Here is a 72,089-nt window from a genome sequence, read left to right on the forward strand (position 1 = left end):
GTGCCAGAAATAGGTGTTATTCGCATCTATAACGGGGCATATTAACAAATTAAGGTAGTGATGATATAGTTGAGTAAAGAAAAAAAAATGATATTGTAGTATAGGTTGTAAATTATTTACGTTATATTAAAAAAAAATGAATCAACCTTACAAATGAATAGAAATTTTCTTATCAGAGTATATTTGGGAAGGGCTGGGATTCTCAAAAAATTTTTTTTACGTACACAGTAGAATTATTTTAACTACAACTTTAGTTGCTGTTGCGGAGTAAACGCCTATAAAACACGGATAATCGTCAATAACGAATTCAATAAATCGAGTCAGAGAAAACTATGTTTTTGAGATTGGCGAGTAAACCAAATCTTCTTTCCTTGTTAAACTCACTATTTTTTCTCGCAGTATGCGAACAGGTGCGATTGGAACGGTTATAGTAAATAAAATGTTAATTAAACAGAACGAGAAAAGTATAAACTATAAATCTTTTCGAAAAAAAAGGGAACAAGAAAAAATACACCGGCACACAAAAAAAAATAAGTTCTCTGTACTTTTGACGGGACCGATTGTTCCCATGTATTTTGACCCGCTAAATCCGAATCTGAGGTCCGTTTAACCCGTACACCCTCAGATTTTTAAAAAACTTTAAGAAACCTCAAAAATACAAAAAAATCGACCGTTTTTTAAATTTATAAATTTTTTTAACCCTAACTAAGCATGATTTTTATGTATTTCGGTCCTCCACATACTAACCTGAAGTTTATTTAAAACATTAGCCATTTAAAGTCTGAGTAAATTCCAAAAAACCCCAAAAAATTGCAAAAAAGCAAAAAATTTCTTAGTATTGTGATGAAAAAAATTTTATAGGGCTAAATAAATAATTATTTTCATGTCTGTTAATCTGTCACATATAATTCTCGAACATGCATGGCTCAGAAATCTCTAAAATTTTAAATAAATGGCAAAAATTCCCAAAAAATCGAAAAAAATAAAATTTGGTATAACAAAAATCAATTTTTAAATCGAAATAAATAAAAGAAATCGTATTGTTCGATCTGTGATATATATGTAAAAAATATTTTGGCCTAAAACATAAAAAAATTTTAATATGCTTCAAAAAATCGTTATAGAAACGTTATTTCAATATTAATTCGTTCTCCGCTTATATCTAACCCTTTTGTCTTCAAATGTCCTACATAAAGGGTTTCTCTTTCGTTTCCTCATTTCTTCAGGTAGATCTCTCTGTAGCGTCCAACAGTGATCTGCCATCATATTGACATCCCACTTACCTTGATAACGTTTTTCCATTACACTGATGTCCTGATGGAATCTTTCACTTTGCTCTTCACTATAGTCACCAAAATTTTCAGGAAAGTGTAAAAGGTGAGAATGTAAATAGTGCAATTTGGAATTTAATAAGCAACCCAAAGTATCATAGTTGTATATCAATTCTTCAACTAGATTTAAAAATTGATTTTTGTTATACCAAATTTTTTTTTTTCCGATTTTTTGGGAATTTTTGCCATTTATTTAAAATTTTAGAGATGTCTGAGCCATGGATGTTCGAGAATTATATGTGACAGATAAATATACATGAAAATAATTATTTATTTAGCCCTATAAAATTTTTTTCATCACAATACTAAGAATTTTTATGCTTTTCTGCAATTTTTTGGGGTTTTTTGGAATTTACTCAGACTTTAAATGGCTAATGTTTTAAATAAACTTCAGGTTAGTATGTGGAGGACCGAAATACATGAAAATCATGCTTAGTTTTGGTTAAAAAAAATTAATAAATTTAAAAAACGGTCGATTTTTGTGTATTTTTGAGGTTTTTTAAAGTTTTCTAAAAATCTGGGGGTGTACGGGTTGAACGGACCTCGGATTCGGATTCAGCGGGTCATACGACACTAGCACTGAACAAGAATTCTTTTTTTTTTTAAAACAATAGGAAAATAACCTGGTCGCACCAATTGGTATCACTGTAGCACTGAACAAAGAAATGAATAATTTTTTTGTATATATACATATATTGTAAATTTACAATCGCAATTGATGCAATAGTCAAGGCTTGTTGCTGCCTGCGTTGTGAGTGGGATCTGAATAAAGTCAAAGGAATTTGGAAATAGGATATGGGTGCAATAGATAAGGGAATCATGCAGCCGGAAAGGAAGTTAAATAAAATAATTGAAAGAAAAATTAATTAGAATAACATATTAATTATATTCCTTTACACTCGCTCGGTTTCACTAATTTCTTTACCTTAGCTTTTCTGATAGGAAAATAATTTCATTTATAAAACGCGTCGAAATTTCAATTAATAAATAAAATTAATCTTTCCTGTTGTTTTCGCATTAAAAGTGGAAATGTATAAAAAAAAAAAATCTGAAAAATAGGATGAAAGAAATAAATTAAAAAAAAAAAGAAAAAAAAAGCCAGATGAAATACATATTTAATTATATAAGTAATAGGGAATTTATTTTATTAATCCGTTTAAGTCTTGATATTATATGAATATTAAATAACAATCTGTAAGAAAGTACATCGTAAATGTATTGAAACCCATGAAATATAGGATTGTCTAAATTAATAAATTATTTTGAGAGATTTTACAAGTTAATCCAGTCAAAAAAAAAATAACTTCCTTACAAAAGCTTATAAAATGTTCCTCACGGAAGAAAAAGTTAAATATTTTATATCAATATTTAAGGAGGTATTTTCGAAAAAAAAAAACATACTGGAATCTATAAATTTTACAACCTTGTTAAAAAGTTTTATTATTCAAAAATTTTTTTTTGAGAATAGAACCCCCTAAAATATTCCTTGTAAAAGGAAAATTTTTTTTTGAATTTCATACATATTTTTGAAACTCATAGGATCTGATGAAAATTTTTCGGTATTTTATCGGAAGATATGAGACTTTTTCCATAAGGATTAATAATCTTACATGCTAATATTTTTTCTATAGAATAGAGAAATTGTAAAATAATGATGGATTATTACCATTCTTTATTGATTTTTGTTAGTCTGCATTGTGATTTTCACGAACCGTAAAGTTACAGGGCTGATTGTAGAAACGATAGATAGGGAAGTAATTTATCTATTATTGAAACGTATTTTCTCCAAAGAAAAAAATAATTAGTATTAAAGCTCTTTGAAAAAAAAAAGTCGATATCGGAAAATAATCATCGAAAAAGATCCGGATTTCTATGATTGTTTTCTTCATGTCATAAATTATTAGCAAGAGTAAATATTTATTTCATTTGATAAAAATCTTAATTTTCGGTGTCGAAAATTGTTAGGATAATATTAATTAAAATAATTTAAAAGAAAAATATTTATAACTAATCGTCATTTCATTCGAATTTTATTGGCAACAACAGTATGGAAAAAGTAGAGCATACACGATGGTAACAGAAAAAACAATCTGTCTATCGGTTGACCCTGCGGGCCAGCACCAAAACTTCCCGCTGTCATCGAGCTCGAGGAGCTCCTCGAGCTCGAAAACATTGTTGTGGATACATTTTCGAACTCGACAATACTTTAGTGTGCCATTGTTTTGAAAAAAACCGATTTTAGCATTTCTTTCTCCCACGATGTCTCAGGAATGAATTGACCGATTTTGATGGTTGCGGCGGCAATCGGCGTATTTTATTGAGTTCTAGAGCTGATAAAATTTTGAAATTGTTTGGTTCAGTTGTTTCGAAGATATTTGCAAAAAACTGTTTTTTTACCATTTCTTTCTCCCGCGATAACTCTCGAACGAATTATCTGATTTTGATGATTGAGGCGAAAATCGACGTGTTTTATTGAGTTCTAGAGCTGATTAGATTTTGAAGTTGATCGTATAACTCGTTTCTGAGAAATCAATAAAAAACTAAAATCAAAAAAAATATTTAATTCTTATTCTTTATATAACTTGTAAACTACATGACCGATTTACCCCAAAATCTAATCAAGACTAAGTTTTGGTTAGCTCTTTCGATCGCCACCAAGTACGTTCAAATCGGTTCATCCGTTTCAAAGATATCGTCGGACAAAAAAAAGTTCACACACACACATGGACGTCCACCCGGGAATAGTCAGAATAGTTTCCTAGGACTTCAAAACGTCGACATCTGATGAAAACTCGATTTTCGAAAATCGGACTGAAACCAATAACTTCCCTTTTTCGAAAATTTGCAATTTTCTTAGCGGGAAGTTAAAAAATACCTTAAATTAGATACCATAGAAAATAATAATAAGTATGCAAGCAGAAATTACACTCATGTTATTCTCTATTAGCCAATGGAGTACATTATAAATTACCAATAATTTTAAATAACAAAAAAAAATAATAATACATAATTGTAGTGATTTTCGAGATAGCAAAGAAAAAAATTATAGGACGTTTTTAGGAGCAAGATAATCTTAATTAAAATGGTTGCAAGGTAATAATAACAAAAAAAAAAAAGGAAAAAGAGGAAGGAGAGTTATTCTGAAAAAATATCATAGCGTTAACACTAATATGTTAGTAATTTAAGTTATTAATAAATAAACAAAAAAAAAATTGTTCATGATATTGTAGTTTAGTTGGTTTTTTCTCACAAAATTTTATAAGTATAAATATTACACTTCAAATAATTCCAAATAAGAAAATAATTAATAATGATTATTACTATTGTGTTGCCGTATAAATTTTATTCTAAGATGAATAATTCTTTTTATTTTTTATGCTATTACGTCCTTTATGGTGATCGTTGGCAGGTTGCAACCAGCCTTTTATCACAGCCCGGATTTTAGCATTATCAGTAACACCCCATTTTTCTGTTACGGCATCTAAAGAAAAAGAATATTACGTTAATAAATTTTTATATAGTATTACAGAACAGATTTTGATAAAAATTTTACTAAAAACAATAGCCAGCAAAGGAAGGATCAGATAAAATACGAGGTAAGATATAATGTAGTCAAAAAAGAAAAATACAGGGCATAAGACAAGTTATAAATGAAAATAAACTGCCTACTGGAAATTTTAGGAATTGATTTTCAAAAATAATTTGATTAGTCTAGTGTTACAAACTTGGTGAAAAAAAAAGGGGAGGATTTTTAAATACAAACATACCAGTTGTATTTAACATCCATAATGTATATAACATCCATAACAAGCAAAAATCAAATGTTCCTTCATATTATTATTTAAAATCATTTCGATTTAAATTCAGAATTAAGCTATAACCAGAAAAATGTATAGTAAAACACACTCAGTTGTCATAGGTAGCTAAGTTGGGTATAGAATCGGGTAATAACTTGAATTTTGATAGATAAATAACAAAAAAATATTTAATGAACAAGTATACTGCTAATATATCATTTGAAAGCACGAGTAGACCGTCCTCCGCCATTTTGTGCCTCAAAACATCATGGCGTCCACAAAAAAACTCGTAGATAAGAGATCACTAGGTGATGGATGAGGACATGTGTTTATAATGGCATGTTTGAAATCTTGGTGATTATATTCCTAAGTGGAGGTAGCCCTCATGGGTTGGCGAAGAACTTGCGCGCCCCACCACTAAACCTAAGCAAGCGGTTCACCAGAGCTGAAGTCTGGTACCATGGGGGATCCATTCCAAGCCCCACTTCGATCAGAGATGGGAGGAGTGTTTGGGTCGGAATGAGGTCGGACTCGTGGTGGTTGTTGGTGAGACACCCACATGCAATGCATGCCTAATGGGTAAGTTAATGTGAGCTTATGCTCACATTTCGCTTTTATAATATATGGTAGTGTTAAAGATAGGGACCACACGCAACGTGAGTATGCCCAACAGGGCGAGGTATCGGCTTCCGGTCGGCGGAGGCGGACTTAGGTCCCGTTACATTAATTAATTATATCATTTGAAACGAATGGATTTAAGGTTAAATCTTTAGGCCGAAATTATAAAAAAAAAATCAACTATTAATTTAGGAAGTTATTTGCGAAAATATATTTTTAACCTAAATTCATACTTATTAACTAATTAATCAAATTTGATCATGTGTTAAGAAATTAGTATTCTCACAAAAAAAAAAAAAAAAAAACTTAATGTTAGTCATAAAACGAGTAATTATGAGTCCGAAATTAATAGATGAAGGAAAGTATTTCAATGTTAAGTTAAGTTGTATCTTATAGGGAAATGAAATATTCCTTACCTTTTATAAGAAGATGGATAGGAAAAAGTTTTCACTGCACCTTATACACTAAGTCACGGTTCGAATTTTTTTTATATACTTAAGAGGCGGAGCTCCAAAATTTCACCTTCAAAATTACGTCGCGGAGCACGAATTTATTAATCAGGGAAACTTTATTTTCTTTAAAAAAAAAAAAAAAATCAATGGCTTGCGTAAAATTTTTACTTTATTTTCATGCAATGATGACGAAAGTCAGAGCGCGAATGAAGTCATTTTTCTGACTTCGGAATGCGGTAATGTAATACATTTTTAAAAATGATAAGAGGACCATTCAACGGAGTTGGATCTCAATTGTATGACTTTGAACGAGCAAACGCAATAAAGAATTTTTTTTCTTCTGCAAGAAAAAAATATATACAAAAAAATTATAATTAAATATGTTCTATGCAACTATTATTTAAAATTACAATAACGTGAATAAATAAATAAAACTTGCAGTTTAGAAGAAAAGGGGGATTAATAAAAAAAAAATTTTTTTTGGGGATATCTCTTAACCGACAGAGGAAAGAGAAGGAATATTCGGATGTATGCTTAGATCTAATGATCAATAACATCAATCGATAAATACCAGTCCTATAAATAATTTACCCCTCCGTTGTACATGGGTACTGACGCAAGTACGGAATGGTGTAAAACATTTGAATTTTTTTTTATTATTGTTATTTAAGCTATAAAAGTCACGACAAAATTAACGATAATTTCCAGTTTATAATTAATTACTCTATTATTGTCAAATAATTATGTTACCTCAAGACTTCTGGTTAAAAAGTTAAATAAAATAATAAGCACCTACCTTGAAATTTTAGCAATGTATAAATTTCGACTTAAATAAATTTTTCTTGGATAAACTATGGATGTTATGATTAGACTTTTAAATGATTATTAGTCCAAAAATCATTGCCCTATAATTATATTATAAATATAGTACCTTAGAATTTTAATTTGGAAAATTAGGAAAAATAATTAGTATCTACTTCAAATTTCAAGCAGCGTAGAACTTAAAAATAAATAATTTTTTTGTCAGACAAATTATGGATGACACGATTAAGCTTTTAAATGCTTTTCAGAAAAAAATTAATGGCCTTATAAATATACTACAATTATTGTATTCTAGAATTTTGATTAAAAAAAAAAAAAAAGTTAGCGAAGGTAATAAGTGCCTGCTTTGAATCTTAAGCAATGCATAATTTCGATTTAGAAAAATTATTTTCAGATAAACCATTAATAATAGGATTGAAATTTTTTTTTTGCTTTCAATTTAGAACTAATTGTTTTATGATAAAAATATAATTATTTGCATCGTAGAAATTCGGGTTAAAAAGTTGAGGAAAATAATAAGCGCCTACTTTTTCCGACAGCGTAAGAATCTAATTCAAATGAATTTTTTCAAAAATAAACTATTAATAATACACTTATCCAAAAACTTAAATGAACAAGAAAATTTTATAAATTTTTTTGTGATTTTTGGAAGGCCGTATTTTCGTGAAAAATGATCGCATCGAAAAAACAAAAAAAGCGAATTGAAGCTTGAAATCTCTAGTTTGAAGATCTTTCAGCAAAATATTTTTACGAGTCACGGTTTTTGCGGAATCATAAGGAAAAGGTCGAGACAAAATTTTTCTAAATTTTTTGGTTTTGTTTTTAAGGTCTACGAGGCTGGGAAAAATTTTTTCAAAAAAACGAATTCATGACTCGCTTAGGAAATTTATTTAGCTACAATTTGCTTTTTTTGTTTCTCTGTACGTCGATTTGCTGCTGAGATATCAGCCTTCAAATGAAAAAAGATCCTTTTGTCTTTGATTATCGATATCTCAACAACTAATGGTCGCACAGTAATTTAAACGGCAGTTTAAGAAACTTGAATAAATTCCCTACAAGCTTCATTTTCAGTTTTTTAAAAAAAAAAATTTTTTTTCATCCTTGATATCCATTTGAAAAACCCGTAAAAATTGGCCATTTTTTGGTTTTTTAGTCGAATCATCGCTACTCTGCGCACATTGATAAAAAAAATGATGTTGCCAGGTAATTTTACAGCTTAATGTACCCTCAAAAACTCTGAAAATTTTTAGATTGATCCATTGAACCGTTTGTCCGGTCCGATTGCTCAAAGTTTTACAAAACAATTAAAGGAACAAGTTTTGTTCCTTAATTTGTGTAATCGTTATCAAAATTAAAAAATCAATTTTTTTCGGATTTTCTTTCATTTTTGCGTTAGTTATTTAGTAAATGTAAGGTAAAAGAGAAAAAAAAAAATTGTCCGAAAAACGAAAAAATAAAAAAAAACTGAATAAAACGTAAAAGAAAAAACGTAAAAAAATTCTTGTTTTATCTCGTTTGTCGGGCAATTTTTTTTTTTTTTTCTCTTTTACTTTACATTTACTGAATAACTAACGCAAAAATGAAAGAAAATCCGAAAAAAATTGATCTTTTAATTTTGATAACGATTACACAAATTAAGGAACAAAACTTGTTCCTTTAATTGTTTTGTAAAACTTCGAGAAATCGGACCGGACGAACGGTTCAATGGATCAATCTAAAAATTTCCATGGTTTTTGAGGGTACATTAAGCTGTAAAATTACCTGGCAACATCATTTTTTTTATCAATATGTGCAGAGTAGCGATGAGTCGACTAAAAAACCAGAAAATCGCCATTTTTTAAGGGTTTTTCAAATGGATATCAAGAATGAAAAGAATTTTTTTTTTTTTTAAATCAAAAATGGAACTTGTAAGGAATTTATTCAAGTTTTTTAAACTGCCCTTTAGATTACTGTGCGGCCATTATTTGCTGAGATATCAATAATCAAAGACAAAAGGATCCTTTTTCATTTGAAGGCTGGTATCTCAGCAGCAAATTGACGTACAGAGAAACAAAAAAAGGAAATTGTAGCTGAATAAATTTCCTGAGCGAGTCATGAATTCGTTTTTTTGAAAAAATTTTTCCCGGCCCCGTAGGCCTTAAAAACAAAACCAAAAAATTTAGAAAAATTTTGTCTCGACCTTTTCCTTATGATTCCGCAACAATCGTGACTCGAAAAAATATTTTGCTGAAAGATCTTCAAACTAGAGATTTCAAGCTTCAATTTGCTTTTTTTGTTTTTTCGATACGATCATTTTTCACGAAAATACAGCCTTCCAAAAATCACTAAAAAATTTATAAAATTTTCTTGTTCCTTTAATTTTTTGGATAAGTGTAGGATTAAATTTTTAAATGATTTTTGGTCAAAAATTAATTATTTTATAACTATATTACAGCTATTGTACCGCAGAACTTTGTTAAAAAGTTGAGAAAAATAATAAGTGTCTACTTTCAGATTTTAAGTGGCATTGAATTTGAACATAAATAATTTTTTCTTTCCCTCTTCAAACAAATCATAAATAACATGATTAAACTTTAAAATGTTTTTAGTCAAAATTAATTGGCTTATAATCATATTATAATTATTGTATTCTAGAATCTTGAGTCAAAAAAAAAAAAAATTAAGAAAAATAATAGGCGCCTGTTTTGAATTTTAAGCAGCATAGAATTTCAACATAAATAATTTTCCCTCAGGCAAATTATAAATGATATGATCAAACTTTTAGATGCTTTTTGATCGATAATTAATTAGTATTAATTAATTAGTAGTAATTAATATAGTAATTACCTTATAATTAGTATATTGTAGAATTTCGAAAAAAAAGCTAGGAGAATAATAAGCACCCTGCTTTTGAGTTATGGACCCCTCGCGGATTCGGGGTTACTGTGAAATCACAGTGAAATCACAGTGAAATCAATTTTACCGTAAGTTTACTGTGTATTGATGGTAATTTCATAGTGAATTCACAGTCGTTTTGTGCCATTTCGTCACTCTGGTTATATAGTAATTTTACAGTAATTTTGTGGTAGTTCCATAGTGATTTCACTTGTGATTTTTTTGTAGGTTTACAATTAAATTACCGTACTTTCATGATAATTTTACTGTCGATCAGCTATCGATTTATGGTAACCCAACAATGGTAACACTGAGGCTTTATCATGGGTTCACAGTCAGTTTATCGTGATTTCACTACGAATTCACTGTGATTCCATAGTAATCTGATAGTGTTAACTCTGTGACTTTACAATAGTTTCACAGTCAGTTCATAGTGGTTTAACCATGAATTTACCGTGATCCCATGACAACCTAGTAGTATTAGCACTGTGACTCTATGATATTTTCACAGCAAATTATTAGCGTTTTCTCCATGATTTAACTCTACTTTGATAGTGATCTGATACGGTACATCTATCATTAATCCAATTTCAAAATCAAAATTTGAATTTTTAATGTCATTAATCGATAGAAATGGAATTAAAAAAAAAAATAATATCAATTATTTCATAAATGCTCCTATAATTATTTGTAAGTTTAGCAAATATTTGGGCACATATGTATTTTATTTATTATAAATTTAGCTATTTTAGGAATTTCCGAGCGAAACTTTATCTGTAATTATCTAATCTAGTTAATTTTATAAAAGCTTAAGACGGTAAAATTCTTCAGAATTATGAAAAAAAATAAATAAATAAAAAAATTGAATAACTTTTTTTTCAAAACTGTATAAATTGAATTTAAATTACTGCAAAAAATAAAGAGAACATCATTTGGATTAATATTTCAATAGTAAATATTTATTATTTATCATAATTTAAAATGAAATATTCTTAAATTAAGAAAACTTGATGATTTACAATTGAAGGCAAAAATTTTTTTTTTATAAATATCGAATTCTTTTAATTTTATAGTATTTAATAAAATAATTTTTCTTATAGCTTAGTCTTGAGTATATATAGTATAGTATTGAATAGCATAAAGTAACAGATTAAATTTTTAGTTCCGAATGCGTGTGGTGGCCGAGTGGGCTAAAGTACATGACTTAAGCTGCTCTCAATCGAAGGGTCGGCAGTTCGAGTCCCATCATGCGTTAAAAAAAATAAAATTCCTTCCTTACCGAGGGTAAGAAAATAGCATTTAATCCTCCAGAGGGATTACATAAAGTCGTACAAAGGGATAATAAATAATTTTTTTAAACAAGAAAAATTATTTATTGAAAAACCAAGATTATGATTATTGTTGCTATTATAATATTATTATTAATTTTATTATTATTATCTTTGAATCAATAAATATAGGATCTCAATATTGCCCCTAAATCTCGATGGAAACTAAGCAGATCCAGGATTAAATGATTAAGAAATCACAGTAATATTACTGTCAATTCACAGCGATATTATTGTGATTTCACGAAGAATCTATAGTAAGACTGCTGTGAAATCACTGTATGATCACGGTATTATTACTGAGAAAGCATGACTGAAGCACTGCAGATCCAGCATAAACTGATAGTGAAATCACTGTAAATACACAGCAATACTACTGTCAACTTACAGCTATACTACTGTAAATTGACTGTTATGCTATTGTGATTCTACTATGAATCGATGGTGAAATCATCATAAAATTACCATCGGATGATAATTATCACACAGTAAGCAAATGGCACAAAGTTACAGTGATTTCACTGTCATTTCACTATGGGTTCACTATCTTTCTACTATGATTTCACCGAAATTTCACCATGATTTCGGAGTAATCCCGAGTCCGCGAGGGACAGCGTAAAACTTTAATTCGGATGATTTTTTTTTTTTTCAAATAAACTATAAATGTTGTGATTAAAAATTTTTAATGTCATTATTATATTGTAGGAATTCGGGGTAAAAAGTTAGGAAAAATAATAAGCACCTGCTTTTGAATTCTAAACAGTGTAGCATTTTTATCTAAATAATTTATTTCTGAATAAACTGTAAATATTACGGTCAAGCTTTGGAACACTTTTTAGTTAATAATTCATTACCTTATAATAATCTTATAGTTATGATATTCTAAGAAGTCGAATTGAAAAGTTAAGAAAAATAATGAGCGGCTGCTTCCAGATTTTAAGCAGTGGAAAATTTTAACGCAACCAATTTTTTTTTAGGTAAACCATGAACGATATGATTGAATTTCTGAATGCTTGTTAACTCGTAATTAATTCTCCTATAATTATTTTATAATCATTATATTCTAGGGCTTGGAGTTAAAAAGTTAGGGAATGATAAGAATCACCTGTTTGGTATTCGGGCGACGTAGAACTTTAATTGGGAAATTTTTTTTTCTTAAGAGTAAACCTTTTTGATACTTTAAGTCAATAATTACTTGCCGTTTAATTATTTTAGTAATTATCACATCCTAAAAACCTTAAAGAAAAGTTAAGGAAAAACAACGAGTGTCCGTTTTGGATGCAAAAAGAATTTTTTTTTCTGAAACTTATTTTCTTTTAACCTTATATAGATTTATATTTTTTTTACAAAGAAAATAGAAAATATGTATAAAGGATCTTAACTAATCGATTGCGCCTAATACGGCGAGACGGGAAATCGAGGCCCTGAAAAACAGATAAAAAAAAAGGAGTTGAAATTTTTATTTTTGTCTTTCTCTCTATGTTATTTTCATTTTTATTTTTTTTTAAACTTACTGTTCGCTAAAAATCTTATTGACTGCAGTAACTTCAAGGTCAGATGACAAGCGATGCAGACCTTGGAACTCGGTGGTTCGACAAGGTGTAGCCCCCGGTTGTAGTGTCTAAGCATTTAAAAATAACCGCGTTCGAATGACTGACCCAGACAATTCATATTGCTGACTGGGAGGAAGGCACGAACGAATAAGTTGGTCAACCTGGTCACACAAGAAAACACCCCGTTGCGGAGGATGTCGATCATAAGTTAGGGTTCGGAGATAAACGAAAACACGGAGGATGATCTGGAGAGTATATAAAATAATAAATATGTAGTAGAAGCTAGGTTTCATTGTACTCAAGATAAATCACCAAGTTAGGAAAAACAAGAAAAATAAAAATGTAACTTACGTCGACAGGGACGAATCGCTCGCAACATTGTTCGAGGGTAAGGGATTGATCCATGTTAAAGTTTTTGTTAAACTCCACCAGCGTATTAGAACAATTAACTCGGTAGAACGAATGATTGCAATGGTAAAAGACATGAGGAGCAGGCAAAGATATCGCGAAAATCGCAGCATCAGCTCAGGAGGCTGATAACGACAGACGGATTGTCAAGACGCACACGTGCAAATAGAGCATCGAAAGAGAGAAATTAATATCTAGATAAAATTCTTTTCCCGAAGAAAAAAATCGAGTAAAGTTACACAAGAAACTCATAAAATTTTAAGAATATTAATCTAACATTAAAGATCGTATTTTGTAATTATGAAAAATTATGTAAGGAATCCAGAAGGAAATCAGGATGGTTTTTTTTATATTTTTTTTTTACCTAAATCATTTTTCTTTGAAAAAAACATAGACATTAGTAAAACGGTATGAATTTTTTTTTTCCCTTTCTCCAAACTAGAAATAATAATTCGAGCAAGTTACTCATATAACTATTTCTTGGTTTTGGTCTAATAAAATTTTAACTTACAAACAAGTTATCAATGAAATTTTTTTTACTTAGAGCGAATTTTTTTTTATATATTCTCACACCTTTTATTTTTATACGTATATTAGATGTTTCCTTGGGTAGTAAGTACGCATACGTGTGAATTGCAGGTAACACACTTTTAGAAAAAAATATAGATTTTTCTGGAAAAATAATGAAATGATGAATTTTTGTTAGGATTTTTATCTAAGAGAAACCATTGTTAAAGGCCCTAGGGGTATAAGCATGGTGAATTTGCCCCCGAAAGGTATCGGCTTGATACTGCGGGGATTTTTAGGTACTAATAAGATATTGAGATCCTGAGAGTTTCAGCTTTTGAAACCAATCGGTCTTCGAGAAAAAGCCAAATATGTAAAAATCAGATAAAATGAATATTCTCAGAGACTATTTTATCGATTGACTTATACTCGGGATATGTTTTGGGGGTCGATAGTAGCTCCTCGGAAAAAAATTGGGAGCTTGATCGGTCGACAACAACCTCGAAAAGAATGACTTTTTAGTTTTCATTTCGACTTTTCACGATGTTACGGTTTTGGTACAATTATGAAATAATTTTTTTTTGGATTCCACATCCAATTTCCTATAGACTTGAGTGCTTTTAAAATTTTTAAAAAAGGTACGCCATATAGAAAAACAATAAAAACCACTTTTTAATTAATTATGTAGTTTTGTTTTGCAGTAATATTAAAATTATTTTTAAATTGTCGCTTTTAGTCATTGAATATGGTATGTTATCGACTCAGTCGTCTTATGTGCTCGTCATGAGAAAAGTTCTAATAATGAGTACCAAAGAAAGTCATATTCTGGTCAAAAAAAAGTACCACTATGTAAGCCATTCACGATTTGCACAACTGATGGATACATAGTTGATATGTTGGGACCGTATTATGCTAACCAAAATGATGCTACTATAATGCGGGATATCATAGATAATCCTGATGGTATATGTCATTTATTAGAACCTGGCGATGCATTTGTGGTAGATCGAGGATTCCGTGATGTGAAAGGATACTTGGAAGAAAAAAATTATACAGTATTAATGCCAGCACTCAACGGAAAACAAAATCAGTTAACAACAGCTGAGTCTAACGCTTCAAGAAATGTAACAAAAATTCGTTGGGCTGTAGAAGCACTTCATGGGATGTTAAAACAAAAATATCATTTACTCGATCAAAGAATTGACAACAAAATGCTTCCTAGGGTTGGAAGTTTTTTTAAGATTGCCTCATTCTTGCATAATATGTATAGTAAGCGTTTTACTTCCAACTCAGAGTTTTTGGATGAAGTCATCGAAACAATGAAATCCCAAAATAATGTAGTAAATACGTTAGCTGAAGACGTTCAAAAAAATGGCTGGCAGCGAAAAATATTGCTGTTTCAAACAATTTCATCTGAAACTCTCGAAGACTTTCCAGAAATGACAGAAAATGATCTGCGTATTTTTTTCACTGGTTCCTATCAATTGAAACAGGCTGTTTCCGATTTAGCAGAAATGCTTGATGAAACAGGTAATCTCACTATTCAATATGTGAAAGAACAGTCAAATATACTCAAAATTCAAGTTCAATCCGGACACATTAATAGAAAGGTTTATAGATGTTTTATTGAGTATAAAAAAAATGCTATTGGTCCAAAAAGCATATTGATGCATAGTTGTGAGTGTGCAAATGGTCTGAGAACAATTGGATGTTGCTCTCATGTTGCTGCTGTTGTTTACTATTGATCACACGGGAGATATTTAACAAAGATTTTAAGGCCTGCTGAAATACTTAGCAAATTATTTGATAGAGACAGTATTTCACCTGTGATTGAAGAGGATAGTGATGAAGACTGATAAAATATGATTATACATTTTTTTCCTCAAGTATATCTTTCATTTGTTGTTATTTATTTATAATTCACAAACTAAAATCTATTTCCTGTTTTATATGTGTATAATGTTTATAATATTTTAGTTGATAGTATATGATATGACAAAATTTAACTGCTGATGCAGAGATTATTTTTGCAAATAACATTCAAGAACATATACAAACTAGAAAAATAATGATTCACACTTTAAACATGTAAATAAAGTAAATATTTGCTTAAAAAGTGATTTTTATTTTTTTTTTTCTATATGGCGTACCTTTTTTAAAAATTTTAAAAGCACTTAAGTCTATAGGAAATTGGATGAGGAATCCAAAAAAAGTTATTTCATAATTGTACCAGAACCGTAACATCGTGAAAATTCGAAATTAAAACTAAAAAGTCACTTTTTTCGAGGTTGTTGTCGACCGATCAAGCTCCCAATTTTTTTTCGAGAAGCTACTATCGACCTCCAAAACATATCCCGAGTATAAGTCAATCGATAAAATAGTCTCTGAGAATATTCATTTTATCTGATTTTTACATATTTGGCTTTTTCTCGAAGACCGATTGGTTTCAAAAGCTAAAACTCTCAGGATCTTAATATCTTATTAGTACCTCAAAATCCCCGCAGTATCAAGCCGATACCTTTCGGGGGCAAATTCACTATGCTTATACCCTTAGGGCCTTTTGAACCGAAAGGTAGGGTTCTATTGGGAAAACCAATTTTGCGAAAGCAATAGTTTCATTGAACTAGGTCAGGAATATCATAAGGGGTACAACAAAGATACTTACCTGTAAAATACACTGTAAGTAGAAATGAAATAACGCCGGGCGTGGATGAAAAAATTTTTGGTAGTTGTAACAATTAAATCAAGGCATTGAATCAGAGGGATTGATTTCATTAAGTAAAGAGAAACCAGGATCGCGCGGACTTCAAATTTTGTTTTCTCCCTCTCTTCGTTTTTTCCCTTCCCTTTTGCCCTTTCCAAGTAATTTAAAGAGCATTTAAATGAGGAAAACGGGGTAATGAATTTTGAAATAGATAATGTAATACAATAGAATTTGGGATAAATGATATAATATAATCAGGTCATAAATAAAATTTTAGATAATAGGATGAATCAATGGAATTATACACAGTCGCGATTAATGATAATCATTAGCTTCGCTAGATAACAGAGGGTGAAAATTATAAGTTAATAATAAATTAATTGTGACAAGTATATATGTGAATCGCAAAGTATTGTAGAATTTCGCTAAGTTACAAAAAGATTTGTTTGAATACCGGACGGAGCGCAAGAATAAAATGGTACTGCTTGCAATAATCCTGTTGGCTCAACCCCTACAAACACTATTGGGGTACGATTGTGGGGGCATATCTATGAACGTCACTACCATATCAGCAAATAAGGTGGGCGAGTGTGGCATACCGTTGAAGAATCCAGATGAAAAGCCGGTATCGCTTCAATTACTTCAGTTAGCAGATTTTAGTAACACGGAAGTGTTTGAATGTCGGGTAGAAATAAATCAGGTGATAACATATTGTGGAGATTGGTATCACGCATTCGTAGTGGCAAATAAAAGAAGTGAATATATTGATGAATTAGAGTACAGACAATGCAAAAGGTTACATGAGACTGGCAGCTTGAAACTGGGTTTTAATGCAGAATTGGAGGGATTAACAAGAAACGCAACACATTATCGGACAATTATGCTGGCAGGAGCTACCACGGTGGATGGAAAATGTGCGGGAACTCAATTAAGTTACCCGTTTGGTACTTAGAGTCAAGTGATTGTGGAAGCGACCGTTAGAGTAACAGTTAGGAACTATTTTGCCACAGTGGAACGTGCAAGCAATAAGGTAGTTCTTAGCAGTGGAGCAAGATGCGACTGGGCTGAAGGAGGGTGCATAGATCAAACAGGAGGTAATACATTTTGGGAGGTCATAAGGGAGGAATCATGTCAAACAGCAAGTCACATAAATTAAAGCCACAGAGGATATAAAATTTGCCCTAGCAAAGAAAATGGAGAAGAAAATATGCGGTTACACCTTAATACAAACGGAACATCCCGAACTATTAATTAAGGTAGTCAAACCAGGTAAAGAAACGGCGAAAGTAAAATCAATCTCGACGCAGGACCTTGACATATTTGCTTACATAAATTCAAAATTTGTGTATGTAGAAAAACACATTAAACGACAAATGAGATCTCTTTACAGAGATATATTAACACACAAGTGCGAGGTCGAACGGCAAGTAATATTGAATGCGCTGATGTTATCAGGACTAAAACCAGAGGAATTCGCTTATGCGATAATGAAGGGACCAGAATACTACTACACAGTTGCAGGAAAAATTATTTACCTAATCAAGTGCATACCGGTAGATGTCCAATTGAGAAAAGTGGAAGAATTTTATCAGGAGTTACCGATGATTTATCAAAATCAGAGTTGGTTTGTCACGGCTAGATCAAGAATGTTGACTAAGCAAGGTACTATTATAGATTACAACCAGTTACTATCGGTCGGATATGAAGTAGATGGGGCATGGATCGTTATAAAACCGGGATTTGAAGATATCCAAGAACCACAAATGCTAAAACCAACGACCATACCAACTTGGGATTATGAGGATACAAGATATTTGGCGACAAGTGGGATATACAAGGAAAATGATTTAGAAAAATTAAGGAATAGAATAATGCTGCCGGTAGAAACTCCAATTTTGGTTAATACCATAATAAGAGGGGCAACAGGCCGCACTATTGTTGGTAGTACGGGAATATCAATGACGCAGTTCATGGATGAATCAGTAATTGAAAATTATGCAAAGAAGCAATTGGATGAATTTTGGGGAGGATTTTTAATATTCGGAACGGCAAGTGCAGGCTTAATAGGCATAATGATAAGTATAAAAATGTTGAAAATAATAATCGACACAGTAGTACATGGGTATATTTTACATCGAGCATACGGCTGGAGTTTATATTTAGTAGGCGCAATTTTATCGTCAGTAACACATTTATTGTTACAATTGACGGAAGAACCGTTAAAAAGCAAGAAGAATAAGAAATCAAGGAAACGTAAAAATAGAGGGAAGCCGGTTTCGGAAACCGCAAATTACGACAAGCGAAAAAAAAAAACGAGAGGGAAATTAGTTGAAAGATCGGTTATTTTATTTTTGAAAAATTTCTTTTTTTCTCTCTTGAAAAAAAAAAAAACAAAAAAATAAGGAGGGAAGGGTGATTATGATTTTAAAATTGAGAATTAAATGGTTGCAGTGCCACGATGAGGACGGGAGAAGGGACTACAGGAAGGATGATAAGATTGGACAACAGACGGGGATTGTATTCAGAGGATATCGGGGAATACAGGGTTTTGTCGCATGAGTGGAAAATAATAACATTCATAGATACGTATGAGGAAGAAGTTGAGACGGATCGGTTAGTGAAGGAATTGGACAAATTAAGCAGGTCAAAAGTGAGGAGGGCCTTATGGAATCGGAAAAACGAGTTAACCAAATAAAAACCTGGGTAAAAGAAAGTAGCGATTGGTGTAGGCAGAGAGCAGCGGAATCAACGCCCGATTTAATGGATTACTATGAGAAAATATCTAATTTTGTGGAAAATAATAATAGCTCAGTAAGGACAGGGGATAACGAGGTCATACTCAGACTCCAATAGAAATTCAGCATTGGAAAAGGAAATGAAGAAGACAAGGTGGATTTGGATCAGTTTGAGGGGGAGTTAGAAGTCCGCGAGTCCGTTAGTAAAAGAGTGTTTTTCGCCTCCTTTATGGTAACTGAAGGCCAGATTTTCCATGGGATATTGTCGGTGTCAGATTAGCAGAAGTGCGGCAGGAGCTGCACCAGATGGTGGAAATTGAGGGCATACGAGTTGAAATTGTGGGAATCAAGACCTTGGTCATGTATTTCTGTATTGGACTAGGTGTCGTAATATTTTTAATTTTGTGTGGATTGTGCTCAAGGCTAGGCATAAGACGGAAAATTCAAGCGAAAAATGAGGGACGAGCAGAAGAAGGAAAAATCACAACGATAGAAGAGCCAGGGATAAGTACAGAACGAAGATCTCGGGTGGAAAACAAAAAACAGACGGAAGACAAGAGAGAGACACCTATAGAAAAACTTAAGATGGAACCAGTTCAGCAAAAGGATAAGATGTTAGGTAGTCCGATGCTACCGCCAAAATCGAAACGGATAAAAGGGGAAAAGAAAGTAGATATACCCCGATTGGAGGAAGGACACAGCGCTATCGGAACTGACGAAGCACAGGAACAAGCGGGGGTATCGTATGCGGATTTGGAGATGATGCAGTTAATGCAGCTTCCTCATCACAACAGCGAATCAGGAGGTTTGACCAGAGCTACTACTGCCCATCGGAGTATTTGGCATTATAAGAACTTGAGATTGAAGAGGAGCTCGCCATCAGCAACCTATCTGTTCCGTATTCCCTTTTCCCAACCTATTTATTTTGTTGCAGGCACGCCACACGGGGGAGATGCAGCCAGCATGCCGGGTCGTTCAAGTCTATTGGATATCAGGATCACGAAGACTGCGGTCGATGAAGTCCAATTACAACGTGCAAGGCAGTGGAATGCAGATTACTTTTATTTATTATTAATTATCAATCATTATTATTCTCTTGTGTATTGTTCTTTCAACAAATATTCTATTTTCCTTAGTATGTACAGAGTCTCTTCAGGGAAACATAAGCTTACGTTAAAATATATACATATAATCCGAATTTTTCGAGTATTATATTTTTTTTGAACAGGTATGCAACGTATACTGTTGTGCAGCTGAAAATTAACCTGAGCTTCAACTGATCGAGAAGGAGAATCATGATCTCGGGTGATATCAGGGAGTTCACATGTGACTTACCCTGTGAATAGGATTGTCCCTTTTACTATTCGGGGGAATGGCTTTCTTTTTCGAGCCGGGGGAGCATGTGACGGGTGAGCTGACGCCCATCCGTCTAATACTAATTAACAAATAATAGATAGATATATTTTAGTTCAGAAAGCAATACATTTTATTGTAGTTTCATTAGGCGCTATACAGCTGCACATAAATATCGCATTACATTAGTTGTATTGAGTCTTACTTTCATAAAGACAATGCGATGAGCAGACGTTTCGCGTGGTCAGCAGATTTGACTGTGGGAGGAAAAGAGTTCCGTTGGAGACTGCGAAGGGATATTTTCTTATGCAGCACAAAAAGAGTTCCATAGCACGATAAGAGTTCCGGCAGTTACCATAGTTAAGCTGATTCGAATAGTCGTCTGCTCGCGCATAAATATTATATCTCTTTTATTTTACCGCTTTTATTACAGATCACTATAAGAATAAGTTTAATGCCGCTATTGTTGAATGAAAATATTGTATTAGTATGCGATTCATTTATGCTATCTTAGATTTGTATAAGAGACTCTCAGGGCCTTTTCTGGGTACTCCCATATTTTGGGGACGCCCAATAAACAAATATCCATTAAATTCACATATAGTCATTCCTTCACTGAGCGACCCACACCCTTTATAACATCCTATTAAATTTCTAAAGACGCTGAGCTAGGCACGGTAAGATCGGTTACGAAGTAAGAACATTAAGGTGTAAGCTCACACATAACACTTTCTGATATCAAATAAATATTTTTCTGACTTTTTCTTTTTTAACTATTATCATCTTAAGTTAAAGTTTTTCGAATAAGCCGCCTTTTTTTTACATGTCGCCATTTTCGTTTTACGACTGTTACGCCAATTTTAATTGTCAGTCTGGTAAAATAAATCTAAAAATAAAAAAAACGCTAGTGCTGCCAACAGTAGTTGATAGAGAGAAACAATGAAACAAATAATAACAACAGTAAAAATAGCAGCTAAATTTTTCACGAATAATCAGTTTTCACGTTTTTTATTAATTACACTAAAACAAAAAGGATTCAGATAGTAATTTTTGAAAGGGTTCTTGTAATCAGAAATACACAGATAATAATAAAAAACTAAGTCGATAAGTCTTGTTTTTCGAAAGATATCGTGTTTAGACGAGTCCGAACACCACAATTGACGCACTGAGGGCATCGGACTAAATAATTTTTTCAAAATTAATCACATTATGAATCACATAAGGATTGCATTGAAAAATCTTCCTTAATAAATTTTCTTTAAAATGGTATATATCATTAACAACTTTGGTGTACTATAAAGAAAGTAGAGAGGATTTAAAGTCAGTGAAAAGGCCGAGAGTGAGAGAGTGACAGTAAAGCACACCTAACGCTTTCGCGATTGAGGTGTGCAATATTGTAAATCTGTTATAGAAAATTAATTTTGATTTAGCGTTGGGAAAAAATAATTGACGTCAGGGAGGAGAGGGCTGAGGGCCCATGGAGTCAAGAGAAAAATGACTAATTAGAATACTAAATTAATTAATTTAATTTAAAAATTTTAAAGTGATAGACAAAATAAAACAAAAATAAACATTCTAAATCCTTTATAAAAAATTAATTTTAATCTAGCGTTGGGAAAAAATAATTGACGTCGGGGAGAAGAGAGCTGAGGGCCACAAAGTCAAGAGAAAAATGACTAATTAGAATACTAAATTAATTAATTTAACTTAAAAATTCTAAAGTGATAGAAAAATTAAAAAAATAAATAATTATTGTAAATCTGTTATAGAAAATTAATTTTATTTTAGCATTGGGAAAAATAATTGACGTCGGAGAGGAGAGAGCTGAGGGCCACAGAATCGAGAGAGAAATGACTAATTATAATACTAAATAAATTAATTTAATTTGAAAATTCTAAAGTTACGAGGAAATTGAAAAAAATAATATTGTTAATCTGTTATAGAAAATTAATTTTATTTTAGCGTTTGGAAAAAATAATTGACGTCGGGAAGGAGAGGGCTGAGGGCCCACAGAGTCGAGAGAGAAATGACTTATTGGAATACTAAATTAATTGAGGGCTCAAGGACGAGAGAAAAATAAATAATTTAAGTACTTAAGGTAATTTGGTAGCCGCATTCCGGAGTCAAAACAATGTCGAAATTTTTTTTTTTCTTTGACTTTAATCATTCAATAAAGTCCATAATAATTTACAATAATTAGTAACTATATTTCATAAGCTATAATTAATATGTAGAAAAAAATACTAATAATTTTTTTTCAAATTATATAAATTATTTTGACTGCAACTAGACAGTACCAACAGTTGTTATTTGATGAAAGTTGGTACTTTTGTTTACACTAGTTTCTTTGACAGTTTAATGTGTGTCACATGTATGTGTAGTAAATATAACCTTATAATCCCGTTAAATTATTCGACAGTTCATGATAATACGATAAATGTAACAGACACACACAATTTAAAAAAAAAATTATTTATAAATGTAAATAATGTACTAATCTTCGCATCTAATAATTTTTTTATTTATAAAAAACGTTAATTATTTTTTGTTTAATTTTAATAATGGAAATATAAACTCTCACGTAATTTTTAGATATCTTATTAATGATAAGTATTCATTATATTATTATTTATTCAACTCTTTAGTTTGTATTTGTTACCAGTCCAGTATTTAACAAACATCATATAAATATATGTTTATACTTTGAATGTAAACAATAACTTAAATTTCGCACGTACAGCAAAGCCGCCATTTTTTCCCTAGTATAAATAAGAGGGGCGCAGAATGGGTTACAAAACAAAGACAGAAATCTTTCTGTCACACAAAAAAATTAATTAAAAAAAAACCATGTGGTAAATTGTTTCGAAATTTGGTAGGTAGATACTTTAGATATTATATCATAGACTGAATAGTTTTTTCGCCTAGGTTAACTGTGTCACTTTTTTACAAATTATCAACTTCCTGTTAAGTTGAATAAAGACAGCCATAAGAGCCCATGTATTTTTACGAAAGTTCAATTGATTACATTTTTTAAACGGTGTGGTAAAAAATTCTGGTTTTTTGTTTTCAAGGGCTTAAAAATATAATCTTTAAAATTATCATAATTAAAGTAAGGGTTAACTGTTGGAGGTTTGACTACCAAATTACCTTAATTTTTTTATTTTATTTATTAATTTTAAAACTATAAAAAATTTCGAGTAAAAAAAAAAAAAATGAACATTCTAAATCCGTTACATAAAATTTTTTTAATTTAGAGAATCTGGGGGAAATTCTTCATGGTGAGGAACGAAAGTTGTGACTGTATAGCGTGAAAAAAAAAAATCAGTAAAGTACTGAATAAACTTATTCAATTTTAAAATTCAGAGGCGATATAAGAACTATAATTGTAAGAAAAAGGAATAAAGATGTAAATTTGTTACAGAAAATTATTCATAATCGATAGTGTGATGACAATTATTTACGGTGAGGAACAAATGTTGTGACTGTATAGAGTAGAAAAAGAAATTATTCTTCAAAGTAACAAATAAATTTAGTTCATTATAATTAAATGAGTAATAACAGACAATGAACTGTAAAAAAATGAATGATTACAATTGTAAATCAAGTTCAGAAAATCATTTTCAATTTAGAGGGTCAGGCGAATGTCAGTTATGGAGAGAAACGATAGGAGTGCTCACAGGCATAAAAAAATTTATCAACTAGATTTATTTATTCTTTTTCTGCTTTATGCAATTTCCATGTGACACAAAATTAATAATAACATCCGAAAGAATAATTAAAATCGTAGATTCGGTGAAGATAATCATTTTAAATGTCGAGACACATTAGAATTTCAGTATTTGTCGGGAGTGAAGGTTTTAGGTACCCAGAGACATGCCAAAAGAAAATTTTATATAAAATTTATTCATTCATTGATTATATTGTAACAAATTATACAAGCGATATGAAGTTTATAATTATAAAAAAAAAGTCAAGATTGAAAATATCAGTGAGGAAGAAAAGTTGTGAGTGATTATAAAGTTCAAAAAATAATTTATTAATGAGAGTGTATACTTTTATTATTGAAATATAAAATCGATATGTTTTAAAAAATCAATAACTGAAAAAAAAAATGTTGGAAAATCCAAAAATGCACACCTCAATCGCTCATTTTATTTTTAATCACTACTTTTATTATATAATATTAATGTAATTTTTTTTATTATGAACTTTTATTCAAGTTACAAATTATCGATTTGATTTTTTTATTTCTTGTTTTCAGTTTAATATTTTTTTACCAACTTTTTTTTTAAATATCCCGCCTTTTGTCTTGGATGTCGCTTTTTTTTTCAAACTATTGATACGCTAGTGCTGCCACCAGTAGTTGGTAGAGAGAAACAATGAAAAAAATAATAACAGCAGTAAAAAAATAGCAGCTAAATTTTTCACGAATAATCAGTTTTACGTCGTTAATTAATTACAATTAAACTAAAAGGATTCAGATAGTAATTTTCATAAGGGTTCTTGTGATAAAAAAATACAAAGACAATAAAAAAAAAAATTAGGCCGATTAATGGTGTCTATCAAGAATTATCGTGTTTACGAAGTTTCATACGTGAGAATTGACAGCACTGGTTTCTTGAGTTAAAATAATTTATTTTAAACGAATAAAATGATGAATCAACTTAAAATTGAGTTTAAATTGTTCCTTAATAAATTGTCTATATGCTAGTATACAATTTTACCTATCTTGGTGGAGTAAAAATAGTGTAGAAAGATTTTTATGTGAATAAAATAGTCGAATAAAAAAAACCGTCCATAAAGCACACCTGCGCTTTCGCGCTTGAGGTGTGCAATTATATATTGTAAAATGATGCGAGAAAATGATCTCCAATTTCGAAGTTCTGGCAAACATCAGTAATGGTGAGGAATGAAGTTTAATATATTGCTTACGGGAGAAAATGTTAATTACTAACATTAAACATTTTCTTTATGGCATGATAAATTTTACAAATGACCAAGCATCCATTATTGTTAAATTAAATTAGCATAAATAATGTATCATTGTAAATGTAATTGATTAAGAAAATTGAATTGGCGGTGAAAATAATTCTCATCCAGGAAGGAAGAAGATTATTTTCCTGGATGAGACAAAAATGTGGTAGTTTTCAGACGTAAAATAACTTGTTGTTTAATGTGTCACGATCGGAGAGAGTGAAGGCGACGGGCGAAGGGTTATTTTTAATTAATTATTTAGTAAAACTACCCAAAATATTTATTCTATTACCCAACCAAGGAGCCTAATAGGACCGTCACGTGGCTAGTGTGAGAATATTTAATAGTTGGCAAGTTTTTGTATACTAAATAAGTCTATTTCGTACCAAGCGGAAGTACGATAGACGATCCCGATCGTTGACCTGCGTGGCTTTAGGGTAGGTCAGGGATTTTAAAGCGAGAGGGAAGCAGGTAGGTGAATATGGGCCCTCGAGAAGTCCCTGTTCCTTTACGTCTGTCTCTTACTGTACCCATTAACTTATTAATGTTAGAGTGAGAGGTATAAATAAGAGAAATACATTTTTGATAAAAAGGAGAAAATCTGTATATTCTGATATAAAATTATAAAATGGTTTACATTGGGTATATTATAGGTTTAACAGTATATATATGTTGCGTTGCTACTAGGTGACGTAATCGATAAAAGTCGACCGTTTCCGTCGAACATCGATTTATTCATTTATCCATCTCTACCACATTGGTGGGGACAATTAGTAATAGACCGTGGGATTGTACATACGCATCCAGGTTTCTTACTTTACTGTATACTTACAATCACTGTGTTATTTCCGTTTATTTAAATAAAATATTTGATTAAATTAATTAGTTGGTTTTAATAATTTATATTATCACCTCAACCACTAAATTGGTGACCCCGACGTGATCTCTTTTTAAGGGAAGCGTCGAACACGTGCTTTACACAGTGTAAAAATTTCGCGAGTTCTCGTGTTGTTTTCCCGCGAATATTTGTGTCGCGTTGCCGATTAATCGGCGAGACCGTGATTTTTGTATTCACAGTTATTTTTGTGTGAATTTATTCTAAGTTAATTAATGCAGTGAATTTTTTATCATTGTGCAGTTTTTCACATTTTATCACCGCTGGTGCATTGCGGGGCATCTCATGGACGTTATGCCGCATCAGTGTTGATTCGAGGGACCTTTAGTGTGAATCGAATGGTAATAAAAGTTTTTGCGCGCTGAAAATAAAATTGCCTATTTCGTGCAGTGTCGCGTCAGAAATGCAGCACAGACGTTCCAGAGATTTATCGACGAAATCACCCGTGATCTGGATTTCGTATTTCCACATATCGACGATGTACTAGTCGCATCCAAAGACGAAGAGGAGCATTTAAAACACCTCAAGATATCATTTTAATGTCTTCGTGATTATGGACTAGTAATAAACGTTCCGAAGTGACAGCTAGGCAAAACCCAAGTTAAATTCCTCGGTTATTTAATCAACGAAAACGGCATTAAACCATTGCCGGAAAAAGTTGAGGCTATCGTTAATCCCCAGACTCCAAAAACCGTTAAAGCACTTCGTGGATTCCTCGGCACAATTAATTTCTACAGAAAGTTCATTAAGATCGCTGCAGAAATTTTAGCGCCGCTAAAGAAAGTACTGGCAGGACCGAAAATCAAAGGATCGCATCCTGTCAACTGGACAGCCGATTTGCAAATCGCTTTTGATGCCGCTAAACGATCTCTCGCTGATGCAACATTTCTCGTGCATCCAAGAACCGACGTGGATTGGGCAGTTTTCACCGATGCATCAGAAATCGGGATCGGTGCCGTCCTCCAGCAACGCTTAAACAACGACTGGCAGCCGCTGGCTTTCTTTAGCCGGAAATTACAGCCGTCGATCCAAAAATTGTTGACTTATGATCGAGAACTACACGCGATCTACGAAGCCGTGAGACATTTCCGGCCTATTTTCGAAGGCCGACACGTAACGATCTACACAGATCACAAACCGCTTCAACACGCATTTAAACAGCGTACGGAGAGAGCTTCACCATGGCAATTCCGCCGTTTGGATTTTATCGGTCAATTTACGAATGACATTAGACATGTGTCGGGCAACGACAATATTGTCGCTGACACACTGTCACGAGTCGAAGCAGTGTCTACTGCCATTACATCAGAAGAACTTGCCGATGCACAGAAGCAAGATCTCGAGCTTCAACAACTGCTGCAACAGACAACCGCGTTGCAGCTTTGACGAATCAATTTTGACAACGGTTTAGCATTGTACTGTGACATTGCGTCAGGTACGGTGCGACCATACGTTCCAGGACCGCTGAGAAGGAAAGTGTTCGATTCACTACACACGCTCGCTCACCCTAGAATCAAAGGAACATTGAAAATGACCTCCAAACGTTATGTCTGGCCGTCAATTAATAAAGATTGCCATGAATGGGCGAAATCTTGCATCGACTGTCAGAAGAATAAAATTCAGAGACACGTGTCATCGCCGATCGCCAGTTTTGAACCTCCAACTGAACGATTCGAGCACATACACATCGACTTAGTGTCTTTAATAACATCAAGAGTCTTTAACCAGTGTTTAACGATCATCGACCGATTCACGAGGTTTCCTGAGGCTGTCCCGTTATCTAATGGAACCGCAGAAATAATAGCACATGCACTATCGCTGCACTGGATATCACGCCACAGAGTACCGAAACGCATTACTTCGGACCAAGGTCCGCAATTCGAATCGTCGTTATTCCAATCGTTGATGAAAATGTACGGAATAAAACACCTACATTCCACGCCGTATCACCCGCAAGCCAACGGTCTCGTTGAACGTTTACATCGTCAGCTGAAATCAACACTTTTGTGACACTAAGAGTCATGGTATGACGCATTACCAGCCGTTTTGCTCGGCTTACGCGCTGCCTGGAAAGACGACATACAGCCGACACCGGCTGAATTAGTGTACGGTGAGCCAATTCGTTTACCTGGTGAGTTACTCACTCCCAGTAACAAGAATTCACCTCATGATATCATTAACACATTAAGGGGTTAGGGGTAGTCAGAATTTTCAAAAAATCGATTTTTTTTTTTGCATTTTCTTAAAGTATAATATTTTTAAAATATTGTGTGAAAATTTGAAGTGAATCCGACAAATTCTTTTCGAGTTATTTAACAATGACCAAAGGACGCTCGGGTGCTACGTGGCATTCGAGAGCAGGTAGCTAGAAACAGCTGCAAGCAACCGACCTTTCGGGTTTCATTGCCATGAATATCTCCCCATTTTAATGTATGTATAATTATATATATATATATATATATATATATATATATATATATATATATATATATATATATATATATATATATTTAAATCCTTCTACATATATTCACAATTTGTAGGTAGTACAAGAACTGAAAAATAATTTTTGGTTGCCAGTATACCTGTAGTCGTTGCACTGATCAGTCGATAGTTTTGTGATAAATTATTTCTCAAGTGAATTAAATTATTAACCATGGGACGTGATTCTAGAAAGGTTTACAGAGTACATCTTCTAAAAAATTAAAACAAAACACTGAAGATGATGTACCTGAAGACAGCAGTACTGAATTTCGAATAATAAATTTGATGAAATTCGAGTGATGAAAAACCGAATCATGATATGTGTCCAAAAGGCGAAGAATCTTGGTGCTCTTACCAGCGCGCTGAAGCAAGAGGAGAGCTTGATACCTATTCTCACGATTATTCTCCCTTACCTTCTGATGTTTTAAAAGCTATCAAGCCTATATACGAAGGTCTTAGTAATGAAAATTTACTTTCAAGATGTGTAGGTGGATTCAATCAGAATAATAATGAAAGCTTTAACCAACTAGTATGGAAAATATGCCCAAAAACGGTAAATACTAGTTTTACTGTCGTACAAATAGCTGCATACGTTGCTATGTGTATATTTAATGAGGGTATAAATTCATTATTAGTCTTGATGAATACACTAGGACTTAATTGTGGGCCTAATTCTCATCGGTATGCAGAAAGAATGGATGCTGCACGTATCAAAGTAGCAGATAAGCGCGCTAATGATAACACCCGAGAAGGTCGATTGCAACGTAGGCACCAGCAAATCAATATTTTGGAAGCTGCTATGACGGCTGAAGAGCTATTATATGGTCCAGGAATAGATGACTCAGTGTAAGTTATTAAATAATTCTTATAATTCGACATAAATCCATAGCAAAACTTTAAATGCGTTTTTCTCAAAACTATGTTTTCTGAACTGGTGATCACTGTAACTTAAAAACTGCTCGGTAGATTTCAATAAAATTTATTGTACTTTTGAAATACATTAAAAACTCGTGCCTGATCGAAGGATTTTTTTTTTTTTCAAAAATTTCGATTTTTTTTTAACAATAAACTGTCGGTTTTTTTCTCGAAAATTTGAAAAAAATTTCCTGAGGCCTCCATTTTGTTAATTTCGAAAAAAAAAAAAAAAGCTTCGATCAGGCACAAGATTATCTATTAATAAAACTAATTTTTCTTGTCCGATTGATTTTAGATGAATCTCCAAGGACTTATGATGATCACCGCAAAGGACTTCGGGAGGAACGGGCTCTACAAAAACAGCGATAACTTTTTGAATTATTAATTTTTTTTTTTGAAATTTTCGTGAAGTCAAATCGAAACGTGTTCTAATAAAGCTATGTTTTTATTTTTGTCAAATAAAGTAATTAACTACAAAAAAAAAATTATTGAAAATCATCATTTTTTCAGGCCTCTGAGTACCCCTAACCCCTTAAAACGTCATTTTAATTAATTGGCACCGGCCAAAATGTCGCGTCATGGCAAGCATTCTGTTTTCTGTTTCAGGAACCTTAGTATTTGCAGCCACGTACTGGTACGGAATGACCAGGTTGGACCATCTTTCTCGCCGCCGTACGAGGGTCCATATCATGTAATAACCCGACACGATAAATACTTCATCGTTGATTTTCGTGGACGACAAATCGCCATTTCTGTGGACAGATTAAAGCCAGTCTACGAGGCAAATTCAGTCGACACGGCGACGATGATAACAAACTCCCAGCCGATTAACACAGCAACCGAGACCCAAAAACGCCGAGTCCAGTTTAATATTTAAAAATTTACACGATTAAAATTTTTTTTTACATCAAAATTTTTTTTTACAAAGTAATAATTCACCACTTTATTATATACATTCATTTAATTATTGATTTATTCATATCATTTGTAAATATTTCATTACTTTAATTATCGTGTATTAAATTTAAAAAAAAAAACGAAGGGAGTTCTGTAGCGTTGCTACTAGGTGACGCGATCGATAAAATTCGACAGTTTCCGTCGATTATCGATTTATCCACTTATCCATCTCTACCACATTGGTGGGGACAATTAGTAATAGACCGTGGGATTGTACACACGTATCCAGGTTTCTTACTTTACTCTATACTTACAATCACTGTGTTATTTCCGTTTATTTAAATAATACATTTGTTTAAATTAATTGGTTTTAATAATTTATATTATCACCTCAACCACTAAATATATATATTTTGACTTACCACTCAGGTGGAGATGGTTTACAAATTTGCGCTGATCACACTCTCTCTCAATTCACCGATTTGAATTTTATGATCGCGAAATTGTTTTCATTTGATTCGCCGGAACACTGCACTGTGGCGTCGTGATTTTACCTCAGCAGAATTAACTGCACTATTCGGACTCGGAGCTACTGGGGTGCCAAGCGAATACACTCCCCTATCTACCGAATACGAACGCGGATATTGAAATTTGTTTTTAGGATTACGATCTAGGAGTCTGGATTCCTAGGCTATAGACCGTCACGAGACCGATGATCCTGATTTGGGTGAGTTGAACCGACCGTGATTTTTGCGAGTTTATAATTAAGATATTTGGCCAAGGAGCCCGATTGCCTAGGCGGTGGACCGTCACGTGGACGATTAAAATTTTATTTCTGATTCGCGGTACTAATCGGACTTAAGCCATTAGAACTAATCGGTACTTTGTTAAAATCTGGAGAGCTTCGGAGAGATTACTTTTGATCGACTCGAGATCCGGCAAAGTTTAATTCTGATTAGCGATTTACTGCCTTCGTTAGGTTTTCGGCAGTTTATATACTCTAGTTTTGATGGAAAAGTCATAGATTTCTTATGCAATCGTTGGGTCCATCTCATTAATTTGGACAACAACATGATGAGTAAGTACACGGTTCCGGGAATAACTTTCTAAAAATTTAGAAAAGTCCATATATGGACATCGGGTGGTATCATTTTTGTCAACAACAACGGATGAGTAAGTGCTCTAATAGAAAAATACACTTATGCAAAAAATTAAAGGAGCAGAAAAATTTTAAAAATTTTTTAGTGATTTTTGGAAGGCTGTAACTTGGTGAAAAATAATCGTATCGAGATTTTAGAAAAAGCATTTTGTAGCTCAAAATCTCTAGTTTTGGTGCATTTTTTTCAAAATTTTTTAAAAGCTTTGGTTATTGCGCAAACATGAGAAATACCGTGAGACAAAAAATTTCTAAACTTTCTTTTTTCCGAAGAAGCCACGGACCGCGGAAAAATTCTTTCAACTGAACGAATGCATAGCTCGTTTAGCAAATTTATTCAGCTTCAATTTGGTTTTTTGTTTAAACGCGTAGGACGATTTGTTGCAAAGATATCAGCCTTCACACAGAAAATGATCCTTTTGGCTTTGATCATCGATCATTTTTTGGAAAAAAAAATTTTTTTTATTTTTAACATCCATTAGAAGTAAGTACAAAAAAGTGACTTTTTTTCGTGTCTTAGTAAATCAACCGCTACTCTGCAAATATCGATAGAAAAAATAATGTCGCCAGAGACTTTTTTAGCTTAATGTACCCCCGAGACCCCTGAAAATTTTGAAATTGATCCATTGAACCGTTTTTTGGGAATCATCGATCAAAGTTTTGCTAAACAATTAAAGGAGCAAGTTTTGTTCCTTTAATTGTGTAATCATAATCAAAATTAAAAAATTATTTTTTTGGACTTTTCTCAAAGTTTTGCATTGGTGACTCAGCAAATGCAAAGAAATGACAAAAAGAAAAATAAAAAATTTCCAAAAAATGTCAAAGAAAAAAATCGAATACGAAAAAATTGAAACTTTTTTTTGTGTTCTAAATTCTTTATTTGACATTTTTTGGAAATTTTTTATTTTTCTTTTTGTCATTTCTTTGCATTTGCTGAGTCACCAATGCAAAACTTTGAGAAAAGTCCAAAAAAATAATTTTTTAATTTTGATCATGATTACACAATTAAAGGAATAAAACTTGCTCCTTTAATTGTTTAGCAAAACTTTGATCGATGATTCCCAAAAACGAGTTCAATGGATCAATTTCAAAATTTTCAGGGGTCTTGGGGGTACATTAAGCTAAAGAAGTCCCTGGCAACATTATTTTTTATATCGATATTTGCAGAGTAGCGGTTGATTAACTAAAACACGAAAAAAAGTCACTTTTTGGTACTTACTTCTAATGGATGTTAAAAATAAAAAAAATTTTTTTTTCTCAAAAAATGATGACAGGGTCGTGTAGGAAATTTATTTAAGTTTTTAATGTCGCCCTTCAACTTTCAGTGCGGTCATTGGTACCTGAAATATCGATGATCAAAGCCAAAAGGATCATTTTCTGTGTGAAGGCTGATATCTCTGCGACAAATCGTCCTACGAGGTTAAACAAAAAACCAAATTGAAGCTGAATAAATTTGCTAAACGAGCTATGCATTCGTTCAGTTGAAAGAATTTTTCCGCGGTCCGTGGCTTCTTCGGAAAAAAGAAAGTTTAGAAATTTTTTGTCTCACGGTATTTCTCATGTTTGCGCAATAACCAAAGCTTTTAAAAAATTTTGAAAAAAATGCACCAAAACTAGAGATTTTAAGCTACAAAATGCTTTTTCTAAAATCTCGATACGATTATTTTTCACCAAGTTACAGCCTTCCAAAAATCACTAAAAAATTTATAAAATTTTTCTGCTCCTTTAATTTTTTGCATTAGTGTAAATGGCTAAGTGCGTAGATCCGTTCCGTCATAGCATGGGAACGTATGCAGTGATTTCGAAATATTTAAATTAGATGGTCGTAAAATTTTTATGACCGTTGAGTTAATTAGAGGTCCGGTGCACACGTGCAGGTGTCCCGCTGGGTCGCAGCTATACATACTTTTGGGTACTACGCCCGTACGCACACATACATACTCTCTTATAAATGTATTATGAATAGGTGTACGCAGGTAAGTGTGGATGCAAGATGAGTATACGGCTAGATGACGTAGCTGGGTTTGAGCATAGGCTCTGCCCTTTTGATAAAGAGAAAGAAAGAAAGGTATATTGTGATATCGGTCGATCTCTGTTTTCTTAGTCATCGTGCATGCACTTACACAGGTACCTGAGAAGATCTCAACGCAAAGATTTTGGGTGTGGCTTTGTACCTTTTGGTTATAAAGTGAAAAATTTTGGAAAAATTAATTTAATGGTTAAATCGCGATCCATATGTAACGATTGTTACAAATGTTAAATAATTTTTAGCGTTGAAACATTTATGATTATTAGAGTAAATTATTAAAATACCCCTTTATAATTCAATCAGTTAAAATAACGATGTTAATTTATGTATTTTACCTTACACAGGAAGGATACACCGGCACACGAAAAAAATTAAGTAGAATGTGCCTTTGACCGGACCTACCTACGGGTACGTATTGTGGTCCGCTGAATCCGAATTCGAGGTCAGTTTGACCGTGACACCCTTGAAATTTCGAGAAAACTTCGATAAACCGTAAAAATGATGAAAATCGACAGTTTTAATGATAAAAAAATGTTTCCGAACTAAACTAAGCGTGATTTTCATGTATTTCGATCCGCTGAATATGAATCGAAACTTTATTGAGACCACGAGTCATTTTAAATGTGAAAAAATCACACAAACCCTCCAAAATTCCGAAAAAAGTAATTTTTATGGTTTTTTAACTTCCCGCTAAGAAAATCGACGGTTTTCGAAAAATTGGGAAGTTATTGTTTTCACCCCGATTTGCGAAAATCGAAATTTCATCAGATGTCGACGTTTTGAGGTCCTAGGAAGCTATTCTGACTATTTTCAGAATGATGTCTGAGTGTCTGTATGTGTGTATGTGTGTGTGTGTGTGTGTGTGTGTGTGTGTGTGTGTGTGTGTGTGTGTGTGTGTGTATGTGTGTGTGTGTGTGTGTGTGTGTGTGTGTGTGTGTGTGTGTGTGTATGTGTGTGACCGGTCTATAACTTTTTAACTAATGGACCGATTTGGATGGTTGAGGCGGCAATCGAAAGAGCTTGTTGGCCATCAACTTTTCTGAAAATTTCGGATCATTTGATCAAGAAAACTCGAAAATATTGGCGAATTACGAAAAAAAAATTTTTTTTTTCTTTAGTTTTTTATTGATTTCTCAAAAACGACTTATACAATCAACTTCGAAATCTAATCAGCTCTAGAACTCAATAAAATGCGTCGATTGCCGCCTTAGCTATCTCAATCGGATAATTCGTTCGAGAGTTATCGCGGGAGAAAGAAATGGTAAAAAACGGTTTTTTGCGAATACCTTCGAAACAACTGAACCAAACAATTTCAAAATTTTTTCAGCTCTAGAACTCAATAAAATACGCCGAATGCTGCCTCAACCATCAAAATTGGTCAATTCGTTCCTGAGATATCGTGGGAGAAAGAAATGCTAAGATCGGTTTTTTTCGAAAACAATGGCACACAAAAGTATTTTCGTGCTCAAAGAGCTTGAGAATGTATCCACAACAATGTTTTTGAGCTCGAGGAGCTCGAAAACAGCGGGAAGTTTTGGGGCTGGCCCGCAGGGTCAACCGATAGACAGATTTTTTACTTCCGTTTTTGAAGTTTGAAGACTTAATTGCTTGTGCGTGTAACCAGGGCACCTCCACGTGGTTACGGTGGGCAACAGAACCATCTGGCAGAGTCCCTGGGTTAACGGCGTGTGTGCCGTCATGGCAGGTACAAGTGATAAGTACTTTACGATGCAGGGATTCGGAGCCCCAGTATCGGCGTCTGGTCAGGGTGAGAAAGCAGGCTCGCAGGCGTCGGCATCAAGCGACTGCAGCTCTTTAGAAGTGGAAAACTTGGCTTCTGGAGAGTATACTTTTACAAGAAGTAATTCTCTGTGTAATATAAGTCCTGATTCATTTTGTTACATTTGCGGAGAATTCAATTTGGAAAGGAATCGAAGATCGTTATCCGATAAGATCAAACAAATTTGTGAAGAATGTTTTGGTCTCCAAATTACTAATTTGGATTCAGCATGGGTTCCACATACGATTTGTAGTCGATGTAATATGATGTTAACCCGGTGGGAAAAAAACAAGAAACAGGACAACTTGAAATTCACAATACCAATGATATGGTCTTCACCAACTGGTTTACAGAATTGTTATTTCTGTATGACAGATACTACCGGGTTCACCTGGAATACAAAAAACAAAATTGTATACGCCAATGTTTCATCAGCTATTAAGCCACAAAAAATAGAAGTTGTCAAGGAAATTAATACGGTTGAAGAAATAGATGTAGAAGAAGACGATACGCTAGTTGAAGAAAGTTCGGAAGAAGAATATTCAGAAGATGAAGAGTACTTACCTGGCGGAAAACAAAAGACCCTGAAACGTTGAGCCGAGAAGAACTTAATGATCTGGTTCGAGACTTAGCTTTACCGAAAGATGGAGCTGAATTACTTGCGTCAAGGTTGAAAGAAAAACATTTGTTGGCTAAAGGAGTATCAGTGACATTCTATCGAAATAGGGAAAAAAAAAATTCCGGAAATTTTTTATGAACGACGATCAAAATATGGTAGTATACTGTTCAGATGTTAATGCTTTAGTTGATGAATTGAAACCGAACACGTATAAGGACGATGAGTGGAGACTTCTTATCGATTCATCGAAACGAAATCTTATAGCTGTTTTGCTTTATATTGGGAATGAATTCGTGCCGATTCCAATAGCTCATTCGGCAGAACTGAAAGGAACTTGTGAAAATTTACAGATTGTATTGGAAAAAATAAAATATTCAGAGCATAACTGGAAAATTTGTGGAGATCTCAAAATTGCAACACTTCTTTTAGGTCAGCAATTGGGATTCACCAAATATCCTTGCTATTTATGTTTGTTTGATAGCAGAGATGGAAAAATCACTATGTCATAAAAGAATGGCCATCAAGATCTGCATTGAATCCAGTTTCCCTTAACGTTATACGACCACCCTTAATTCAGCCTTCCAAATATTTGCTGCCACCACTACATATCAAGTTGGGACTTATAAAACAGTACGTGAAAGCTCTGAATAAAGATGGTGATTGTTTTGCGTACTTGAGAGGAAAGTTCCCTGCAATAAGTGATGCAAAATTGAAAGAGGGAATTTTTGATGGACCCCAAATACGATCTTTATTTCAGGATGCAAATTTTGAAGGAACAATGAGCGACACAGAAAAAGCGGCTTGGGTAAGCTTCAAAAATGTTTCACAAAACTTTTTGGGAAATAACAGAAGTGAAGATTACAGCACTTTAGTTAACGCATTGCTGGAGAACCACAATAATTTGGGTTGTTAAATGAATCTTAAATTACACTTTTTAGATTCTTATCTTGACCACTTCCCTGACGATTGTGGAGACTATAGTGAAGAACAGGGAGAACGTTTTCACCAAGACATCAGTGAAATGGAGAGTAGATACCAAGGAAATTGAAGTGTTAACTCGATGGCAGATTTGTGTTGGATGTTAAAAAGAGAAGTACCCGAAGAAAATCGTAAACGAAAGAGGAATCCACTACGAAGATCATTTGAGGATAAAAGAGTGCGATACAAACGAAGGAAAGTTAAGGATTCGTAAAATTCATTTCTTTCTATCTTTTTATGTCTCGTGTTTTTCACAGATTTCAAGTTATTTGATATATCTACGTTACAGAGTATTTATTTTCGGCATTAAATCATGTTCAATCAATTTTTTTTTCACTGAAGAATGGTAATTTTTACAATTTTTTCGAATTTTTCCAGCTTTAGAGGGTAAATAGACTAAAAAAATTAAGATGCGAATTGAAGACATCAAAAGATATAAAATTTTATCTGAATTGGATCAGAACAAGTTTTTTTATCATGAAAACTATATTTTTTCGGAATTTTCGAGAGTTTTGTGTGATTTTTTCACATTTAAAATGACTCGTGGTCTCAATAAAGTTTCGATTCATATTCAGCGGATCGAAATACATGAAAATCACGCTTAGTTTAGTTCGGAAACATTTTTTTATCATTAAAACTGTCGATTTTCATCATTTTTACGGTTTATCGAAGTTTTCTCGAAATTTCAAGGGTGTCGGGGTCAAACTGACCTCGAATTCGGATTCAGTGGACCACAATACGTACCCGTAGGTAGGTTCGGTCAAAGGCACATTCTACTTAATTTATTTTGTGTGCCGGTGATATTAATTACTGATGAAACATCTGATATGAGTTAGAGATAAGTAGCATTTGTTGACCGTAATTCTTCTAAATTATTAATTTTCTATTTATTGTTTTGGGAATTATTTTTGAAGGAGAATCTTAATCGTGATTACTTATTTTAAACCAGAATGTCAGAGAAACATCAAAATGACGAGATTTCTTGGATATTTTCTGGTAACGTATTGTTTGTATGTAAGCTCATTTTTAGGTAGATTTTTTAGAAAATCTAGGTATTGTATTTGTCCTCATGGTCGATTTTTCAAGGAATTTTGTTACAACCTATCATAATTAGTTGAGTAGAGTTCGAAAATACCATTCGTTGGAAAATTTATATATGCATGTATATAGATTAGGGTGCTCCGTTTGAAACGAAGAGTTTTTTTTTTTCGTTCCCCATCAAAAATCTTGTTCTACATGTAAAAACAATATATGATGACCGATAGAGGCGCGCGAGAGCAACCGACCCAGGCGAAAAGAGAATATTTTTAAATATACCAGGTTGATGTCGTTAGGGTGTCGATAGACCCCAGGTGCGTCAGCTGTTGACCTTCTTTTATTTTATGCAAAATAGTTGTATTAACTTACCATGATAACGATTATGGGCTCCATAACTCGCTCCAAATAATCCCCTTGATGCTTCCTTTGAGCGCGATCAAGAAGAGCCCCGAAGACTCGGTTCTTTCGTAAAGGAAAGCAATTTTAATTGGTCGGTAAAGCCACCAGAGCTCGAAAGCTCAACAACACACGAGCTCAACAACACACGAGCTCAACAACACATGAGCTTAATTCTCGAACGACCTTTGGTGAGGTCCGCGATGACACCTCCAATCCCGCGTCCGAGCTGTACTGCACATCCTGACTCCTGCTTCTCGACGTAAATTTTAGATTCGGAAAGGAAGTGCTTAGGCTGCCGGTATCGGCGCCAAAAACAGGTGAGAAAATTAGGCTGCCGGTGGCGGCGCCCAATAGAGGTATGTGATTTTCGGGCTGCTGGTAGCGGCGCCCAAAGTTTAAATAAGGAGTGCGTATTTCAATAAAATATGAATATATATTTTGCTTTAAGTCCGAGTGACAGGATCAAGCCAGCAGGTTTGTGTAGAGTTCTTGGCTCTACTAGATCTTGTGATCGACTGCCTTGATTCTGTCGCTCCTCGGTATAATACATTATCAAAATGTTAACGTTGCATCTCAGGTTTCCTATGAGAGAATCGTCGTGGCCCGGGTCTCATGCATCGTCACCTGTTTAAACTATCCGCGAGCCACGTCGACTCTCTTATCTTAAGAGAATCCCGTTACATTGTTGGCGGTGAGTAAAAATAATATCGCCAACAAAGTAGCGATTTATTAATTTATTATTTAATTATGATTCTAAGAAGTGTCGAACCGTTTATTCGCCCACTGCGGCGAAGAAATAATTCGAGACTTCGAAAAAAAATATTTCTAAAAATTTTTGATTAAATTTAATTAAAGCCACAACGTAACACTTATTATTGAATAGAATTAGTATTTTCGTACGTTCAGCTAATTGTCGTGATACGGTCTAAAATTTCAATATCTAAAATGTAAAACTTACAAATTTAAATGCAACTGATTTCATGTTATTAAACACACAAATTTTTAATTTTCAACCTTTAATGAATGGTTTTCAGACTGCAAAAGTTGAAAAAGTAAATTTTTAATTTTCTAAAACTTGTTAACGATATTTTAAAATGTAGTTTCACTATTTTTACATTTTAAATAGTAAAAGTTCGTGATTGCTAAAGCATTGATGATACTTGATATAGAAATGTTAGAAATTACAGTGTGAGATGTAATAGTTCCATTTTCTACATCAAGGTTCATAATTGAATGCCCGCACTGTAAATCTTCTTGAACCACTCAACAAATTTTCCTATTTGATACTTTAATTTTTACTCAACGGCTAAACTGTAATTTTTGCAGTTTTAAAGAGGAATGAATAATTTTTAATGAAAAGAACTTTCTGTGAGCAAAAGGTAATAATTATTTTACATTTTGTTCTGTTCCTTTTACATTTTAAAACTGTAAATATTACTGCTTAATATGCAACTAATGTTTTACAGGATAAAATTTAAAAATTACAGTATACATATTAACTTTTGTGATTTTTAATATGACGGGCTTGTTTCTACATTTTATTCTGTAACTATTCTAGTTTTCTTTTTTCCGTGTGTAATAACTCTGGAAATACTCTGAGTTCATTCTCAAAAGGAGCAAAAATCCGTTTTGGAAATACTCTAGAGTCCGTATGGTTGCATCGTGTTACCAGAATATTTCCAGACTGTTTCTAGGGTATTTTCAAGAACCCAAGGGAGGGATCTTGCCAACTGGGGACAGCCTGAAATTATTGCAATAGGTACATTATTAAGAGTTAAACCTTCTTTAAGGGGTCTACCCTCTTTAGAATTTTGAAAAAATCGAATTTTTTTTTTTTTTGTATTTTTTGAAAGTATACATATTTAAAAGTATCATACTGAAAATTTATAAAGATCCGAGCAGTCTAACTGTACTTTTGGACGACGTTTTCGGAGCGGTACGGCCTACCTGCCTTTGTATTCATTAGCAGCTGCAACCTTTTTCAGGTATACTGATAAATGTATAATATTATAATATACTATCCATACTGAAAATTTTCATTTGGATGAAAATGTGCACTATAAAGAAGATGAAGGCATAATGTATGGTGCAGGCATCGCTGATTAGACGTAAGTAAGATTTTTTCACGATTTTTCGTTACAGAAAACTTTAAACGCGTTTTTCTCGGAATGACGTTTTTGGACGGCTTGTTGATAAAATCTCCGAAACTATTCAACCGAACCTTACCAAAATTTAACCACATGTTCTTGATAACTATAGCTATGGCGCATATCATACGATTTTTGAAATTTTGAGTTTAACTATTTATTTTTGGCAAAGAACGACGGAAAAAACGTGATTTTTCGTACTTTTTCGAAAAATGGCTGCCATTTTGTCATTTTTGAAAAAAAAAAAAATCGTATGATATGCGCTATAGCCATTTACTTACTGAATCTAAAACTATTTTTTTTTTTTTTTCAGATCATCCAATCCAGATATTTCATCAACAGCGCACACTCATCTTTTTTTTTGGACCAGTCTTCTCCCTCATTTTTATGTATAAAAACTGATTAAAATAAATATAAAAAAAATTTTCTTGTGTAATCAAATAGTGTATTTTTTAGGCCTAACATTTTTTATGTCCATATTTATGACGTATACCGGTCAAAAAAATTCGTGAAAATAGCCTTATCTTTGCCCGTCTAAAGAGGGTAGACCTCTTAAACGATATATTTTGACTATTTCTTCCAATAATTTGATAGCCTTGAAATTTTAAATGAAATTAAAAAATGTTGGAAATATGGTTTTTTATTTCACATAACTTAAGCATTTCCCATTCTAATTCAATTTCATTAGTTGTATTTCATTGTGAAGAAAATAACCTGTAAATTTCACTGCTATTTTATATTTTAAAAGGATTTCTTTTATCACTTATGTTGTTTCAAACGTACCTGTACGTCCTATAATTATAACTGGTATGCCATCGTAATAGCGATTACAATTATGATCATAGTAATTAAATTTTCTATATACTTTGTTTACGTGAAGGTTAGTTTGGTACATTACCTATATATTGTTTTGTCAAATCAACTATCTGAAGTTTTCTATCGAAAATAGTCGTTGTCTTTTTTTACCCTCACTCTTAGAAAACAAGCCTAATTTCATATCATGACTATACACTAACATGAATCACAAGATATGTATGTATGAAACTTTTTATATAGATTAATTGGAAAATCTACCTTTCATTTCGGCTGCCGAATGGCCTTTTTTATTATATATTTTGTCTTGAAGTATAGTTGGGACAACTTTTAGGAAACTAAAAGTGCATTTAGATCACAATCGCAATGATTGACGTACAATGCTGTCCTAAACATTACTCTGCATAGGTATTGACATCTTATAAGACTTCACTTAGAGTCCTATTGCATGATAATTTAGTGAATAATAATTGAATATTACATTACTGTTACCTTCTGCAATTACTTTTCCAATGAAATTGTTTACTGAACACCTTTTAGGAAACTAAAAGTGCGTTGTAATAAAAATTTCAGTGACTCGCCTGAAATCACCGTTCTTAACAATTTTGTAATTGTCAGAACAACTAATAAATAAATGGTTTGTTTTTTGCGATAATGTTTTTTTATTTTTTTTTTTTTTTATCATTGTCATACTAGACTAACGACAAAGTATTTACATATTTGTAATTACGAACTATGATATTAGGTAGATTTCTTTAGAAATCGGCCTATTGCAATGGGTCTCATGATCAAATTATCAAAGAATTTTGCCAACATACATCTTATTTTACTTAGTGGAGTCGAAAAATACCATCCACTTAAAATTTTAGATATGTATGTTGAAACACTGAACTTTTATTTATTAAAAAAAGTTCAATTACTTCAGTCATCAAGTCCTTGCGGATAGGTAAATGATCACTTAAGCTTCGTTTAATTGGGTTACGCTGGTCGGGGATTTTCCGCACCCTGGTTTATGTGTATTAATTCTTATTAATGTTTTTGCTGTCGGGCAAAAGTTCTCACGTTTGCCAGTTATATTGTTTTATTTACTTACAATACTCTGCGTCCTTGATTGACCCTTTCGGTTGAACATAGACGGTCGTAGCAGATGAACAAGTGAATGGCAGTGGTTCAGTAATGATACATTGCGTCAATAACGATAAACTCAACTTTATTTCACAAAAAATACCACTTTACACAAGACTTGTGATGTCTCGGTAACGCAACTAATGAAATATTTAATAAACTGAATACTTATACTTAAGACTATAGTTGATTAACTAGTAATGATAATAAACGTGGTGAATAATCACCTAATATAAAACTAATAATATATGAGTAGAAAATAATTAATAATATTAAATTAGACCATAACTTTTTCGTTATTTAAGGTTGTGATAACTTAATAGTAGTATGACTAAGAAAATTTCGCGTGGTGATCACTACCAGGGGATAGATCGAAGTGTCGATCAATGCTTGAGGTTTGAGGTTTGTGACCGTCTTTCCCCTCCTCGTGCCGTCCTGTGACGTCACGGGAGCTACACATTTATTGAGCGAGCGTCGGTAACGAAAATTTTGGGTGGTAGTTCGGCAGGCTGATAAAATCGGGACATTTGTAGTGTCTCAATGTATGTATGTATGTATGTATATATATATTTGGCGACGGTACTTTAGGTTTAGATTGCAATAATCACTGCCTAAGTCGCTAACTACCAAAGAGTGAAACGTTGTGAGAGATAATGAGAAGAGGAGAGATGGAAAAAGGTAATTGTGGGGAGAGAGGCGTTTCGTCTAAGTATACGATAGCTGAGACTCCTCAGTTAGGTGTGTCTATCGTATAGCCCACCTAAGACGCCGAGTTGGAAGTAACATGTTGGAAAATGTTATACATTGAAATAGGTGTAGGGACGAGATACTGCGAGAAGCGCGAGTTGTAGATGCCATCTCGCGGAGTGAAGCCGAACCACCACATTTATATGTATATATATATATATATATATATATATATATATATATATATATATATATATATATATATATATATATACAATCTAACGCGCCTTGTCATCACGATAGCGCTCGCAATTCTTAACGAATCTTAATGAAATTTTATACACTTATTTATTGGACGATTACCTTGATCAAGTTCGAAGATGAGCCCAATTGGTCGATTAGTTTGGAGGTTGTGGGTGTTGGAAATTTTTTCTGATTTTCATAAAAATGAATTTTCTGGCTTTATCCTAAAATAACTTTTGAACTGAAAATGATAACTCAATTCTGTCAGAAGTATTTCAAAATTTGATCGATTAGCTTACATTTTCACTGCAATACTTGATTTTTCAGAACATATTTTCTAACAATTTGATGAAATCCAAAATTTCACAAAAAATAAAAAAAAGCTTATTTTTGCAGCTTACCCTTCTAATAACTTCGTAATGATATGACATATCTTAATTCCTTGAAAGGCCCTAGGAGTATAAGTATTGTGAATTTGCCCCCGAAAGGTATCGGCTTGATACTGCGGGGATTTTTAGGTACTAATAAGACATTAAGATCCTGAGAGTTTCAGCTTTTGAAACCAATCGGTCTTCGAGAAAAAGCCAAATATGTAAAAATCAGATAAAATGAATATTCTCAGAGATTATTTTATCGATTGACTTATACTCGGGATATGTTTTGGAGGTCGATAGTAGCTCCTCGGAAAAAAATTGGGAGCTTGATCGGTCGACAACAACCTCGAAAAAAATGACTTTTTAGTTTTAATTTCGACTTTTCACGATGTTACGGTTCTGGTACAATTATGAAATAATTTTTTTTGGATTCCTCATCCAATTTCCTATAGACTAAAGTGCTTTTAAAATTTTTAAAAAAGGTACGCCATATAGAAAAAAAAATAAAAACCACTTTTTAAGAAAATATGTACTTTATTTACATGTTTAAAGTGTGAATCATTATTTTTCTAGTTTGTATATGTTCTTGAATGTTATTTGCAAAGATAATCTCTGCATCAGCAGTTAAATTTTGTCATATCATATAATATCAACTAAAATATTATAAACATTATACACATATAGAGCAGGAAATAGATTTTAGTTTGTAAATTATAAATACATAACAACAAATGAAAGATATACTTGAGGAAAAAAATGTATAATCATATTTTATCAGTCTTCATCACTATCCTCTTCAATCACAGGTGATCAATAGTAAAACAACAGCAGCAACATGAGAGCAACCTCCAATTGTTCTCAGACCATTTGCACACTCACAACTATGCCTCAATATGCTTTTTGGACCAATAGCATTTTTTTTATACTCAATATAACATCTATAAACCTTTCTATTAATGTGTCTGGATTGAACTTGAATTTTGAGTATATTTGACTGTTCTTTCACATATTGAATAGTGAGATTACCTGTTTCATCAAGCATTTCTGCTAAATAGGAAACAGCCTGTTTCAATATGTAAAGTAAGCGTCTCACTTCCGACTGAGAGTTTATGGATGAAGTCATTAAAACAATGAAATCGCAAATTAATGTAGTAAATACGTTAGCTGAAGACGTTCAAAAAAATGGCTGGCAGCGAAAAAAATTGCCGTTTCAAACAATTTCATCTGAAACTCTTGAAGACTTTCCGGAAATGACAGAAAATGATCTGCGTATTTTTTTCACTGGTTCCTATCAATTGAAAGAGGCTGTTTCCTATTTAGCACAAATGCTTGATGAAACAGGTAATCTCACTATTCAATATGTGAAAGAACAGTCAAATATACTCAAAATTCAAGTTCAATCCGGACACATTAATAGAAAGGTTTATAGATGTTTTATTGAGTATAAAAAAAATGCTATTGGTCCAAAAAGCATATTGAGGCATAGTTGTGAGTGTGCAAATGGTCTGAGAACAATTGGATGTTGCTCTCATGTTGCTGCTGTTGTTTACTATTGATCACACGGGAGATATTTAACAAAGATTTTAAGGCCTGCTGAAATACTTAGCAAATTATTTGATAGAGACAGTATTTCACCTGTGATTGAAGAGGATAGTGATGAAGACTGATAAAATATGATTATACATTTTTTTCCTCAAGTATATCTTTCATTTGTTGTTATTTATTTATAATTCACAAACTAAAATCTATTTCCTGTTTTATATGTGTATAATGTTTATAATATTTTAGTTGATAGTATATGATATGACAAAATTTAACTGCTGATGCAGAGATTATTTTTGCAAATAACATTCAAGAACATATACAAACTAGAAAAATAATGATTCACACTTTAAACATGTAAATAAAGTAAAAAATTGCTTAAAAAGTGGTTTTTAATTTTTTTTTCTATATGGCGTACCTTTTTTAAAAATTTTAAAAGCACTTAAGTCTATAGGAAATTGGATGAGGAATCCAAAAAAAATTATTTCATAATTGTATCAGAACCGTAACATCGTGAAAATTCGAAATTAAAACTAAAAAGTCACTTTTTTCGAGGTTGGTGTCGACCGATGAAGCTTCTGTTATGTCCAAATAATTTTTTTTTTTTATGTTAATAATTATTCAAAATAATTATTTCTGAGCTCCTCTTTGCAAAGCGCGCGAAAACGCAGCGTCAACTTTTTCACCTTTTTATGCGGCAAAGAATAGTGGGAAGACACCTGCAATAAGTTTAACGAATAAACAATAAACTGTCGTCACTTTCCACCAATGACGATAATTATAAATTCCCCATCAAATTGCCAAGCAAAGTTTATAAAAAGCCTGAGCACCCATAGCTCAGGGCTAGTCGGTTCTTAAAACTCACGGTCCGCAAAATTTCGAACGTCGAAATTTCGTGTACTCTTATTGCAGGAATCCGCCCCAGGCGTTGAAAAGTCAATAAGAGGATTTTTAATAATTTTTAACTTAAACCCTATTGCAGGAATCCGCATCTGCGTTGAAAAGTCAATAGGGCACTTCTTAAATAATCTAGACTAATTCTTATTGCAGGAATCCGCATCTGCGTCGAAAAGTCAATAAGAAATAGTCAAAGATTGCTAAATTCTATTAACCTTACTGCAGGAATCCGCCCTAGGCGTTGAAAAGTCAGTAAGGGATTTAAACATTTCATTAAATATCCTCAAATATTGATGTAAAATTCGATCTGACGCAACTGTAGTAATCGTTCGTCTAATACAATATTTGTCGGATTTTAAAAACTATCCGGTACGATCGAACCAGTGACGCAAATCACGTGAATTTGCGATTCCATCTCGTGCCGAGTTAATTTGCGCATAAAACCACTTTTCGGGTGTGTAAAAAGGCGCATTAAATATAAATTAAAATCTTTATAAAATATCGGTTAAGGATAAATAATCCTATAATATAAATTGAACATAAAATTGTGAAAACTAGAGTGAACAAGTGACGTTCAGTAAAAACGTTGTAATTTGAAATAATTAATAAAAGATCAAGTTCATCACTCCAACCTTGCGGTTTCATTCGAAAGTAGTACATAAGATATCATCCTACCAACCCAGCCGCACCCATTCTACCAACCCTCAGGAAGGTCGAGTGAGCTGTTTAGTCCTGGAGGGATAATAGCTGCCGCACTAGAAGAATTGACATCGAAAGGTAGGTGAAAGAACTATTTTTCTATCATCATAAAATACTTTGGCTAGACAAGAGCACCAGTCTCTTCGAAGACGTTTGGGTTCTTAATTTTCGAAAAGATCCACTATAAATAATAAATTATAGGAAGATAATTTCTTCCTCGTATTCTTTATTGTTGTCCGCACCCTCCAACCCGCTTGTCCAAAATTACTATCGCTACCAAAGGAAGAAATCCTGGATAAATAATTAAAAATTAAGCGGCGGACATAACATAAAGAACACTGGTGGCAGCGGTGGGATGTTCGAAGTTAAAAATCCTTCTTTTTGAGCCACAGGTATCATTTTTCTACCAATTTTAAGACTAAAGGTAGATTTTTGTGGTAATTTTCCTATTTTCGAAATTCTAAAAATTGTAAAATTTGGATTTTCGTGGCATTTTTGAAAGTGCCACACCCTGTCTTCGTGGACTTGCCACACCTTAACGGTTAGCAATTCCACGTATTGCGAACTCAGCGTTTTCTGCCCCTCAATCGAATTGCGAAACACCTGAGTTCACAGTCCGCGAATTCGCGATCAAACCGCAGAGTCAGCGAAAAGTCAAACATCGACTTTATTGTCCCAGCTTTGAGCTGTTGAAAGTAACTCTTTCTCTCTCTTTCTGACTAAGTCAGCAATTTACATTCCGAGTTTAGCGACTCATAAAATAGTCTCTTCACCATCACCTTAGGGTGTGGTCACCACCATTACTCTTAGTAGACAACACCGGAGGCGAAGAAATCTAACGCCTCCCCCAGCTCACGGCTTACAAGCAGAAATGCCCGACAACGAGAGACCCCTCATCCGGCTGGATGCTACTTTGCACGATGCAAACACCCCACCAACCCAGTACGATATGGCCAAAGACCTCTATCGAGAGCTACCTAATTTAGACGGTGAAGGCCCAACTTGCGAACAAGATTTCATAGAATTATACGCAATCGTACAAAGCTGGTTACCATGCATCCTCCCAGACCACCATAACATGTTCGTTGCAAAAATCGCAAAGAGAATTTCGGGTCGTGCTAAGAATATCATTGAATATACTCCGATACACAGCGTTGAAGAACTTCTCGACGCTCTGGGCGAGAGGTTTCGCCACGGCGATCCAGCTCTTATCTGGCACAAACGTCTAGCTGCAGCGTCCCCGAAGGATGGGGAAACCATCGAAGACTTTTATTTCAGGTTACGCAGAATGATCAAAGGCCTGGAAGCGGCACTACCAGCAGAAAATCGAGATGCCATCATGTCGCAGCAAGAAAAGGTTGCATTTGATCTCCTTTATTCCGCTTTGCCTGACCTTCCAAAATGTCTTGCGCGTCTCAAAAACCCCAGAACGCTGGAAGAGCTTCACAAAGCGATTAAAGAAGAGCGAACTCGCGAATATTTGCGGCCTCCTCGGAAACGCGATTTTAACGAATTTTCGCGTCATCCTCATAAAGACCGTCGAGACTATGACCGAGACTATAACAGACGCTACTCGAGAGATGATTATCAGAGACCTCGTCGAGATTATGACGAATACGACGACTGTAGAGAGACTAGAGGACGAACATTTAGTTACTCTAAAAATAACCTCAGACGAAGTAAATATGACACAGACGACGAAGACAGTGTAGATTTTGACGCCAGTGCAGAGTCCGCAGACTACTTAACTTACGCTTACACCTCAAGTAAAGGAGGACGTAGTAAGACTCGTGACGATGATTCGCCCCCACGAACGTACAAGAAAAGCCCTTCACGGCGGCATAACGACCAGCAGTATGCCAATCATCGGAACTGTGACGCTCACCGTCTTTGAAGTAGATGTTTGTTTCCAGGTTGTACCTAGATCACCTGGAGGTTACCCGGGTATCCTTGGAAATGAATTTTTCATCAAAGAACGAGCTGGCATTTCCTTTTATTGGAATACGTTGGTCCTTAAAAATCGACCTACCCGTCCTATCACTTTTACGATGGAAGACGACCTTGACGGAGGTTATATCCTGTCCTTAGGGACAGGTCCAAAAATTTTTGACTCGTGTAATTCCCTTCATGGAGAATTACAATGCTTTCTCGTGGACACAGGGGGGGATGTATGTCTGATAAATTCTTCTGCCCTTAAACCCGAAATTAGAGTAAATCGTGGTGACACGATGCTACTCCGAGGTTTGAATGGGCATCCCATGGAGACGATCGGTTCTGTCGAACTGAAAGTTTTGGGATCCAAAATTCGATTTCACGTTTGTGAAGGTAATTTACCCTTCAATAGCGTGGGCATTTTGGGAAACAACTTCTTGAGAAAAGAGCAAGCAGAAATCTCATATCATCACCAGTCTCTGAATTTATTCTCGCGACCTTCCCGACCTCTATGCTTCAGCCTAGGGGTACAGCCATCTCGTTCGTATGTCATTCTACCCCTATGCGAATGTCTGTCTCCGTAACTGTCTTGAATCCAAAAATCGGACAAGGCTATCTCCGTAAGATTCCTCTTAAAGAAGGACTCTTAATGGGTGAAGCCGTTGTTTCTGTGGATGATGGCCAGGCGATGTGTATGGTGATCAACACAACATCTGACCCAGCGAAAATCGAGATAGAACCCCAAATGCTCGAATAATTTGAATTCGATCACTTAGATCCATCTGACGAATACTCTGATACTGCCGAGTCTTCACCTGAAACGAATTCTCTCTCTCAGCGAGAACGTATCCACTTAATCTTTGATAAAATACAAACTACTCATCTCACTCGGATGGAAAAAAGACAAATATTTAAACTCATACAGAAAAATCATGATATTTTTCACCTTCCTGGCGATCGCCTGGGACGATCTAAAAAGTTCACTTGTAAAATCGAAACCACAAGTGATACGCCAGTCTGAATTAAACAATACCGTTTTCCTCAAGAACATCGCGAGGAAATCAAGAAACAAGTCGATAATTTACTCAAACAAGGAATTATACGTAAATCAAAATCTCCGTATAATTCGCCCTTGTGGATCGTCCCTAAGAAATCCGACGCACAAGGTAATAAAAAATGGAGAATGGTTATCGATTTCCGAAATTTGAATAAGATAACTATCGGGGATGCTTACCCCCTACCACTCATAATTGACATTCTAGATCAACTCGGTGGAGCGAAATATTTCAGCGTGTTTGATCTTGCAAGCGGGTTCCATCAAGTACCAATGGATCCCAGGGATGCTGAGAAAACTGCGTTTTCTACCCCCGATGGCCATTGGGAATATTGCTGCATGCCTTTTGGGCTTGAGTGCGCTCCGGCAATTTTCCAACGCATGATGGACTCCATTTTGAGTGGTTTAAAAGGCACCGAATTGTTCATTTACCTGGATGATTTCGTAAGTTACGCATCTTCACTTGAAGAGCACGAAGTACGAGTGCAAAGACTTTTCAACCGCCTTCGAGAGGCTGGGCTAACTCTTCAGCCCGAGAAATGTAAATTTCTCTGCCCCGAGGTGGAATATTTGGGTCACATTATCACTAAAGATGGCGTAAAACCCGATCCAAAGAAAATTTCATCTCTTAAAAATGCATCCCACCCCCGTAATCATACGAAGGCGCGCAAATTTATGGGATTAGCTAACTACTACCGACGTTTCATCGAAAACTTCGCTGAAAGAGCGAAACCAATCACTGACCTTACCAGAAAAACTAAACCGTTCGTCTGGTCAGCTGATTCTCAAAAAGCTTTCGATGACATAAAGAATGCATTGTGCGAGAATTCATTCCTCGCTTATCCAGATTTTAATCGACCATTTATACTAGCAACTAGTTCATCCGATGTTGGCATCTCGGGTATCTTGAGCCAAGAACTCGATAACGAAGATCAAACTCCTGAAAACCCAGATGCAAATGTCGAGAAAATTGTCTCATGTACATCTAGAGTTTTGCAAGAAACTGAAACCAGATATACACATAACGAAAAAGAATCTTTGGCGGTTTTGTATGCGGTGCAACAATTCCGGCCTTACCTCTATGGTAAGCCCTTCACCTTGCATACAAGCAGTCCTTGTATGTCCTGGTTAAAGGATAGCCAAACCGTTACAGAACGCCAAATCAAATGGAGATCTAAATTAAGTGAATATAAATTCTCTGTTGTTGTTCGTCATAAAATCTCCGAGCAATATGCCGAAGGATTATCTTACAATTCCGAAGGAAGATCTCCGGCAGAGATTAATTCAGATAAAACACCCATCAAAGAAGCTCTGATGTTACCGCTCAAGAAGAATTCTTGTCCTGACGATGAGGCAATAGCAGCAGTAAAACGAGGTCGAAAACCGGGAGGTAAAAATAAACCCCGTGTCAACAGCGCTCCACAACCTCGTGATACAATTGCATCTCATCTTCGTATGAGACGAGCTACAGAACTGAACCCAAATCGGAAAAAGGTAAACTATTGTGAAATAAGTACTGCTGAACCTGACGTTTCAGGGTCTATCGAAGACGATGTATTCGAAGCAAATCAACCAGGACCATCATCAGGCCCTCAAGTTCCAGTAGATACAGAACCAGAGCCTGAAACGAATTCTGAAGAAACAGATGAGGAGGAAGAAGAAGCAGTCCGACTCATGAACGAAGAGTATCTGATGAACGAACAGGATAAAAGTTCCAGCGATCAGGGAGATGAAAATTCGTCCATGGTGATCAATCGACAACAAATGCGGGAAGATTTGAGAAAATCATTCGAACGATTCAACAGAGCTCTTGAACAACGAACCGTTAACATCCCAGATAAAGAAGCGGATTGCTCTGTCCATCCAGACGACCACTATAATCCACTGCCAGTAGTCAGCCCTCAGGTGGCCAAGGAAGTCAGAGAATATCTTGAACAAAGTTACCTCCCGCACGAATACGATGAAAACGAAGACCCAGACGAATCCGGAGAAATGGAAGAAGAAGAAGAAGAAGAATTTCTTCGAGATAATGAAAATACTGAAGAAGATGAAGACTCCAGTGAAGCCAGCTGCTCTGAACCAGAAGTCCAAGTGGAAATAAATCCAGCAACTCCACCGTTTTCGCGAGCTACCAAACTTCGCGAAAAATATTTGAGTGGTGGTTCAAGTCCATCTACTCCTATGTGGAAACACACTGTGTTGAGAGCTGCACAGAAAAAGCATGAAGGGCTAGAATACGATGACCATTCCAAAACCTTCTATTGGAACGACGAGGTAGAAGCAGACAATCGAAACTCTACCATCATAGCAAGACCTTTTACTTGTCAAACCTTAAACACTGAAGATTTTCCAGCCACATCTTCTAGTATAGCACACCAGGAAACTCCCAAGCGAATGGGGGAAATTTCTCCAAAAACTAATGAAAATGAAAAAACGTTGCTGAACGAAGACCGGCAACCCAAACCACCGAATAGCAATTCTACAGATGATCTGACGAGAATGGAAGAGAGCTCTTCTCAATCAAACAAATCAGAGACCACACAAGATGACGAAGCCACGCTGATTCAAGTAGAGGTACACCAAGAACAAGACGACGGAAATGAGCAGGCAAACGAATCTGACCATCGCCATGTGACACATCCGGAAGTTGTTGACGAACAACTGGGGGATGAGCTGGCTGTGGATGACGATTTACCACCTAAATTTCCGAATCATGGTGCTCCATGGTGCGTCTTCGACCCTCCGTTTTCGGACATAGCCGAAGATTTGAGTGGTCAAAACTACTCACCGCCTGAAGTTTCCTCTTCATCTGGTTCTGAATCTGACAGATCTCAGAAACTGCCTAAAAATCAAATTAAATTCAAAGACAGTCGAGATGGAATCACGTATGTGAGAGATCACATGGTGCATTTCCTGTCTCTGGATTGTGAAATGATAAAACCAGTTTCAAGGCTGTTGAGAGATCTCACTTTCATCAATCGAGAAGACCTGAAAGCGGCTAGACCAAAATTGGGTGACGTACTTGTCACAAAATTGGGTCAATGCTCCATCTTTACCGTTTTCGCCAAGAAAAATCATTTCGAAAAAATCGACTTAACAAATCTAATCGAAGGACTACGAAACTTGAGAGCGTCCATGTTCAAACATGAGATTTATACGTTCCGCGTAGCGAAACAGGGGGATGACTTCGACGATTTGAACATAAAGCCTTATCTCATACAAGAATTGGGCGATTGTCCAATCGAGGTAACTCTTTGCGAAGGAAATATAGAAGTTCCTGCCGAAGAATTACGCGATAAAATCATCGAAGAAAACCACTGTAGCCCGATAGCAGGCCACAAAGGTGTCGTGAAAACTTATTGGCGAATCCGCGAGAGATTCTACTGGCCTGGCATGAAGGAAAAGATCTACAGATTTATCCAGAAATGCGAAATTTGCCAGAAGAACAAACTCACGCGAATAAAAACTAAACAACCAATGATGATAACCGATACTCCCTTCGAGCCCTTCGAGAAAATTTCCATCGATACCGTTGGACTACTTCCATTGACCAGAAGTGGAAATGTCCATATCCTAACGATTCAGGATAACTTTTCGAAAGCCGTAACCGCGATCCCAATACCCGATATCCGATCGACAACGGTGGCTGAAGCCCTTGTCAATCGATACATGTGTTATTATGGGTGTCCGAGAGTCATCCTCTCAGACAAAGGTGCGTCATTTACCTCGGAAATAATACAACAGCTTGCAAAAGCTTTAAAAATACAAAGATTAACGACTTCGGGTTATCACCCCCAGTCAAACGGATCCTTAGAAAGGAGCCATCAACCACTGATAGACTTTTTGCGAGTAATTTCAGATAAGTATCCGAACTGGGATCGATATGTGGGTCTTGCTGCGTTGAGTTACAATACCAATGTGCATACTTCTACCAAATTCACTCCATTTGAGTTGATGTTTGGTCGAAGAGCTCGGTTGCCAACCCAATTCCCCGATTATTCCAGAATCGAAACTTATTCTGATTATCTTGCTGACCTTATAGGAAGATTATCAGAAGTCAGAGAAATCGCTGCTGATTGTCTCCATAAGGCAAAACAAGATTCCAAAATTCGTTATGATCGGCACATACATGCCAGAACCTTTAACGTAGGTGATTTCATTTATGTTTTAAAAGAGCCGAGGGAAAATAAACTCGATGTTTATTACACCGGGCCTTATGAAATTGTCGAAATTAACGAATTTGGGAGTCTCATTTACCTGAATGACAAAGAGAACCGAAAATTGGTCAACCCTAATAAGGCTAAACCTGCTTTCGATCAAAAGGCTAAACCTTTATAAAGTTCTCTGTTTCAGATCCAAGAAAATAATTTATCACCATGAAGCTATTGTTGATATTCCTGGTCATCATCGTAGGAAGCAGTCAATCCAAGGACGTCATGACCATCCAACCATTGGCGGACAACCCAGGGTTATTGTATGACCCATTTAAGAAGATCCACTTGATTGAAGAAAATTGGTGCATCATTTCTTCCATTAATGTCAAGGGGTTGGTAGACCTGTACCCCTTCGAGTTGGAACATATACATTCAACCATGCTTGCTTATGCCAAGATCATCGACGTCGGGTCCTGCATGCACTATCTGAAAATCGACATGATAAATGAGGTACAGGTTGGAATATATCAGGCCATGCATCGCTTAGACCAACTCCTCGACGAAACGAATTTTCAAACGCCGCCGCTTGACCGTAACCAGAGAGCTCCATGGTTCGGTTTCATAGGCACGATTTCTCGAGAATTGTTTGGGACCATGGATTATGAAGACAAAGAACACATTAATAAGGAAATCAACAAGTTATACCAAGATAATGCCGAAATGGTGCACCTGGTACAGAACGCCACCCACATCGTCAAGAGTGAGATTAATACCATCCTTCAGAGTGAGGCTCAGATGCAGTCCAATCTGAACAAACTGGCGGACGTCACTTACGCATTCATAAACGCAACGCTAAACTCCTTAGAAAAAGTCGTTTATGTCACGAAAGTCCTCATGCTGGGGGATGAGCGCTTGGAAATTGCCAATCACCACCTACGAGTCCTGAGAGAGGCCGAAACCATCATCGAAGAGGCAAAAGCCGGCAGACTCTCTCCTCAAGCGATATCGCCAAAACAACTATACAAAGCAACGGTCGACATCATGCGGAAACATCCTGATTTAAATCCACCTCAGCCGATTGACAGGATGGACCTCTCAACCTTGTCAGCAGTATCGACAGTAAAGGTAGCGAGGGCAAAAGGTTATCTGCTCATTATAGTAACTTTGCCTCTGTTTCACAAGATTCCGCTACTATCATATGAAATGAGACCGTTGCCAAAACCAGAAAACGTGAACGGAAAAATTCAAACTCTGACCATTTTACCATCCAAAAGGTTCTTGGTTACAGATCCAGGCCTGCGAAGATTTTTCCTGGCAGACTCTGAATATATAAATAAATGCAGAACCATCGGAGAAGATCTATCGCGTCGTCCCGATATCCCATTCCAATCTACAGAAGATCCTGAAGAAGTCGACTGCGGAATGCTGCTCTTGAAATCGACAGAAAACATTTCGAGAACCTGCAACATCCGCATTATCCCTGATTGCAAAACCACGTGGATAAAGCTCAATCAACCAAACTCTTGGGCTTATTCGACCTGCAAAGAGGAAAAATTAAGTCTCAAATGTTTGGACCCAGTCGAAAAAGACTACTACATCAATGGAACAGGGATGATCCATATCCGGGGCAGATGCGAAATGAAAAACGGAAAATACTTAATCAAAAGTATAGATGAAGAAATCACCCAGCTGAATATCACACTGCCGAAGTTAAATTTAACCTTGGAAACACTGTGAAAAAATTTAATAGCTGAGCCCAAAGTCTCAGGGTTTCTCTTCAAAAAGAACATCGACCCGTTAAACACAATCGATAAATTTCAACCCTGGGGAGCAGGACTAGAAGAAACAGAAAACCGCATGTCTGAAATAGAGCTGCATCATCAGGAGGACGAGATACAACGAACGATGACGGCAGGAAATATGTCCATCCTCGTCATTTTGTGTGTCATTATCATCGTTCCAGTTTTTCTCAAAATTTGTATCTGCTCAGGCAAGAGACGCTGCTTCACCTACAAGAAAAACAAGCAGCCAGTCGAGGTACTTCACAAGACAATAATAGAAACCAAACGTACCTCCAGCCTCAAACCAAAGGCAGTCCAAATTAAGGACCAACCAGAGGTCATCGAACTCCAAGAGCATCCGTCGACACCAACTCGTGTCTCCTTCTCCGCAAATCGGCGAACAACTCCAACTCGTACATCCAGAGGTCTCCGTCTCTCCGACTTCAATGTACCAATATAATCAACCTAAATAAGATAAGAGAAATGTATAATCAAACAAAAATTCGCGTGGTAAAAATAGCAATCTTCTTCTAATTATTTAGGAACTGATCTCGAAGTAGTTTTGGGGTCATTTTTGAAAACATTTACAAATTTTTGTATTCATTTAAACATATCTATGGTTATCTTCGAAGAAGATTCCTATTTTACCACCACTTTATTTTAAAAAGAGAAAAAAATTTTAATTAAAAAACATATTACTAGACTTAAATTTTATGATAAATTTTGAAAAAAAAAGGAAAATTTAATAATAGATTTTTACATTTTAACTATTAAAGAAATTTAAAATCACCTGAACATTCGAGGAAACAGGATAATTGGTAAATTCCTGTTAAAAACCGCGAAATTACTTTTGAAATTAAAGCAAATTATTTAAACGTTTACCTTTCATAGCGCATGCGCGAATCCAAACGCAGATGACAGCCGCTGACAAATATTATCACAGCCTTGACAAAAATTTTCTTACAGGACACCAATTCTCCGCCAAATTCTCTTTTAAAAATAAATCCTGGAAAACTCCTTAAAATACTCCTTTTCCACCACCTATAACAAGAAAATGGAAGCAGTAAATAGATAGAAACTTTTCTTTCAAGACCAACTTCAGAATGTTACTCACCTCAGATTAGTCACATGTTCCATAATAAACTAAGAACACTTACCTGGCGAATTAGATAATTACGCCGTAATAAAAAAAAAAGAAAACAAAAAAAAAAGAAACTTTAAACTCAAAAAGAAAAAGGAAAACCAAGTTTTTCTTACGTATACACTTGCATATTTAACCACATCCAAGTTATATACGGTTATTTTAAGGAATGGGTGAATTTTTGGGTTAAAAGAAGGAACACACGATCTTAAGCTTATTTTCCCTTTATTAAAAAGAGAAAATCGACAGCTGAATTTGACTTGCAAGTGGTAACATCATTTCGGTTACCCAGCGAACGCTGGTGATGGCGGAATTGCTCCATTTTCTTCCTCCATCTCGAATACTTCTTCTTCGGGCTCATCTTCTCCATCCTCCTTAAAGAGCCAGGAAATAGATTTCCAATCCTCCATCCAATCATCCGAATCCTCGTCCTTTTCCCTCCAAAGATGCTTACTCCATGCCAGAAAAAGCTCGCGCTTTAGACGGGATGGGCAGTCCGGCAGAGAACCCCGACTCAAATAATACTAGACAAACAAACCGACATTTTAAATAACACTAAAATCACGACCAACTAGACTTTTCACCTCAACACTTACGTGTAGCAAATTACAATGTAACCTTAATATAACGAGCCGCAATATAACGAATTCCTCGATTTAACGAATTTTTAAAAATCCCCCAGAACTGCCCATAAGGGTCTATGTAAAATATACCTTTACATTACGAATAAATTTTTCAAACAACCTCACTATAACGAAAGTTCGATCATTGCAGAATGTAGATAGAAACTATTATTGACCTTAATATAACGAATTTTCCAGCCTATAACCTCTACATAAGGTATCTTACAAATTATCCCCACTTAATTCCACAATAACTAATGTCTTAGTGAGTGCTGACACGTTTAATTCTTCATAAGATAGTCATTGCTGTTTGATGAAATTTAATGTAAACACTGCTGTTAGTAATTGTTAGTAGTTTTAACGTAGCAATGGCTGAAAAACGGAAAAGGTGTTCTTTGAGTGTTGCAGAAAAACGGAAAATGATATGATAACTAACACTGGCAAGCAGACAACAATTTATGACTTTTTTTCGAGTAAAGAAACGAAAAATGAAGATTAAGCTATCATTATTCCTTATTACATTCTATGTTAATATTCTATGCTTATATATTGATAACGATTTCTATTTCGACCAGAAACTGATTTAAACGTATTCAAATAAATAATTCTGTGTTTTGATTTAAATGAGTTGTTATTTATTAGTGGAAATTTGTTTACCTTGTTCTAACGAATCGAGTTTAATATAACCTATATATAACAAACCTTACTATTACGAATAACTCGATATAACGAATAATTTCTATTTCCCTTTAGTTTCGTTATATCAAGGTTGCACTGTATATTGATAACGATTTCTATTTCGACCAGAAACTGATTTAAACGTTTTCAAATAAATAATTCTGTGTTTTGATTTAAATGAGTTGTTATTTATTAGTGGAAATTTGTTTACCTTGTTCTAACGAATCGAGTTTAATATAACCTATATATAACAAACCTTACTATTACGAATAACTCGATATAACGAATAATTTCTATTTCCCTTTAGTTTCGTTATATCAAGGTTGCACTGTATTTATTAAATAATTTTGTGGGTATTTGAATCTTTTTTCAATTGTCATGGAAATGAATTTGCTGGCTTTATCTGTAAATAACTTTTAAACCGAAAATGATAACTTAATTCTGTAAAATGTATCTTAAAATTTGCACGATTAGCTTTAATGTTCACTATATTACTTGTTTTTTTAAAGATCTTGTCTAACAATTTGATGATTTCGAAAATTTTACAAAAAATAGAAAAAGCTTATTTTTGCAGCTTACCCCTCTAATAACTTCGAAATGATATGGAATACCTCAATTCCTTGAAATTCATGTTGTAGCTTTAAGTAAGTATCTTATTTGATATAATAATCATCGTTTTTTATTATTTATTAAATAATTTTAGGATATGCCATATCATTTCGAAGTTTTTAGAAATAACATATTAAATTGTTTACACTACCGTAACGTATTTTCAATTCAGTACTTTATTTTAATGAAGTTCACCAAATTTTTGTATCTAAATGAGAAATCTACCTTTCCATTCCGGGTAAGGCCGGATGGCTCTTTTTTATGTGAATTTATTGTACATATCAGAAAAATCAAAAAATTTACTCTGTGTTTCGATGTAACAATGAGTATGTTATTATCTAAACAAATTTTATTGAATATGTCCAAAATTCGACTAATGAAATTAATTTTGCAAATTAAATGGCATCAATTATCCATTACGACAATTTAACAGCAATGATATTCTCATTATGGAACTTTCGATTTACTAGTAAATTTTTTATATTAGATCAATCAGTTTGTAATTACTAACGTATTTATGGACTGACCGATTATAATTTTATATCTATTATTGTGGCTCTAGCATGTTAGGGTTAAGAAATTCGATTTCTCAATGCGAATTGAGTAAAATCGAAGATATTGCCAGTTGGGTATTTATTACCAATCTCAATACACGGAATTTGAAAACTTATAGATGGCGCTTACTGTCTTTTTTATCTACATCGGTAGAACAGTTTATGTTTAAAAACTCTAACTCTCATCACTAGATGGTGCTCACTACTGTCAGTAAGGGACTGTTTTATCGACCCGAAACCATCATCTTCTTAATATAAATAATTTACACAAGATTCTAATTTACATTGATTTAACAAAAAAAAATTTTATGTTTTTGATTCTGGCTTAAACAGTTTGGTAAGAAATTAAAAAATTTTGGAAAATTTCAATCGGCAATATGACCGTGTTTTCCCTAGAGTAAATCTAAAATTAAAAATCGTTTCGACAGCTACATACCCTAAACAAAATGAGAGTGACTCATTTAATTGTGGTATTTTTGTTTTACACTACATTTTTAAAGGTAACGTAAATAATATTAGTTCAATGGATCCAATATCGATGAGATTCTTTTTGAGAGAATTGTGTCTTGTGTAGTCTCTGGATGTGAGAAATTCATATCTTGTTTGGGGACATCAAGAACTCTCCGACGATGATCCAACGTGGTTTATATGCAGTACTTGTCATAAATTGCCACACTTCCGATGCTTAAGGTACTTAAATTGAAGTAAAGAAGAAATATCAGATGAATAATTTGTGTACAATTGTGATCGTTGCTGTGTTTGGCTGACACAATTCCAATAAAATACGGTTCAATTTTTATTGTTTAAGAATTGGATTTATATACATTCTTGTTGCTGCTATACTGCCCTTTAATATTATGATTGTTACGTAGATAATATGTTAAATAAAGAAACGGTCAAAACATTAAAAATTATTCAGTAATTCTATCAATACCTCAGATTTCTTCTCATATATTTTTTCATAGAACTATTTAATGTATTTAAATTTTTCAGACACTAATTATCTGGACAATATTATTTGAAATGGAGTCGACAGCGCCAAAGCATTGTACGTACACACTCGTAGTTATAAATACGGGAGCCTCCGACTATGACCTTTAAAAACAAATTAGCTTGTAGTTAATTATAAAGTTATCAATTTTTATTTAAAATAACAATTTGAGTATTTTTCATCTTTAAAACAAAGTACTCGTTTAGAAAATCAACAAATCTACACGAGTATTTTTTCAAAATTAAAAAATTTTTGTTGTTTTTTTTTAAATCACAAAGTATTTTATTTGAAAATAGCGGGTAACGCTCAATTTCCAGAGTAAAAATTGAAAGCGTGAAAAATAAAAAAAATACTCGTCCAGATTTCGAAAAATTGTTTATAAAAATCAAAAAGTAAGGAGGTTTGTAAACATTTTGAAATAAAAAATAAGTAATCTTAAAATATAATTTCAAATTATACCTCAAGCATTTATTTTTTGATCTGTTTAAACAAATAGTCGTCTTGAAAATTGAAAAATCTACACGAGCATTTTTTTTAAATTTGAAAATTTATTATTTTTTCTAAAGTTATAAGAATTTTTTATATTTAAAATGACGGATGTCCGCTAACTTTAGGGTCATAAAAAAATTGAACTTTAGGTAAGATTTAAACGATTTAAACCAACTCTCGGGCCCATAACCTAATGATTAGTTCGGAGACTAATAGAATGAAAGTCACAAGTTTTACCAGATGGTTGTTTTATTCTGACTAACGAACTTAGAATAGTCAGGATATACAGTTGAGCTAAGTACTAGCATTAAACAAATATGGTAGATATATAGCAAATAGGGATTAGAAGATATAGGTGACTCATTGATTCCTACATCATTTACGTAAGAAATGAGTCATGAATAAGTTAGGTTTGACTCATTATTTCGCACATTTTTACGTAATATTATGATATAAAACTAATGACGTAAACATGACGTGAAAGTCATGTCTGTGTAACATCCTATGATGTCAATATGATATATAGCCAAGTCTGCAGACTTGAAAAAGCTGAAACTAATGGATTGCGCGCCCTTTTATAGACATGCTGACGCATAGTCCCACGTGACATTACCCTCGGGCGAGTATGTCCGGAGGCGCACGAACCAACTTCGTAACAAAGTTGAACGTATACGCTTCAAGGGTCTATCCCTTTTTTATACATAAATTAGTTTTTATATTTTAATTATTAGTTCGAAAACAAAATACGCTTAACTGGCCGATAGAGGGGTCACTTACCTTAAGTTATATATATCTATTAGCCTAATATCAATAGACCAAGTTTACACTAGTTTTAAGGAAGAAAACAGCTTATAATATGACAAAACAATGATAGCTTCATTTAACTCAGTTTTGCACCACTTTAATTAAAATATATTCTAATGTCATCAGTTTCTGGTCAACAAGCCTTTAACTTTGCGAATGGCTTCAATCCTTCGGGGCATAGACTCAACTAGGGTTTTACAATAGTCATGATGTATATTTGTCCATTCTTCTTGTACTCTTCTCCATAGATTTACATTCATTATAGGAGATGTATGATATTCTACATGTAGACGCCTATTTAAGTAAGACCACTGATTCTTTATGTGGATGAAGCCTGGACTCTGAGCTGGCCAATCGAGAAGTTGGAATGGTTGCATTTTAAGCCAGTTTTAGACAAGTTTAGCCAAGTGTTTGAGGTCACGGTCCTGATGAAAAAATATTTTATGTACAGGAGAAGGTACACTTTGTAACATGTTTGGTAAATTCTTTTCTAAAATACTCTTAAACATATTAAGTCATGCTACCTTCAATTGTGAGCAAAGTACCTGGTCCACCTGCTGTCATGCAGTCCCCAATCATTATAAATCCGCCTTCGTGCTCCACTGTCTCTTTTAAATGATTTGCTCTAAGAGAGGTACCTTTTTTCTTCCAAAAATAACTTTGACCGTTTGATAAATATCTATTTATTTCTGTCTTGTCGGACTATATAACTCTTTTTCAATCGTCCACTGTAAAATGTTTATATTTTTTTACAAAAGCTAAACGATCATTAATATTTTTCTTTGAAAGTGTAGGTTTCATTTTTTTTTTTTAATCGCTACGAAATAATTTTGTTTCAATATTCTTATAGCTGTCCTTTTCCTGATTATCTTCCCTAAATCACCATTTAACAGATTAGCCATGGAAGCAGTTGAGGCTTCTCCTGTTTGAATATATCACTCAAAACGTTGACGTTCGCGAGAAGATAATAATTTGGGTCGTTCTCTTTTACTTAGAATTCAATCAGAGCAATGTTTATTTCTAACTTTTCACACATAACTTTGGCTAACATTTAATTATTTAAAAATTTTCCATTTGGAGAGGTTAGATTTTAAGCATGATATGATTTTGTTTTCCAGTCGTTTTATTTTTTATTTCACTATTACGCCTTAATAAATAATTACAATTAACGAATTAAACTGAACTTCATAAGAAAGACACCTGTACAAGCTAAGAATTATTTGACTTCTTAGTACCCCAACAATGAAAATATAAATTTAAAAAAAATTTATTTCTACACGGAACTATTCGTAAAGTCTGTGTGTTCACAAATGAGGAGCCAAACTGAGTATGAACAATGCGAGTATTAGGATGGTGAGTTAGACAGAAAGTAAGTCTAATTCACATGCAATAAATGAAGCATCGAATGCCGTACTATAATTACTTAAACACATTTTATCTACCTTCAGTTTTGTAAATATAACAACATGACATAAAATAAAATATAAAAGTTGATTCAGTTTTGTTCATCAGTGTATATCTATCACTTCCCCATAGAGAACTAGTTTTAGGAAAATAAATTATCGATGAATAATTGTTTTATAATAGAATAGAAAAATAATATATTCCGCAACACATTCAGTGAAAATTAGCGCAGATTAAATTATGAATATATTGCATTTCAAACAATCAATTACAAGAAATCAGTATGTTTTTAATGAACATACCATCAATATACTAAAAAACCGCTTTTGTATTTACTTGAATCGATTTCTAGCATACATTAGAACGTCTAATCCTATATTAACTGTTGAACAAGAAATTGAATTTTCAATATTTTTGAAAACACTTTTTAAACTGATAATACTTGTCACTGAACGCGAAGAAGAAGATTTTATTTTAAACGAAATAGATACCATGAGTAGTTCAGTTATTTGTCATGTAATGCTTTACGAAAAATGTCGCCAATTTTTCAGACTTACATTAGAAATAAACGAAGTAAAACTCGAAAAAATAGATTGGTCACTTGATTCGTGGAGTAAGAATTACTGGAGTTTTCTGCATGCTTTATCAATTATTTTACAATATTGTTACGAAAAAAAATCAGCCAAGTCACTTCACAATTATTTAGCTGCGCTTCTGTTGAACTTTGACTTAGTATTACCTTGTAGTGATTGTAGATATAACTATAAGATTAAAAATCCATTAATAAATGTATCGCTACCCATCATTTATAGTGAGGATGCAATTTTCATGGTTTACAGTTTACACAATGATGTCCGCTCAGTAAGCGGCATTGACAAATATTCTTTTAATCAATTCCTTAATGATTGGAGTATTCAAATATCAGCTTCAAACGTATCGACATTGGATGCCAAATATGTACTATAATACACTAATGGAAAAAATTAAAGGATCAAAAAAAGATTCCAAATTTTTGGGCGATTTTCAACAGGCCCTAACTTTGAGAGAAATGGTCGTACAAGAAATAAAAAGAAAGGAAATTGTAGCTCCAAGTGTCTACTTTTTGGATTAGAACTTTAAAATTTTTTAGCGTTAGCAGTTTTTGAGTAACCTTAGAAAAACCAGCGACAAAAAAATTTTCAAATTTTTTTAATTTTTTTTTTTTTTTTTCTCCGGGCGTGGAAAAAATTATTTTTGCTTAACCACTATGAGGGTCAGATAACTTCATTATTCAGCTTTAATTTCTTTTTTTATGGACCTTGATACGTCCATTTCTCGCCGAGATATCGGTCTTCAAATGGAAAAGGATCCTTTTGTCTTTGATTATCGATATCTCAGAAACCAATGATCGCACAGAAAGTTCATGGTGGGTTTTAAAAACCTGAATAAATTCCCTTCAATGATTAGCCATTGCTTTTTCGAAAAAAAAAATTTTTCCTATCGTCACATGAATTTAAAAATGCCACAAAAAAGGGCTTTTTGTGGTTTTTTGGAAAATTAAGCGCTGAAACGAAAATATTGTGGAATCGATAATATTGACTGTGCATTTTACAGTTCAATATGTCCACAAAAACCCTGCAGGAAGCCAGATTAATCCAACCAGCCGTTTTTTTGTTTCACGCGATCAAATTTTAAAAAAAATTAAAGGATCACGTTTTTTGCTCTGAAAAGTTCATAATCTTTAACAAGATGAAAACAAACATTTCTTCGGAGCTTTGTCCACAATTTTATTGCAGACAGCGCTTAAATTTCCAAAAGAAAAAGAACTTTTTTTTTAATTTAATGACTGAGAGATTAGTAAAATCATGGAATGCAGCGACGTAAACGTGTTAAAAATTATTGGGTGTTGGTTTTGTAAATTTCCTGAAGTTATCCCAAAAAAAAATTAAAAAAAAAAAAAATTTTTTTTTAAGTTTTTGTTTCGAAAAAAACGTTTTTTCTTTTTTGGAAATTTAAGCACTGTCTGCAATAAAATTGTGGACAAAGCTCAGAAAAAATGTTTGTTTTCATCTTGTGAAAGATTATGAGCTTTTTAGAGCAAAAAACGTGATCCTTTAATTTTTTAAAAAATTTGATCGCGTGAAACAAAAAAACGGCTGGTTGGATTAATCTGGCTCTCTGCAGGGTTTTTGTGGCCATATTGAACTGTAAAATGCACAGTCAACATTATCGATTTCCACAATATTTTCGTTTCAGCTCTTAATTTTCCAAAAAACCACAAAAAGCCCTTTTTTAAATTTTTATTCATTTTTAAATTCATGTGACGATAGGAAAAAATTTTTTTTTTGAAAAAGCAATGGCTAATCGTTGAAGGGAATTTATTCAAGTTTTTAAAACCCACTATTAACTTTCTGTGCGATCATTGGTTTCTGAGATATCGATAATCAAAGACGAAAGGATCCTTTTCCATTTGAAAACCGATATCTCGACGAGAAGTGGACGTATCAAGGTCCATAAAAAAAGCAATTAAAGCTGAATAATGAAGTTATCCGACCTTCATAGTGGTTAAGCAAAAATAATTTTTTCCACGCCCGGAGACCAAAAAAAAAAAATTTTTTTAATTTGAAAATTTTTTTGTCACTGGTTTTTCTAAGATTACTCAAAAACTGCTAACGCTAAAAAGTTTTAAAGTTCTAATCCAAAAAGTAGACACTTGGAGCTACAATTTTCTTTTTTTTTATTTCTTGTACGACCATTTCTCTCAAAGTTACGGCCTGTTGAAAATCGCCCAAAAATTTGGAATTTTTTTTTGACCTTTAATTTTTTCATTAGTGTATAATATTTTCAGTTATTACATTCTCATGGGACAAAGTTTCTATCAGACTTGATATCGGATATTTTACAAGTGAAAAACTTTTTATTTTAATTAACATTGAATTAGATTAATATAATAGAGCTAACTAATAACCGGCTACTTTCAATGCTCATCCATTTTTATCGAGGCTGATTTCTTACGCGCTTCAATTTTGCACGCTTCACAACGTGAAGCGTTTGAGGTAGTGCATTACTCTCAACATGTCCAACTCAAGCAATTTTTAAAATATACGTTTGTTCATAAGAAAAACTCGTCCTAAGTTCCTGATTACTGTATTAGTGCAACACAGATATGTCATTCACCCACTTGGGTGCAAAAAATGAAAAAAAGTAAGGACTTCTGATAAGGATGCAGAGTGGTTTGATGTTATTCAAAAAAAAATTTAGATAGAAATAAAAAAATTTTTTTTTTTTTTCATCATGCTGTACCTCCAAAATTATAGTAGCTATAAATCGGTAAAAATTCTGAGGAGTATCTGCTAGTATAAGGATAAAGTATACAGAGTTTCAAATTTTTTGAACAATTACTTTGGCTGGAATAAAAAATTAATCGTTCAATGCCAAAAACCCCATGTTATTCAAATGGGAAACTTACATCGCTATGCGGCATGGGTAAAAATTGAGATAGAGACTTGAAACTTTGAGGATATTTTTTCTTAGTTATTTCGAACCACATTAGGCTCTGGGAACATAAAAATTCAAAAATATCCAAAATGAGGACCACCCTTAGATATATATATGTAGCGTTGCTACTAGGAGACGCGATCGATAAAATTCGACAGTTTCCGTCGAACATCTATTTATTCATTTATCCATCTCTACCAGATTGGTGGGAACAATAAGTAATAGACCGTGGGATTGCATACACGCATCCAGGCTTCTTTCTTTTCTGTATACTTACAATCACTGTGTTACTTTCGTTTATTTAAATAAAACATTTGTTTAAATTAATTAGTTGGTTTTAATAATTTATATTATCACCTCAACCACTAAATTGGTGACCCCGACGTGATCTCTTTTGTAGAGAAGCGTCGAACACAAGTGTTACAAAGTTTATAAAATTTCGTGAGTTCTCGCATAATTTTTTGCCGCGAATATTTTGTTGCGTTGCTGATTAGTCAGCGAGACCGTGATTTTTCATTCACAGTTATTTTTGTGTGAATTTATTTATTAATTAGCGCAGTGAATTTTTTATCATTGTGCAGTTTTTTATATTTTATCACCGCTGGTGCATTGCGGGGCATCTTATGGACGTTATGCCGAATCAGGGTTGATTCAAGGGACCTTTAGTGCGAATCGAATAGTGATAAAAGTTTTTGCGCGCTGAAAATAAAATTGCCTATTTCGTGCAGTGTCGCGTCAAATTTTCCGGTAGCTACGTCATCGGAAATAGTTTCGAGGATTAAGCAAGAAAGTCAGCCAAACATTCTTGAGTGACAAGTCATCGCTGGATACGGAGTAAAATTAAAATAATATAATTTTACGTGCAGGTGATATCATTATTTGAAATATTATTTTTATATTTTATATTTCAAAATGTACGCATCCATCGCAGAGGAACTCGCTGCTTTGCGTAAGCAACTTATAACGTATACCGTTTTTCAATTCGCGACGGAGACGCGAATAAATTCGGTAAATCGTATGCGGTCACCCACGTGTATACAAAATTATAAATTATAAATAACAAATGTATGACTCAAAATAATAATAGTTAAATATTCGTAAATAATAATATTGAACAATAAATAAAATAAAAGTGTGCCTGAACCAGCTTCCCAGGCTGGGTTAGTGCACGAGGGCGCCAGCCCGTTCTTACAAAACGGACGAAAATAATACCAAATCAGGGGAGAGATCGCGGGACCAAATTTCGAGGGAGAATGTATGCACCAAGCGGAAATATGACCAAATAAATATAATAAATAAAAATTATAGAGAATAATTATCACTAAAATATATCCAGGAAATAAACAAATAAATGTTGGCTATCACTGGAATTTTTTTTCTATATTATTTAATCCAAATATATTTATAAATATAAATCCAATAACTTTTACAATACCAAATAAGATTTACTATACATTAATTCATCCCAATAAATTTCAACAAATTACAATATGCTCATTATAGCCAAACAATAATAATAAAAATCAAATTAATTAAATTATCTACTGGGAAATTCCAATTATAAATTACAAATTTTACTGATTATACTCAATATAAATAAAAATACTAATTTCTTTCTTTATTTTATATTATTTACTCTGAGGAAAGAAAGACGTGGGAACTCAAAATATTTTTGGCAACACTGGGTTGCATACCATCAAATTATAAAATAAATTTTACCCAGTGAAATAATATTTAAAATACTATGGTAAGACAAGGAGTCATATACGCTATCCTTGTCTATAATCCATTAAGGAATTTATTGGACGCGTCTTACGCACGTATACCAAACTCTGGGACAAACGCCGAATATATTCAGCTTATTATTATAAATAATAACTCAGGTTCAATTATTGACCACTCAAATATCGCGATCAACTTTACCGAGGGTCCAGCGATAGCCGATGCAACAAATGATAATACAGATGACTTACCGGCGTTGTTAGTAATTTACTTCTTGAGTTTTAAATAACAATAAAAATATATAAACTGTATACTTTTAATTCAATATAACAAAATTAATTATCACCAAATTAACTTTCTTCATTAATTAATTATCATTTTACGGCAACTGGGCCAGAACAAATTTTACTTGAAATCTCCGACGATAACACGTCCTACCTTTACAATAGCCCGGTCCTCTCTGATTATTTTTCGCGTCGGTTTTCCGAGGGATGGGTATCACTCACGTGTTATCCCCTCTAATGACCTCGGACTCGAAATTATCAATTAAAATAAAATGTTTAAACATATTACCCGACCAGAGTTATATGATAATAATAAATTAAATAATATTATTCATCAATATTCATAAACATAATAATAATTAACCCTTTAAACAATAAAATAATAAGTATTTCAGTGCACCACGTGGCGGGAGGTACGTATTGATTTATATCCCCACCATATCGACGTACTCTCCCTTCGGTCAATATTTTTGTACAATACATACGCGTACGTGTGCTACGAGCTGAAATGAAAATATCGATTAAGTACATGAAATTCAAAATAATTATCAAAACATAAACACAATGAAAAATAATTTCAATAACAATCATAATTAAATCATAATCAAATAATTAATCACAATAATATAAATAGTTATGTAATAACATATTATAATAAATAAATGCGCTTTAATAGCTAGGAGGTGTTGTTAAAATCACGGCGAAATGGGAAATCGCGTGCAGTGATTCACGTTTGAATCGCTACGTGACAAACTTGCACTGTTGACTGCCGAGCATAGCGAAATACTTGCTCAGGAGCAACTTCCAAATACACGATCCAGAGCATACCAACACCGTCGTCCTTGGAAAGTTAAAAAATTCGACTATTGCTGATATCATTTCGAGCATGATAAAATGCCCGATCATGCGCACCCGGCTGTAAATGGCAGGGAAATGCCAATGAGAATCACTAGTGGTGGAGAGTGATTCTCAATCGATTCCACGCCGATTATTTATTAAAGATCGAGTCACTGGGACCGAGTTTCTCGTGGACACTGGCTCTGATTTATCAGTTTTTCCTCGCGGCTCGATGAAATCGCAAACAACTCCCATAGGTTATCAGCTTTATGCCACAAACGGCACGATTATCGAAACCTATGGTTTACCATCACAAACACTGAATCTCGGACTGCGTCAAGATTTCACGAGGAATTTCATTGTTGCCGATGTCACCAAACCGATACGTGGGGCTGATTTTTTGAGTCATTATGATTTGCTAGTCGACCTCAAACGCAAATGCTTATGCGACGGCATTGCAGGTTTGACATCATCCAGTTATTTCCACGCAACAACAGCATTGGACAAAGTCAAGGCTGTGGATGGTGATTCCATTTATTTGAAAATGCTTCGTGAGTTCGCCGATATCACACGACCTGATCCATCCGGCAATAAGAAAAGGAAACATTTATTGGTGCATCATATTCGTACAACACCCGGTCCACCTGTTTCTAGCAAAGCTCGTCGCTTATCGCCGGACAAATTAAAAATTGCTCAAGACGAGTTCCGTAAAATGATTGAGCAAGGCATTTGTCGGTCATCGCAGGGTGCTTGGTCATCGCCATTACACATGGTCCAGAAAAAGAACGGTAGATGGAGCCCATGGGGCGATTATTGCCCATTAAATGACCGTAGTCTTATCGATAAATATGCGCTTCGATATATGGATGATTTTGCTGCGAATTTACATGGTAAACGAATCTTTTCTGTCATTGATTTTACCAAAGCTTTCCTCCAACTTCGAGTAGCTCCAGAAGATGTCGAGAAAACAGCTATTATCACTCCGTTTGGCTCATTTGAGTTTTCATACATGACTTTTGGACTCAGAAATGCAGCACAGACGTTCCAGAGATTTATCGACGAAATCACTCGTGATCTGGATTTCGTATTTCCACATATCGACGAGGTACTAGTCGCATCCAAAGACGAAGAGGAGCATTTAAAACACCTCAAGATATCATTTCAATGTCTTCGTGATTATGGACTAGTAATAAACGTTCCGAAGTGACAGCTAGGCAAAACGAAGTTAAATTCCTCGGTTATTTAATCAACGAACACGGCATTAAACCATTGCTGGAAAAAGTTGAGGCTATCGTTAATCTCCAACCTCTAAAAACCGTTAAAGCACTTCGTGGATTCCTCGGCACAATTAATTTCTACAGAAAGTTCATTAAGATCGCTGCAGAAATTTTAGCGCCGCTAAAGAAAGTACTGGAAGGACCGAAAATCAAAGGATCGCATCCTGTCAACTGGACAACCGATTTGCAAATCGCTTTTGATGCCGCTAAACGATCTCTCGCTGATGCAACACTTCTCGTGCATCCAAGAACCGACGTGGATTGGGCAGTTTTTACCGATGCATCAAAAATCGGGATCGGTGCCGTCCTCCAGCAACGCTTAAACAACGACTGGCAGCTGCTGGCTTTCTTTAGCCGGAAATTACAGCCGTCGATCCAAAAATTGTCGACTTATGATCAAGAACTACACGCGATCTACGAAGCCGTGAGACATTTCCAGCATATTTTCGAAGGCCGACACGTAACGATCTACACAGATCACAAACCGCTTCAACACGCATTTAACCAACGTACGGAGAGAGCTTCACCATGGCAATTCCGCCGTTTGGATTTTATCGGTCAATTTACGACTGACATTAGACATGTGTCGGGCAACGACAATATTGTCGCTGACACACTGTCACTAGTCGAAGCAGTGTCTACTGCCATTGCATCAGAAGAACTTGCCGATGCACAAAAGCAAGATCTCGAGCTTCAACAACTGCTGCAACAGACAACCGCGTTGCAGCTTTGACGAATCAATTTTGACAACGGTTTAGCATTGTACTGTGACATTGCGTCAGGTACGGTGCGACCATACGTTCCAGGACCGCTGAGAAGGAAAGTGTTTGATTCACTACACACGCTCGCTCACCCTAGAATCAAAGGAACATTGAAAATGATCTCCAAACGTTATGTCTGGCCGTCAATTAATAAAGATTGCCGTGAATGGGCGAAATCTTGCATCGACTGTCAGAAGAATAAAATTCAGAGACACGTGTCATCGCCGATCGCCAGTTTTGAACCTCCAACTGAACGATTCGAGCACATACGCATCGACTTAGTGTCTTTAATAACATTAAGAGGCTTTAACCAGTGTTTAACGATCATCGACCGATTCACGAGG

At 34.1% G+C, this 72,089-nt stretch overlaps 3 protein-coding genes and 1 long non-coding RNA gene across 6 annotated transcripts; 3 read left to right on the forward strand and 1 right to left on the reverse strand.

The window, feature by feature from the left end:
• Positions 1-28,628: 28,628 nt before the first annotated feature.
• On the forward strand, positions 28,629-30,276 carry LOC130675202 (uncharacterized). Of its 3 annotated transcripts, none has more exons than XR_008991236.1 (4): positions 28,629-28,781; positions 28,895-29,388; positions 29,489-29,681; positions 30,046-30,276. XR_008991236.1 is itself a non-coding variant. In XM_057480745.1 (4 exons), the coding sequence occupies exons 2-4, from the start codon at positions 29,367-29,369 to the stop codon at positions 30,047-30,049; spliced, it is 237 nt and encodes a 78-aa protein (XP_057336728.1). In that variant the 5' UTR covers positions 28,638-28,781; positions 28,895-29,366; the 3' UTR covers positions 30,050-30,276. The 3 variants fall into 3 exon arrangements, 2 of the variants coding, with proteins under 2 accessions (XP_057336727.1, XP_057336728.1); XM_057480745.1 differs by having other exon boundaries at positions 28,638-28,781; positions 29,471-29,681; XM_057480744.1 differs by having other exon boundaries at positions 28,636-28,781; positions 28,895-29,681.
• Positions 30,277-39,779: 9,503 nt separating this feature from the next.
• Positions 39,780-43,025, reverse strand: LOC130675204 (uncharacterized). The gene is made up of 3 exons (XR_008991237.1): positions 42,700-43,025; positions 41,075-42,611; positions 39,780-40,387 (listed from the first exon to the last, which is right to left on the reverse strand). It is a non-coding gene; the product is annotated as an uncharacterized LOC130675204 (long non-coding RNA).
• Positions 43,026-48,044: 5,019 nt separating this feature from the next.
• LOC130674138 (uncharacterized) lies at positions 48,045-49,067 on the forward strand. The gene has a single exon (XM_057479403.1). The coding sequence runs from the start codon at positions 48,045-48,047 to the stop codon at positions 49,065-49,067; it is 1,023 nt and encodes a 340-aa protein (XP_057335386.1).
• A 14,490-nt stretch (positions 49,068-63,557) lies between these two features.
• On the forward strand, positions 63,558-64,550 carry LOC130675201 (uncharacterized). The gene has a single exon (XM_057480743.1). It carries the CDS (start codon positions 63,628-63,630, stop codon positions 64,351-64,353), a length of 726 nt encoding a protein of 241 aa, XP_057336726.1. The 5' UTR covers positions 63,558-63,627; the 3' UTR covers positions 64,354-64,550.
• The last annotated feature ends 7,539 nt before the right edge of the window (positions 64,551-72,089 follow it).

Source organism: Microplitis mediator, chromosome 9 (genome assembly GCF_029852145.1).
Source record: "Microplitis mediator isolate UGA2020A chromosome 9, iyMicMedi2.1, whole genome shotgun sequence".
Taxonomy (NCBI): Eukaryota; Metazoa; Arthropoda; class Insecta; order Hymenoptera; family Braconidae; genus Microplitis; species Microplitis mediator.

Coding starts and splice junctions, on each gene's coding strand:
- LOC130675202 (XM_057480744.1), top strand. CDS start 29,155: ATGTGTCCAAAAGGCGAAGAATCTTGGTGCTCTTACCAGCGCGCTGAA.
- LOC130674138 (XM_057479403.1), top strand. CDS start 48,045: ATGCCCGACAACGAGAGACCCCTCATCCGGCTGGATGCTACTTTGCAC.
- LOC130675201 (XM_057480743.1), top strand. CDS start 63,628: ATGAATATATTGCATTTCAAACAATCAATTACAAGAAATCAGTATGTT.